This window comes from Periophthalmus magnuspinnatus, chromosome 7, assembly GCF_009829125.3.
Source record: "Periophthalmus magnuspinnatus isolate fPerMag1 chromosome 7, fPerMag1.2.pri, whole genome shotgun sequence".
NCBI classification, from domain to species: Eukaryota; Metazoa; Chordata; class Actinopteri; order Gobiiformes; family Gobiidae; genus Periophthalmus; species Periophthalmus magnuspinnatus.
The window spans coordinates 20,595,012-20,666,067 of record NC_047132.1 but is presented as its reverse complement, the minus strand read 5'-3'; the positions used below and the strand labels follow the sequence as shown (position 1 = coordinate 20,666,067).

General features: G+C 38.2%; 5 protein-coding genes and 1 non-coding gene across 8 annotated transcripts; 2 read left to right on the top strand and 4 right to left on the bottom strand.

The window, feature by feature from the left end:
- Positions 1-9,944: 9,944 nt before the first annotated feature.
- LOC117373000 (protein-glutamine gamma-glutamyltransferase E-like) lies at positions 9,945-21,007 on the bottom strand. Its single transcript, XM_033968858.2, has 15 exons — positions 20,967-21,007; positions 20,024-20,215; positions 19,317-19,553; positions 18,722-18,840; positions 18,459-18,587; positions 18,207-18,384; positions 17,994-18,129; positions 16,680-16,783; positions 16,267-16,500; positions 16,112-16,183; positions 15,989-16,042; positions 15,163-15,381; positions 14,934-15,094; positions 14,027-14,166; positions 9,945-10,098 (listed from the first exon to the last, which is right to left on the bottom strand). Exons 1-15 carry the CDS (start codon positions 21,004-21,006, stop codon positions 9,945-9,947), a joined length of 2,169 nt encoding a protein of 722 aa, XP_033824749.2. The 5' UTR covers position 21,007.
- A 2,035-nt stretch (positions 21,008-23,042) lies between these two features.
- e2f1 (E2F transcription factor 1) lies at positions 23,043-29,300 on the bottom strand. Its single transcript, XM_033969666.2, has 7 exons — positions 27,981-29,300; positions 27,619-27,712; positions 26,651-26,870; positions 26,415-26,567; positions 26,062-26,176; positions 25,722-25,992; positions 23,043-25,494 (listed from the first exon to the last, which is right to left on the bottom strand). Exons 1-7 carry the CDS (start codon positions 28,230-28,232, stop codon positions 25,253-25,255), a joined length of 1,347 nt encoding a protein of 448 aa, XP_033825557.1. The 5' UTR covers positions 28,233-29,300; the 3' UTR covers positions 23,043-25,252.
- A 545-nt stretch (positions 29,301-29,845) lies between these two features.
- Positions 29,846-36,935, top strand: znf341 (zinc finger protein 341). 2 transcript variants are annotated; one of them, XM_033970220.2, is made up of 16 exons: positions 29,846-29,896; positions 30,432-30,542; positions 30,693-30,883; positions 31,362-31,511; positions 32,174-32,461; positions 32,527-32,710; positions 32,793-32,883; positions 32,959-33,049; positions 33,157-33,328; positions 33,658-33,908; positions 33,993-34,201; positions 34,279-34,375; positions 34,664-34,796; positions 35,130-35,241; positions 35,319-35,389; positions 36,359-36,935. In XM_033970220.2, exons 1-16 carry the CDS (start codon positions 29,866-29,868, stop codon positions 36,808-36,810), a joined length of 2,634 nt encoding a protein of 877 aa, XP_033826111.1. In that variant the 5' UTR covers positions 29,846-29,865; the 3' UTR covers positions 36,811-36,935. The 2 variants fall into 2 exon arrangements, with proteins under 2 accessions (XP_033826111.1, XP_055079082.1); XM_055223107.1 differs by having other exon boundaries at positions 29,856-29,886; positions 36,359-36,903.
- A 148-nt stretch (positions 36,936-37,083) lies between these two features.
- Positions 37,084-51,965, bottom strand: itchb (itchy E3 ubiquitin protein ligase b). Its single transcript, XM_055222875.1, has 24 exons — positions 51,814-51,965; positions 50,101-50,195; positions 49,861-50,002; positions 44,976-45,100; positions 44,729-44,863; positions 44,113-44,164; positions 43,859-44,031; positions 43,521-43,770; positions 43,100-43,195; positions 42,802-42,976; positions 42,669-42,726; positions 42,359-42,443; positions 42,149-42,277; positions 41,718-41,790; positions 41,533-41,604; positions 41,358-41,450; positions 41,136-41,291; positions 40,922-41,055; positions 40,685-40,825; positions 40,464-40,584; positions 40,290-40,394; positions 40,031-40,127; positions 39,878-39,950; positions 37,084-39,243 (listed from the first exon to the last, which is right to left on the bottom strand). Exons 2-24 carry the CDS (start codon positions 50,171-50,173, stop codon positions 39,144-39,146), a joined length of 2,658 nt encoding a protein of 885 aa, XP_055078850.1. The 5' UTR covers positions 50,174-50,195; positions 51,814-51,965; the 3' UTR covers positions 37,084-39,143.
- A 1,003-nt stretch (positions 51,966-52,968) lies between these two features.
- Positions 52,969-69,644, top strand: calcrl2 (calcitonin receptor-like 2). Of its 2 annotated transcripts, XM_033969988.2 has the most exons (13): positions 52,969-53,088; positions 61,147-61,198; positions 61,843-62,017; positions 63,092-63,199; positions 63,270-63,382; positions 65,569-65,660; positions 65,744-65,873; positions 65,995-66,148; positions 66,822-66,882; positions 66,983-67,049; positions 67,394-67,612; positions 68,685-68,726; positions 68,798-69,644. In XM_033969988.2, exons 2-13 carry the CDS (start codon positions 61,151-61,153, stop codon positions 69,095-69,097), a joined length of 1,509 nt encoding a protein of 502 aa, XP_033825879.1. In that variant the 5' UTR covers positions 52,969-53,088; positions 61,147-61,150; the 3' UTR covers positions 69,098-69,644. The 2 variants fall into 2 exon arrangements, with proteins under 2 accessions (XP_033825879.1, XP_055079075.1); XM_055223100.1 differs by lacking the exon at positions 52,969-53,088 and having other exon boundaries at positions 61,874-62,017.
- A 387-nt stretch (positions 69,645-70,031) lies between these two features.
- Positions 70,032-70,103, bottom strand: trnaq-uug (transfer RNA glutamine (anticodon UUG)). Its single transcript has one exon. It is a non-coding gene; the product is annotated as a tRNA-Gln (tRNA).
- Positions 70,104-71,056: the final 953 nt, after the last annotated feature.

Sequence of the window (71,056 nt, the reverse complement as noted above, 5' to 3'; positions counted from 1 at the left end):
TCTCTTTGCAGTAAAATAACTTAATTTATATGCAAGTTTAAAAGCAGTATGTAGGAAGGAACATTTGCAAGTCTCAAATAAGAAGAATCCAGGAAGAAGCACACTAAGAACAGCACTTTTTTTCTTCAATGTTATACATATCACATTTCAGTTCCCTTATCACTTTATAATAAATGCACCTAATTAGCCTTAATAAAGCATGAACAAAGACTTAATTCATAATGAACAAATAGTTTATTAAGAATGATTCAGGCTTAGTAATTGGTTAGCTAATACTCCAACTAACTCCTAACCTCTTAGTAGTTACTAAGCCTTTACTAATACCCTAACAACTAACTCATAACATTAACTTCCTAAATGTAAGTAGTTATTAAGACTGAATCATTTTAAAGGTGCACTATGTAATATTTCTAGTAGAGGGTACATCACCGTTTTGTTTCTGTGGAAATGTTCTTACTTTGTTTGTATGTTTCACTGTATGTCATTGATTAAATTTATCTATTTCTGTGGAGACAAGCAGCTAACACCACCAAGCAAAGTTATAGGTCAGATCTGTGCAGAACCAGTATCGCTCCAAGTAAGAATGCTTGTGGTTTAGATATTTTTAGCAATAAACCGTCTTAGTTGAATGCAAAATAGATACAATATGTTTTAATGCCGTACCAGTGAACATTCCAGGTAAATAACATTGCAATGGTGGCAGACCCCTCACCAGAAACATTGCATAGTATACCTTTAATAAACTATTAATTTGTTCATCATGAATTAAGTCTTTGCTTTATTAAGGCCTATTAAGGTGTAATCTACAATTACTAACATGCATAAAACTTTTTCAGTTAGTCACTCTCACCTTTCTTGAATTTTGAGATCTTTTTTGAGATCTAACTTTTTTGGCTGTGTTTGCTAATGTGTGCACTGTGTCACCATAGAATCTCCTGAACATCCCACCATAGGCATAAACGCAGAACACCCCCCAGCATGATGTCACTGCAAAGTATCAGTAATAAGTAAATTCTGTTCTCTCATGCCTCAGGAGGACTGGAGACATACTGAATGAGATTAAGAGCAGAAAACACAGCACTGACATTGGTAAACACACACTGTAATGTGAGCTGTGAAAGCATTCTCACTTGTGTATGTAGCGCATGTGTTTTCGCGCTGGGATTGTTTCATAAACTCATCCATCATCCTCATGTCCACACAGTACAAAACCAGTCTGGTGGTCTAGGCTTTGTGTCCATTTCACCAACTGTATATTTCAGAAAACACACATGAACATACAAAAACAACATGTAGAACGCTATGTTTGGTGATTTGAAAGTTGTCTGATCATTACAAAACAAAACAAAAAGTGATAGATGATGGAAATGTCGCCTCTCATACCTTGTAGCAGAATGTAGGATCAAAGACAAGAAAGAGACAGTCTTTTTAACCTGGTGACAGATTTTATGGTGTCATTGTTTTTAGACGGTTATGAACAAAGGGAGGGAGTTGCCCTAATCAATCAAAGATGTGACAAGATGTGGGCAAGTATGGCAGCAGTGCAGGTGGAGGTAGGGGCAGAAATTGGTTATGTTACTAAAATAGTGGTATGGGAAGAATGGGTGATGTTATGTGGCAATGGAAGTTGTTACTGGAATTGTATAAACTATATGATATGAAAAGAGTGGAGGAGGGTATGAAAAAGCGATGGAAGTGTTGGTGAAAGTGATGAAGAGGGGATTGTAGAGATGAATAGTTAAATGTCATCCTCGCTGCAAGGACAGTCAATATTGTGCATGCCAAATGGGAGGTTATATGATAAAGAGGTGAGGCCCAAGGACAGACCCCTGGGGCGCACCAGTGGAAACAGGCAAAAGTTTGATTTGTGCAGTTTCAGTTGAATAAATTGTGTCCAACCAGAGAGATATGAAGTAAGCCAAGCAAGAGGTATACCTGCTGGTCCCAAATATTCTGTGACACAGCCTGCCCGTGTCTCCATCCCCCCGAGTTCATATCCCTGCACGCCTCAGTGGCGGCCTGTGTTGCTTCGTCCATACCATCTTCACTGGTCCCACTTGTGCCAGGTGACATATAGAGGAGCCAAGGTAAATGATGACTTCATGCTTTGTGAGACCCACGAGATGAGACCCAGCAGCTATAAAAAAAATACTGTACATAGCAACCCTTCCCAGAAAAACACAACACCACACCAGACTTCAGGGGATTCTCACAAAACAAGAACTATAAAGACAAGAAGAATGAAAAGAGTATGTTGATAATACATGTGTGTCAAACCTTAAAGGTGCTGCTTTTTAAATGATTTGCAGTGATCCATACTTACATTATGTATTCCAACTATTATAACTACTCCCTGTGATGAGTTTATAAGCACGTTTCACATTTATCAAAGACGAGAACTACAATTAGAATGCTGACAGTAAACTTTGTGATTACTGGACAATAAAACACTTTATAATTAGATGCAAATACTCCACAGCAGGCTTATTTTGATTTCAAGAGCTGCTTATACAATATATCTGTACAGGGGCAAGACAAATTTGGTTAAATACGTGGAAAAAATCTGGTATAGGTTCTTTCCTTTTATCAGTGCAGTACAAATTAATGCCATAGCATAAAAATACTTACTTAATATTAGTGGCCTCAGTTGGTGAAGAAAAATTGCCAAATCTAAAGTGAGCATGCCTTACAAGAATACATTTTTGGGTGACTGTAGAAATGCATCACCCTATAACTATTTGGCAGTGAGTACATAATTTAAGGATTATTATAAAGCAAATTCAGCAAATAAACTACAAAACATGCACGTCACTTTAAAGGGGGACAAAGTAATATTGGACTGGTTTATTTTGGTTATTGGTTGGACTGTGAGAATATTTGAGAGACTTTTTATTGCATTCATATACTCCATAGACTCCACTGCCTGACACAAAATGAGAAAAATAAAATCCCAGCCGTTCTGTTGACTATCATCTGCACAAAGTGATAGACAAACACCACACAGAACGGAAATCACATTATTCCAAAACTAATTTCCTATTGGCTCCTGTCAATTTGCATAACCTCTGAGTCAACAAACCCAGATCCCATATTTCCTCTCTGCCTTCTTTGTTTGGAGAGCAGGGGCTTTCATTTTGTGTGCTGTGGTGACTTTTGGCAGAAAATGACACTTCATATTCCTCCTGTTGTCTCTCCTTCCAGTTCGGAGCGTGGAGTTTGGAGATGCGAGCAGCGTGAAATTAAAGCCGAGCGTTCCTGACTCAGAAATACATTTGCCATTGATGAGGTTGGACCATGGCCAGGGCTTTGTGATGAAAAGGCTTTTTAGACCAAATTCACTTCATAGAAATATTATTCATTGCTTTATATTGTTCAGAAAGAGAAGTGGAAGAATGTTAAATGTAACTGATAAAACTATATAATGATGAAACTCAATAAAAACCCAATAAAAAGCTTTTTACCGTTTCTGGAATGCAAATTAATTGAAGTGAAGAAATTTAAAGATGCACCATTTAACTTTTCTGGTGGAGGGTCCAACACCACCTTGTCTCCATGAAGATATTACTGTGTTACCTCTTGCTCAGTATGGCATTTACCTTGCATTGAATCAATTACTGGTATTTTTTACTAAATAACATGTATTTTCACTGTGAGCATGCTTACCACTTCATAGAGCTAACCTGTAACTTGGCCTGCTGGAGTTACTTACCCGTCTCCATTGAGATAGATATGTTTAATGCCATACTATGGAACATTACGGGCAATGTAATAACAATTAAAATGTCTAAAATCTAAAATGATTTATATTTTGCAGCAGTCTGAAAATGATGCCAGTTCAATAGAAATAATACTTATTGATATACTGTGGTGGACATCTCAACATGAAAGTCTGGTCTGTAAATAAAGAAGCCAACGCATCATGCAAATCAGCAATGCGTGAAAACATCATAATTTCTCTCTTGACTGAGGTTGTTCTCACTCCAGTCATATTCATCAGGCCCTGCTCTACTAAGTGATGAAACCATGTCGTCTAGAGCCAAAATGGCTGACACACTCATTACGCTACCACGCTGTTTCAGCTGCAGAATGGCTCCGTACAATTCAATTCTACAGCTGTTTATAGCCACTTTACAGCATCAAAAACATGACTTTGAGTGTAATGCCAGTTAAATGAGCATAGTTAGTCTGCTCTTGGAACGGTTATGCACAACACATTTAGACCTACAAAGTCATGGACTGCCTGCATGTGCGTATACAGTTTCATATTTCTTTGCAAGTGTGTCTTCTTCACTGGCTTCGATCTATGTAACAAATGAGTTCACACCAAATGACCTGTGCTTTGGAGTCTAAACGATCCATACATTTCCACAAGCACTCTGTTCAAATGAATATGAATTTGTCACATGGGATCTGGCCTGAAAAATACTGCATTACAGCCGAAATATGTTGTGTGGAGCTGCCAGGGACCTGTGGGTGCCAATTCATTTATATTAAGACATCCCATAGGCAGTCTGGAACACTGCTGACCCCAGAACATCTATCTGCACTGGGCTAACGGGCTGAGCTCACTTGGGCTGGATCACTCATATTCTGCAACTCATATGTGAATACGTGTAAACAGGAAGTACACACACCAGGAATGATGTCCAATCACATTACAGCATGACAATGAGGAGGTTTATGCCTGTTGGAGCCTACCTATAAAAAGATGTGATATTGTATCCTAGTGACGTCAATGACTTTAAGTACAAGAGACGTGCGAATAGCTGGTATAGTGAGTCAACCGTGAAGTGTAACCTTTTTTTTTTCAAGAACTCACATTTCTTTTTCTGAGAATAAATATAAACGATGAAACTTAGTCTCATCTGGTTGCTTACAACTAAAGAGGCAAGTTCAGCGTCTGTGTCAAGATATAGAGAAATGAAGATTCTGGATGTAGATATATGTTACATTTATTCACTATGATCAATTTAGAGCGCACAGCAACATGAGAAAGACACACCCAGGGATTTAGGTGAAATTTACGTGAACATCTTGTGGGATAAATGTCTAACTGGTCTGCTATCATTGCCACAGTGTTTTCAGGCATTCTAGGTTAGATTATATTATTTGTTTGGTTGTTTGTTTTTCTTTTTGTCATAGATTATAGGGGTTTCAATTAGGTTTTTGCCGGAAAATAAACACTGTCATCTCTCTTCAGCAGTGACACCTTCTATGCTATCTCTGAACACATGTGGCTCATTTTGAAGCCAGCTCTCCACTGAATACAATAACATACAAACGTAATTATAATAACTATATTTTAATTAGACTTAACAAATCATGAACAAAGACTTTATTCATGATGAACAAATAGTTTGAAGAATTAATTAATACCCTATCGCCTATCCTTTATTTAGAAGTTACCAAGTCTGAATCATTCTATTACTGCTGATGTTGGCTGTGTAACTTCTTCTGGTGGAGGCACTAAACTTATCCATCACCATGGAGACGCCACCAGGTCAAATCTGTGGAGAGGCAACCTTGCTCACAGTAAGAATGCATGATTTTTTAAGATAGTTTTGAGCAATAAAAACTGTAATGAAATAAATGCAATATAGCTTAGTCGAATGCAATAATCTGGAACGTTACAGGTAAAGGAATAACATCTCCATGGAGACAAGGAGATAGTGGACACCCCACTAGAAAAGTTGCATAGTGCACCTTTAACATAAGTGGAAGGTGATTGCTACAGTTGAATCTTACAGGCTATTACTTATTCTGCCACTTTGTTGATTCTGCCACTTTGTTGATTGTGCCACTTTGTTGATGCGTGAACAGCACACGTCAACATCTTACACCACAATTCATATCTGTAATAAAACCAACTATTGGCTGGTGGAAGACAGGCCAGTCCAGGATCTTTTCACCAGACAACACAACTGACCAACCATTGTGCACCACATCACAGCGCCGCTTTAGCCTCTACCGCTAATGAGCTATTACTGCGGTGACCTTCGGGACAAACTCATTACCAGGTGACAATGGACGCTCCATTCATTATCATAATTATCTGAGCCGCTTTTATTGGGGCTGGTTGGGATTTTCCCTGGTACTGGCATGAGAAAGAATGAACGACGTACAAGCTGTTATGGCCCATTACAATACACTGAAAAATGATCGTCATCCAGTGCAGTAGCTTCAAGCGATTGTCTTATATTTTATCGTCTGTAATGAGGAGGCTTCTGCTCAAATAAAAACCGAGAGAGTCCATTTGGTACAAGACCAATCTTAAATGCATTCTTCTCTGTGACGGGATCAGGCTGTGGCTCTAAATCTGGTGAATGGGTCCATTATTATGAAGCTGTCTGAGTTGGCCCGCACAGACAGAGAATGGACACACACTTCAGGGCTTAGCAGCTGTTCAGTCTGCTCTGGTCTGTCACATGGTCATCTATCAATATGGTCCCGCACAGCTCCCGTAGCAGTGAGTTTGCTCATGTTTTCTCAGTCACAGCAAAGAGGTGCTATTGGAGATTCACTGCGAAATCAAAGAAGCCTTGAGCTTTGTGTATGTTGAATGGTTGGGAAGAGGTGTAGGGTTGAGAAATTGTTTTGGTGGAGGGCACACCACCTGCTTGTCTTCCTGGTGATACTGGATTGCCTGGAATCTTCCACAGTATGCCATGGAGCGCAACAGTGAGCGCTCAGACCCTGGTTCCAAAAGTAAATTTTTCATTGATTTTTCCCATAGACATTCTGAAAAAAATTATATTCAAAGTGTGAAAGCTTGCTCAGGGAAAATCAGCTCTGTGACTAATGACTACAAGACCACAGGACCTAATTTTATGTAAAATGTATTTCTGAAATTTTATTAACTGCAAAGTTATTAAAATATTTAGCTGAATCTTGCGTTTTAAACACAAAACTTCAAACAACCGCATTATGGATATTAGTTACCACGTAGCTGGGTAGCCACCCCAATACTTTTGAACTCTCAATATTACAATTTTTTGAAAAGTTTTTGGGGAAAAATTAGTAGAACATTTACTTCCGAAACTGGAGTGGACTTCGAAGTGGAGGGAACTGTTGTGCTCCATTAAACATAGATATAAACAGGTGACTTGATGTTGACACAAGACCAAGGTGAGATCTGTGGAGAAGAGACTCCGCTCAATGTAAGAGTGGATGATTTTCAATGTATTATTAAGCAGTTTGGAACATTCCAGGTAAAGCATCTCCATGGAAATGACCAGGTAGCGTATCCTTACTAAAAAAAAAGTTACATAGCACAGTTTTTTGGTCAGCGTGTACTCTGAAATGAAAACACAGCAAGCAACACAACATGTCTTAAGCATGACTCAAAAAGTAAATTTATTCCAAAAAGGACTAAGGGCTTTTTAATGCTAAATCAACTTTTGCCCCCTTGTTAAAATAAAATAGGCCTGGATCTGAAATAGTGTTTTAATTTACATACGTTAAACTGAAAATACTCTGTTCTACCTAGTGACATCTTAAGGAGGTAATTTAGAAAGTGCATCTGTGTTTCAAAAGGCTGCACCTTCACCAGACTCACTGTAACAATTTTGGTATTCAAATTCCCTAAGATACAGATTGTTTTGACCTCATTTAGACTGCTCCACTCCTTAGTCCACAAGCAGAGGCCAAATCCTTATGCCTTCTCTATCAGCAGGTGAGGCATTTTATATACTGAATTAGACTTACTTCTTTTCCCTACTTAAGTTGTTTAAAACTATATGTATCAGAGCTATAAGGTGTCCAAAAGGTGCTCAAAAAAGAGGAATAGTGCATGATACAGATATTTATAAAAGATATTTTATTACTTTAGTTATTACCAAACTACTGGTGAAAAGTGTCTCATATTTATAAGATAAGAAAAGAAGATGAAGCGGTGTAATGCAGAACGTGATTAAGATGCAAGACGACAGTGTGTAATTAAAACTATAGAGGAAGAATGATTGCACTGTGACAGGCCGTAAAAAGGTAATGTTCAGATGTGTGGGCTGTGGTTCCAGTTGGAGGAGCTGGGATGGAGGGATGGACGGAAGAGGAGAGGAGCACTAGATGGTGCTAGGGCAGCCGTGACGGGGAGACATTAATAATTTATGATGGGCTCAGCGTTTGGGTGCGCTCACTGCTTCCTCCTGACGTTTAATTTGTCTGAGGAGCAGTGAGCGTGGATCTGATTACGGGCCCGCGCCCCATACCCAGTCCAGATCACAGCTGCGCACTCCTCACACGTCACCACTGCAGGTTAATGGCCAAGGTTAGACAACACAGCTCAAATTAGGAATAATGTAAATATGGTTTCAAATAGAAATAGCTCACAAGAAAGTAGATCGTAGGTAGAGATTGGAGAACTACAAATGAAACAACTACATGACACTATCCCAAACAGTTGTCTCTGTGTCATGGTGCAATATCACAGTGGCAGAAAGGACTTAGTGGGTGGGGTTAAAAGTTCAAACTAAAACAGACAAATCAGGCCCTTTAATGTTAACATGAATGAATGCAATCAATTATCTGAGTGGGCCTACTGTTAAGGCAATACCCCTCCTAAGTAGTGATGGGACTTTTGGCTCTTTCATGGGATTTGAATCTTTTGGATCCGTTCATTTCAAAGAGCCGTTCAAAAGACTGGGTCTTTTACTATTTATTTATATGACAGAAGCCAATGTGGAAATCACAGAGAGAAATTACCAAGGCTCAGATGTGTTTAAAATGGTTCAAACTGAGACTCGGAGAGTGTTTACACTTTGAACCTATGCATAATCTAAATAAAACTTTGCGCTACAATAATGATAATTTTAAAACTGACTGTTAATATGATGTCAAATATGTTTTTGTGCACAAATATCTCACTCGTGTCACCTACCCTGCTCCTGTGCTGATTCTTGCGTCAGTCAGTGTTAAATGCAGAAAAAGAAAAACATTCAGCTCTTAAAAAAAAAAAAAAAAAAAAAAAAAAGATCTGGATCCAACTTTTCACCTTAAGCTGACTCGGTCCCGAATGTCACATCACTATTCCTAAAGCAAAGTAATTAGGATAGTCTGTGGATGAAGGATGAAGCAAAATGTGAATTTTAATAGACAAGCAAGCTTCACTGCCCTAACAATACATAAACATATCTTAGGTTTATAATATAGTTCCAATATTAAGCTTTGGTTCAGATGTTATTGACTTCATTTCTCACTTTTAACAGTAAATGAACAATACAACAATGCATTTCTTTCTCTTAATTCATAGTTCATGTAGACATATACGCTTACATTCTCCTGTGTAGCTGAGTTGTTGTATGCAGTGCTCAGGTTGATGCCGCCATCTGGTGTCCTTATATTACAGGTACAGCAAAGTTCTTTGTTGTTGCTCTAACAGTTGGAAGATATTCGCCTTATATTGGAAGTTGCCATGGGAGCCAGGATTATTATTGGGTTGTATTATTTTGGATCCAGTTTCTGATCTTGACAGCAAATAAGTCCTAAAGAGACTACATGGCCATTTTAAAGTTTCCCAGAGAATCGGAGTGAGGTGTATTGTTGGTCACATGAACATGGAATAAATGAATGGAATTCTTGCTTAACCAGAAGTGCCACAACAAAGAAAGCACAGTTTAGAGCATTTAGAGGCAAAAGTGGATGGGGAAGAATAAGGTCAATAGCCATTTGTCATTGTCTGCAATTGATCTATAATAACCAAATCTGGTACTACTCATTTTAAAGTTACTGGTGATAAGTTAGCTGTAATGAACAAACAAATATAATATATTTAATGAAGCTTGATTTAAAGGTTGGACAAAAATTCAAAACCTGTAAAAAAAAATATACATATTTAAAAAAATTAAAAATGCTTAGGAAAAAATGGGGGCAAGAGGGTCTTAATATTGAAACACATATTTTATAGAAAGACATAGATAGATACAAAATGTATGATGCATGCGGTGTCATTAGTTGTGAACTGAGATTTTGCGGAAGCTCCGGGACACCACTCCAGGACTGTCGCTGTGAGAGAAGGTCCCCTGTAGCAGTTTGGTTCCTAGGGAGGATGCCATGATGGACACAGTGGTCTGGATGGACTCCCCAGGCTGCAGCAGTGTCAGCCTGCAAAACAAAGATCAGGAAATCACCACTGAGTCATAATATTTCAGATTCTGACCCTATGTACAGCCAGAATTTGCCAACTGTATTCCTCTATTACTCAGAAGTTATTTGAATATTTGGTGAGTATACTGTTATCCTAATGAGCTGTCCTGCCAGTCAGGGGCAAAACAAACAAGAAAATAAACATCCAAAATGGGAGTGGCCTTTAAGTTTTGTTGATAGATGTTGAGATGAAATTATTTGAATTTGAAAATAATAATTGAAATCATAATTTATAGACTAAAATAGAGAACATTGCAGATGCCAAACTAGAACAAACATTGGAGTTTCTCAAGTGATAAATATTTTTAAACTTAACTAAACAAATTATTATAAAAATGATATAATATTAATAATGCAACTCAGTGCATTTTCATATTACAAGATAGTGAAATGTGTGACTACAGAGAGATAAAATAACATGGCTTTTAAGATATTCAACAATACTCGCTTGGTAAGAAATTGGTAGCGCTATAGTCGACAAAAAATAAAAATCTTGACTGACTAAAGGCATGTTCTGCAAAACCCAAACTGCACCAACATGACTAAAACTGCAAGGGAGTTCATGCAAAAACAGTACTGGAAAAAAAGCTGAAAAAAGTCCTAGGAATGTATTTATATAAAGACTTTTTACATAATACCGAAGAATAGCTAACTCACTTCAGCTAACTCACTCACTAATTTCCTCTTTCTGCTTTTGTCACATATAAACACTTATAATCTAAATAAAATGATTACTCACCTAATATACATTTTGGTCGACTATGACTCTATCGACCGATTAATCAACTTAACATCTAAAGAACTACAGCCCTAGAAATGTGTAAGTTATTTCTGACAAAACAGCATGGTGCAGCTTTAAGAAGAGAATGGGATTTTAAAGTAAAAAATGACCATAAATACCATTCACAAAGTAATGAAAGAAATGTTGACTTCAAGGAATGGCATTTTTACAGCCTTGTCTTGGATGATTTATGACTGCCAAGTCTTAAATCAGACTTGAATAGTTTATTGGCCTGTTTCTTACTTCATCTAACCTCATATGGAAAATTGGTTTACATAGAATATTAAACAATGCTGCACCTCCATCGCCTAACAGATTTGTCCAGCTTTGCTCTGAGTAGAACATCAGAACATCCAGACCACCAGAACATGTTAGATCTTTATATAACAAGTTAGTTAATTAATGATTTTATTTCTTCTTTTAATCTGAACTTTATGTTTTTAACCCAAACATGTCATGGCTTGACAAAAACACAGGTAATGCAATTCTAGTGGAATCAACTCCACCCAACTTCAACTCTGAATCTGAAACATAAGCAAACCAAAAGCATGGAGGTGTATGTGCATTTTTTTAGCGATAATTTAATTACTCACAGGTTGTCATTTGGGGTGTTTTCATCTTTTGAGTATGTTTCCATTAAAATGGAGACAAAACAATCCTCCTCCATACTCTACTTTGTCTATATTTTATTGACGATTTTACTGAGATGCTTTCAGTCGTATGCACAGACTTTGATGGTTTAGTCATTACAGGTGATTTTAATGTACATGTGGATAATGTGTTTGACAGACATGCTAGAGCTCAGTTCTGTAATGGAATACTTTGGTCTGACTCAACATGTCAGCGAGCCCACCCACAAGAGAGGACACACTCTGGACCTGCTCATTACAAAAAGGAGTAAAAATTTCAAATGTCATTGTGGTGGATGTTGCTCTGTCTTGCCATGTCTCTCTCTTTTTTGACCTGTCTGTTATTCCCAAACCAGCAGCTGGTCCGGCAGTTGTTCAAAGGAGACACATTAATGATAACACAGGTGCACTGTTCATGGAAATGATACACTTCTAATGTTGATAATTTGTTGAACTCTGTGATTTCGAGTGTTTTGAATGTTCTGGACACTATTGCCCCAATGAAGGTTAAAATGGTTAAAGATGAGCAGAAAGCGCCATGGAGGAATGATGACTCGGTCAGGGCAGAGAAAACGGAGTGGCAGAAGGCTGAGCAGGAATGGCGCAAGTCAAAGCTCCAGGTTTACAGAGAAAAGATGAACAATCACAGTTTATGTAGGACAAGGGAGAGGTATTTTTCAGACATTATTGGAAGTTGCAGAAACAACTCTCGTGTCCTGTTTGCAACAGTAAACAGATTAACAAACCCCCCAGCTCTGCTGCCATTAGAACTAATTTCCACAACTAAGTGTGATGAGTTTGCAGTGTTCTTTAATGACAAGGTTCAGGGCATTAAAAATGCCATCAATTCCACTACGCAAATAACATCCTTGCAGCCACCTAGGCACATAGACTGGTGGTGATCTCGTGGACAGTTTTGTCAGCTACAAGTGCAAAGTGAGTCAGCTCTGAGTTCATCTACATGCTGCCTTGATGTGTTACCCACTACATTTCTAAAGTCTGCACTCAACAGTTTGCTGTCACCACCACAGCTTATTACCTTTTTCCAAATGAACAACTTGTTTGATGTTTTCCAGTCAGGTTTTAGACCCCACCACAGCACTGAGACTGCTGTTATCAAGGTGACAAATGACATCCGCCTGAACACTGATGCAGGCAAAGTCTCAGTCTTGATCCTGTTAGATTTGAGTGCTGCCTTTGACACTGTTGATAATGGGATCCTGGGAGTACTTTGTTGAAATTGGAAAATATGTCTCAGATAAAATGTCGCTGACGTGTGGGGTGTCCCAGGGGTCAATCCTGGGACCTCTGTTGTTCAGTCTCTACATGCTGCCATTAGGCTAGTTAATATGCAGAATAATGTGTCCTACCACAACTATTCAGATGACACTCAGATCAATGTCTCACTGCAGCAGGTGAATATGGATCAGTGGATTCACTCTGACACTGCATCGAACAGATCAGTGTGTGGATGCAAAACAACTTTCTTGAGCTAAACTCAGACAAGACTGAAGTCATAGTCTTTGCCCCACACAAATGCATTTGTCTCCAGTAGTTCAGACTACTGTACCGGCCTGCTCACTGGCCTCTCCAAACAAGCGTTAAGACAGCTGCAGTACATCCTGACTAGAACTAGGAAGTACAAACACATAAGTCCTGTGCTTAGGTCTCTGCACTGGTTTTCTGTGGCTCAGAGAATAGACTTTAAAGCAGCTCTGCTTGTGTACAAGTCTCTCCATGGCCTAACACCAAAGTACATCTCCGACATGTTAGTGCCATATGAACCATCACACACTCTGAGGACTTCAGGGACCGGCCTCCTGCTGGTGCCCAGAGTCAGGACTAAACATGGGGAATCAGTGTTTCAGTTTTATGCAGCTAAAACCTGGAACAGTCTTCCTGAAGATGTGAGACAGGACTCTACTTTGACAATGTTTAAATCCAGGCTCTAAACTGTTCTCTTTAGCTGTGCAAATGACTGAAAGGTTTTTATTCAGCACTTTTCTCCTTTAATGTTAATTTTATGATGATTATTTATGATTATTTATGTTTTGGTTTGTTGTATTGTGATGTTATTGCCTTTCTTATTCTGTAAAGCACTTTGAATTACTTTGTGTATGAATTGTGCTATGCAAATAAACTTGCCTTGCTAACATCCAGGTCCTTGAGTTACAATGACTGCAGACTCCACAAATATGCCGGTAGTTCAGCCTTTGCACAGACAGCCTTCTCATACAACGGCATTAAAGAATCAAATAGGCTGAAATTCCTATTCTATTCTAAATAATTAGCATGCTTTCTTTACTTCCTTTTTCTTTCACCATAGTCTTTGTCACATAACACACAACCCGAACAGCATTCTCAGTCCACATTCCTAAAATTTCCCCCTCTCCTTTACAGCTAGCTCTCAAAAGTAAACATGAGCAGATATCTCTGGTAGGTCACTTTCGGTGGAGCTGGGTGGGATAGGTCTCACCTGGTCTTATGCTTGTTCTTCAAAAGTCCGTAGCCCTCCACACACAAGACCGCACCACTTAGAACAGTGCTGAATTGGTTTGTATAGAAGACATGTACTATATAGTTTTTCTTCATCTGAATGCTGTCCCCTCCTTCAACCTGCCAATCATAAGCTCAAGATTATTATTATTATTGTAATATACTGTTTTGTTCATACAGATGAGACTAAATGTCACCAGCAATATATATGTTTGTGCATTCTGTGCATGTGTGGTTTTCAACATATAATCATGTACATGAGTCTTGCAAGGTATTCCTAAGCTAACTCGCCTCAGAGCTGCACATGTTCATATAAATCAACCTTGTGCCTTATTGAAGAATTGGATTTGCAACCTCTGCTACGATTATAACAGAAAATGAAACATTAAAGAGGGGGTATTATGCAATATATATATATATTTTATGTTGTAACGTTCCCTCATCAAAAACATGTCTGAAGAGTTTGTAGATGTCATTCATGCATGAGTATTTTAGCGATCTCTCCCTATTGATTGCATAGTGACAGAGCTCTGAAGGGAGAGTGACTTAACGCAGAGAGACTCATGAGTAAAACTCATAAAACATGTTCATTTGTTGTTTTTGGCAAATATAACATTTTCAAAATAATAAAAGGTAACACGGTGATCTAAATATGTTATGTGTTCACAGTTAATACCCGACAGAACTAATATACCCCTTCGTTAAGTCCAATTGTCCAGTCTTTGGACAATTAGACTTTTATATTATTAGAATTTTCCACAGAAGTGCATTCAACTTTTCTTTTTATCTTCATGGAGTCAAGAAGGTTCCGCCACCAGACCAATTAGGGGACATGCATCAGAAAAGTTATATAGTTGCCCTTTAACTCTTTGATAGCTCAGTCTTACCTCTATGTTGATCTCATGTGAAGAGATGTTGAACTCCTGTGCGGCCATGACTCTCTCTTTGGTCTTCATGTCCTTTATTACCACTGCTGCATTCACAATGTTGTCATGGGCCATCAGAGACTTGTACTGGGAGGCAGGAATACTGTGGTGGAGGGTCATGACTGAAAACACAAATGATCCAATGCCAAAATCTGTGTAACTCATGTGTCCAACCTCAACCTTGTCTGACCTTGCCCTGGCTGTATCTCCAGTTGGTGGGAGTTTTTCCAGAAGTTCTCATGGGGGCAGGAGTTATAGTGTTTGAGCTGTGCGTTGAGGTGCTCGGTGAGAAAGCGAGTATGTCTGGAGTGATTGGATATGGTGACACAGAGGCAGATGGCGTCACCCATATAGGGGCTCCTCTCTACATCCAGAGACACTTCCAGTCTGGGTACAATACCTGATGGAGCTGTGACATGGACAGAATACAGAGCCATCTCATTGGCTAAAGAATGCAGTGTAAAACTGATTTGTACATGTCTATTCTTCTGCTCTTGTTGGGTAGTCAAAGCACTACATTAACCGTTCACATACACATTCATACACCAGTGCACATATACATCACGACTGAGGCAAGGTGATAAAGTGCTTTACTTGAGGACACAACAACAGTATGCATTGGTGACCCACAAATGAAAATTTTTATATTTTTAGACCTCTATACCCTAGATTCTAGACTTTACAGACACAGTTTTACAAGAACAGGTGCTGTAAATTTGGACAGTGAAATATGTTTGCTTTGACAGCTTATAGTTTCAGTATATTGACAGCTTATGCATTCAGTATATTGTGTCATAATTATACATAATTATCATAACATTTGGTTTAGAATTATTGACTAAAATATATTTTAAATACTGACATACAGATATACCCATATGTATTGCATCTGATTGCATTTGCTTTTGCTCTGTTTGTCATTTACTGTAAAACTTCAGCACCCAACACACCATGGGCCATGAAGTGTACAGTTTTGACCTTACTATCATTATCACAAACACAATAGCAGTTATTACCTGATATCCTTCCAAATGATGCAGTTGAAGAATATGTTCCCAAAGAAGACATTTCTGCAACCAGAAATAATTTATTATGATAATTTTATAGAAATGATAAAGTAGCAGTTCAAGTAAACATACCTAGACTAGAAAGAACAGGGGAAGACTGCATACAACGAGGCCTTGGTCCTTTTTGATAAGTTTTCTCAATTCCTAAAAGACATTTTTAAAAGGTTTGAAACCACATCACCACGTCAAATTCTTCCTGTGTAATTGTTTCAAAATATTTCACTCACTCGTCTTATAAGCATGAGTGAGGCTTTCTGGTTTGTCTGATCCGATGCTCTTGGTGTAGATGAGCTGTCCTACCCACTCTGTGTCCACGCTCCTCCCCACCACCAGGCCGTCCCGTACAATCAGTCGAATCACATCGGCGTCCACTGAGGCCAGGATGAACGAGGCATCAAAGGGACAGTGAAGGCAGCGTCTCTGGATCGCTGAGACTGGGCAGGGGCCACAGCAGTAGATCCCTGGAGACCCAAGCAATTATTACCTGTTTTGATTTCATTTCGTCAAGTCCAATAATTGTTGGAAAATTGACAATAAACCACATTGATACATTAAGTTTTATATGAAATTAGCTAAAACTCAATTTAAACTTATGTTCTTCTATCACATGGGCACATTGCGCACTATACATTAACCTCACCTGTACTCTTCTCTTGAGGGGTGGGGTCTACTACCTGCCAACCATTAAAGTCTGCACCCAGGTCCTCTCTCCTCATCCAGCACTCTACCCACACATGGAAGTTCCTGAGGGGGAGACCATTTACTGTATAGGAGCAATAGTAGAACCCAAAGTTCAATCTGTCAACTGGACAGTGAAGACGTTTCACTGCTCATCCAAATTCAAGTATAGGAGCGATTACTTAACTAGTCAAGTATGTTAAAATGGGAAAATGCTCATGTGAATATTGGTGTTGGGGCCCATGCTTTTCAATATCTATACAAATTATATATTTAATGTATCACATTCATTAAAACAAATTATCTTTGCTGATGATATTAGCATTTAGTTATTTAGTAGTTTAGATTATAATGGGATTGTAGACACTGTGAATGTGGAACAAAATGAAATAAAACAATTTAATGACCTTTGGTCATTACCAGTGTAAGCAAAACTAAAGTAATGACCTTTGGTAACCTTAAACCAACCCAGAATTACACTATAAATATTGAAGGTGAACAAATTGAAAATGTATTTGAGAATAAATTCCTAATTATGAACAGAAAATGATCATCGGAAGCCCATATCCGACATATAACCAAGAGCCTCTCAATTATAAATCAAGCAAAACAATATCTTGATCACAATTCACTCTGTACATTATACTGCTCACTAATTCTCCCTTATTTCATGCATTGTGTTGAAATATGGGGAAACAATTACCAATGCTCAACTAAGCCAGTATTCTTATTGCAAAAACGAGCAGTGTGGAGCCAGTCCAAATTATTAAAATTGCCCAACCTTGTGAAATATTATACTGTAATTATATTATTCAAAGCCTTCAATAAGTTATTACCATGTAATGTGCAAATGTGTTTTACTCTTAAACAGAGAACATATAATATGAGATGTTTTGGAAACTTTATACTGCCTAATGTTCGATCTACTCGTAAAAATGTTTTGACTGTATGTTTGGTGAAATTGTGGAATGTTCTGGATTTACAACAAATGCAAGCAAAGTATTCATAAATTCAAGTTTTTATATAAAGACATGGTCTGGTCTGAAAACAGAGAGAGGCGTTTAAATGTATTGTCATATTGCATTTTCTCCATATCAGTGTTGGTTGTACTTTATGCTTATTGTTTCCTTATATTACTGGTATTCTTGTTCTTGCCATTTTGTTTTTCTGTCTGTTACTAATTAAAAATGCCTAATGATGCACTTTTGCACCATGTTAATAGTTATATTTACGATTGTTGTTGACAGAATCACCATGCAGGATCAACCGCACTCACCAGATGCTGTCCTTTGATAGGTTGAACTTCTGTCCTTTACTGGAGTAATACTCTTCAATTATCAAGTTTGTGTTAGTATCATGAGCTGCATTAAAAACAGTTACAACTCTGGAGGGGATCCCAAGCACCCTCAGCACTGCAAACACAACCATACACAGCCAATGAGATCCAGACTTCATGTTTGTCTATTGTATGCAGTGTATAGTGACATACCTGTGCAGAGGACACAGGCAAACACCCAGCACTGTCCATATCGCACTGGGCTGTAGTTAGACGACAGCCACTGGTGCAGGATCTCAGCACTTCCAGTCCAGTCTGTGGGACACACTCCATCTGCGTAACTGCCCTGCCACTTCCCTGCTAGAACTCCCTGGTCGTCATTACAGTTCACCTTAATAACATAATGTGTCATGTATCATCTCAATACCATTTAGTCACCCATAAGTTTATTTTTTGCAAGCTCACCATAGCACAAAGCACTCTACAGAGGTAAACAGGGTCAGCCCGCCGGAGGTAGTCGATTTGCCTGTCACTCTGATGCTGTGGACTTACCTGGAGGAGCTGAAGACAGGCCTCCAGAACTCCAGGCTCATACTGCAAAATGTAGAAATTTTGAATAAATTTTGTATCAAAGTGCAATTTTACTCTAAAATCCACATAAATGTAACTTTAATCACACCACGTGCAATAGTAGTGTGTGCATGTAAGCTGTTCTCCTGTTCACAGACCTGTCCAAAGGCCCAGGGCTGCTGCCTCACACTCTGGTGCGTTCCAACATATACAAGCCCATAGTCACTCTGGATGTACTCCTGCAACTGCACCTCCAGAGGCATGAACACTGGGTCATCTGAAACACAATATTAGTATCAAGCAAATGTGACGAAAATGCATGAGAAAAGTATTTTGGCCGTCGAATGTTATCTAGTGACACTCATTGGTGCTTTCTGAAATGGTCAGTTGGAAACTTATGTTGTGGCCAATTCTAATTGATTATTCATTGTTAATAAGACTTGAATAAATTAGATCAAATAATATTTAAAGGTGCACGTTGTAACTTTTCTAATGGAGCAATGCCACTTGATTGGAGATTTTGGACATTTTCTACAATATGACATTATCTATCCATCTCTCCGCCACAAAACTGTACACTTTTAACCATACTGTACGGACTCTATGAAGTCTTGGATGCACCAATGGGCCCATCCTTATATGTGCACATGAAAATTAGAAATAAAGTCATGTTTGTTTGTTCCCTTTACACAGCATCTTAAACGTATCCATTTAGTTTTATATTGCACTTTTTTTTTTATCTAGCCCATTTACCTTTATACCAGGGGTTACAGAGCAGCACAAATGTCCCCAGTTCATAGTTAAATATGTGATACTGGCTCTGTATGTGCAGCAGCAGGTGGTACGAAGCCACAGCCGAGACCACAGGGGAACGCACATGCACGCTCACAGAATGAGAGAGCAGGCTTTCAGGGAGGACTCGGGCCGACCAACGCAGAGAGGTGAGGCACTGAGAGGAGAAGTGCACGGGGAATCTCTCTGTTAGATCACCTACAACAAAACATCAGTAAACACAATGTGATATGGTCATGAAAATAAGTGCAGTTTTACAACCACCAGCAACAGATGTGTTAAAAAAAACCCTCATCGTTCAATGTATGAAAGTTGGAACAATATACTTTTAGGCTCAGTATTTATTGTTGGTACTTTTGAGATTGGTTGATACTTTTTGTTATTTTTGTTGTAATATGATACAATTTGAGCTGTAGAGGGTTGAATAAGTAACTTTTATGGCAAATTTTTTGCTTCATTCTGCTATTTATTTGGTGCAGCTTAGACCTTTTATTGATATTGTATATCTTATAATTGGTTTGCTGGATTTCAATAATATCGTTTATTGTGGTATTTCTCTGTAGCAATATATCATGCTTCACAATATGTTACTGTGACAGTCCTGCTGTATTTTTATGGTAGTATGGTTTCTGGTAAAGAAGATCGTTTTACAGTCAAAGCAGACATACCCAGCTGCACCTCCAGCTCAAAGTTGTATGCAGACCAATCGATCGGCTGGTGGAATATCAGAGTTAACTGGAAGGCCCACCCCCTTCTCACCACCAACTGATGAGTGCTGAGCCCCACAGTTTCATGGGCAATGTGGTTCTTGTGGATCTCAAAGTTTACAAACTTCAGCTGGCAGTGGTCAGGAACCCGACCTAGAAAAAGAGACTTATGAGCAACACAAGGATTGGCAGCTACCTCATCAATCATCAGTCAGGAGCATATATAACACAACTAGGTATATATACAATAGTATAAATGCACTCTAAATATATCCTAATTCCTCTATACAGCACATCGAATTGTATTTCTAGTAATGCAATTGTTTAACTGTAAGTTCTGGCAACCTCTATTGCAACGTTTTATAGTAAAGTCATTATTATATTGATTTTTACCATCATTACATAACTCTTCACCACTCCTCCAGTCTAGTAGATATGCAAGTATGTGTTCATAAATGTAATATATGGCACCAGAAATGGACTATTGGGACTAGTTGGAAATACAGTACATTGGGCTACATTACATACATTTATCTGTAGTACTTTCTAATCATTGCTTACCATAAACACATGAAAAAATACAAACATATATAAGAGTTTTAGTGAAACATAACATGTTTACCATTGACAGTGCCAAATGTTACTATCCAGTTGATTAGGTTCAAATTTTAAACTGTATAAAAGCAATATGCAGTAAGTGATGATTGTAAGAGGTAACAATATCAACATAACTATCTGATTCTAGTTTAGATGCCAATATATAGCCCATTCATCGCCAATTGATAGTTCACTACACAAAGTTACAAATTTCATGTGGATCAAAGAAGAAAAACAGAGAATAGCCCAGAGCCATACAAAGAGAGTGTTGAACGTTGCACGGAAAAGTACAATAGCGTAAACTCACCACTGCTGCGTACTACTTGCTGCACACAATCCATGCCCATGTGAGTGAGACGAAGGTGTGACAGGAGGAATGAGCGCAGCAGCCACACCTCCACATGATAACATCACATCTGCAGTGGATTTTCTAGAAGGCTCAAGACAAAAAATTCAAGCAATCATTTTGTTTTTAACTGCGGTTTTGCCTATGATTTGTAGGCATTAATTTCATTTGTTAAATCTGGGTGGAATATTATTTTACCAGGCAGCATATAGAAATGGCAGGTCATGGGCTTATCTCTGAGCTATTGTCCGTTCCACTGATAAAACAAACAAAATATGAAACCATAAATTCCTAAGGCTAAAAGACAGAATAAAACACACACACAGAGAAAAAACATATATAGGCTATAGTGGAAAGGATTATGGCAATATCGACAAAAGCATTTATTATCATATATCATGAAAATAGCAAGAAATTATTTGTCCACTATCATCTCATCTGTAGTAATCGCATGTTTTTGGCTCATAACGATTGAGTTGCTATTATATTAAACAGCATTTACTATGTTTAAACAATGATTACCTCTTAACTAATAAGGTGCACTTACTGAGTTTTTAGGACACTACTTGGGATACTTTTATATCTGTCTTTTTATTCTATATCCAATCGAACTGTATCTCTAATGTACTTTAAAAACAACACAGCTGACCAAACGGTGATACACAATAATAATTATAAAAGGCACTAAAAACAGATAGCAAAAATGCACAGAACAGGTGAGTTTTAAGTCACAGAAACCAACTCAACCTGTTTAAGGTGTAGGGGCAGTGCATTCCACAGTTTTGGACCAGCAACAACAAAAAAGTGTTTTTTTCTTTGATTTTACTACCACTAGCAAGGAATAATCTACTGACCTGAGGGAGCATGCAAGGACATAGGGCTAAAGCAGGTTGGACAGATAGTGTGGGGCAAGGTCACGGAGGCCTTTTAAAAGTAATTAAAGGATCTTAAAATCAATTCCATAAAAGACTGAGAGCCACTGCAAGGAAATAAAAAAACCCCAAACAAACTATTTTTAACAACTGTGCTAATCTGAGCATCAAGTTTGAAATCACTGTCCAGTCTCACTGGTTTTCACCACAGAATACACAATAGCAAGGAGGATACCATTAAAAACCCTCAGTGCTGTCTCAGTGCGATGTCTTTATTTAAAATCGGACTGGAACACTTCAAGGATGTCATGCCCATTTAAGAATTCTTTCAACTGACACTACACAATTTTTAATTTTATTTTATTTAATTTTTTTATGAAAGGAAGCTTTGATATTGTTCTGAAATTTGCCATGTCAGTCTATCCCAGACTGAACCACAGCAAACTCCTTGGAACCCCCCTCCTTTGACAGGCTACATACTGAGCCACAATGGGGGAAAACCTCTTTGAACAAATGAGGCTTCATGTGGGGTTCTTGTACACATTTTTTACTTATACTTGCTGGTTTGTGTTCTATAAATAAAGATACCTTGCCTAAAAGTGAAAGAAGTCCACAATTGTTATGAACATATTTTACAATTAACAAGCAGTGCAATGCCGACTTTTACCACTAGAGGCTGGTAGTGTCAACAAATGAATCAGGAGGGTGAGTGAACAATTATACAGTAGTGTTATGTGTTTTCTGAATTATTGGACAAACCTGATTTTAGATACAGCTAATGCCAGTTATCAATTAATCTAGTTTGTGTTTGATTAGCTGAAAACTAAGGGGTGAATGAGAAAAGAAGATTATACCATAAACAATAAAAGGCCGTTGGCCCAAACAAATAAACATTCTTGTATATCTCACAGTTAAGTTCTAGCAACCACATTTTCAACATTTTATAGTGAAATCTTTATATAGATTTTTACTATCATTAACTCTTCACCACAGCCCCAGTTTAATAGATGTGCAAGTATGTGTTCATAAAGTCTTAATGGCAAATGTGTGATAGCAGCAGAAATGTTATTGGGACTAGTTGGGACAAATCTAGGCCTATACACCAAAAACCAACAATAAAAGGCTGTTAGTCTAAACCAATAGTCCAAACTGTTGAAACAAACATAAGAAATTAATATTTTTTTTATTTTTGTCCACAACTGATACAAAAGGGCATAGTTTTCTCAATAATTGTAAGTACAAAATAGTTTACCCAATATGTAACAACAAAAATAAGATTTATAGCAAAAATAGGGGAAGTTACTGTAAAATCTGATTAAAACAGTGTCCCTTAAAATCGTGTCAGAACAAGGGTTGGTATCAATCACATCTTACATTAATTTTTCTATTAAATGGCTATGGACAATCAATTTAGCATAATAGTTTCATTTGGACAAAAACAGTGACTTGAGACCAACTGGTGCAAATTTGTCAAAGAATATTGTGAAAACAGGTTGTCTGTTACCATTCCAGCACATTCAAAGATTACATTTATACTTCAGAAGCCACCATCAAAACGCAGTCCAACAAACGTAGATCATGATATTAAAACAGCATATCTGTAGACAGCAAAAGAGTACTGAAAGCAAATTACTCATATATTGATAGGTCAGATAAGAGAGCCCAGTATTTTGTAAAAGGAGACAATGAGACTGCTATCCCAAACTACCACCTTAAATAAGGATATTTCTACATTACCAGATGGATTTAAAGTGAAAACTATGTATGTAAGCCATGAATACATTTGTGGACCACAGTCAAACCAGGTGAATTCTTATAGAACCTCGTTTACAAAATGCTAAACCAGACGTACAAATGGTTAAGGTACAAACATAATTAAACAACTCCCCCTGTGAAAAGGTCAAAACAATGATAAATCTTGTACAATTTCTCTAACAGACCCCATTTAAATAAATATATAAATTGAACACACATAACATAACACAAACAAAATATTTAAATTCAATCAAATCAAACATGTTAGCTTACATAACTTAAAAATAAGGCATTTCTAACTACACTATTATTCAAAATGCAGTTTCTCATCTTCAAACATTGAGTACATGATGTAAGAGACAAATATTGACATTTTGAACATATAATGGAGAAGAGTTTGATGAAATATATGAAGTATGTACTGAACATGTGAGACAAGTGTAAGTCATTGATGCATAGTATGAACTAAACTTGACCTGGAGATGCTGATAACAAAAGCAGGATATTTGAGTTTGACCATAACAAAACGGTCACTTCCAGGAGCTATTCTAGGAGCCACGCTGATATGGAAAGCAGATTGTACTTAAAAGACAGTAGATTAATAAATGAAAGATGATGAAGCATTTTGTTATTACCAGCGGGAATGAGCACAGGCATTCCCGCTGGTGAATTTCTTGTGATTTAAAATATTACTGACAGTCATTTAGCCTGATTTCCCAGGGCTTAAACCTAGCAAAGAAATAGTCAGTTTTTATGTTTTAGAGCCATTCAATGCCAAGAAACACCATTTGCAATCCCACTTACTTGCTGATGTGTAAGACAACATGCATTTCCATTTAAGACCATAGATTATTTACCATACACTCGAACATATTTGGATTAAAACATATCTGCCACCTCCAAACACCGGAAACTAAGACTAAATGAGACTAAACTTACTGAACCCTTATCTGTTAACTGTAGCAACTCCTGGTTTCCTCACACCATTAACATTCAACAAAGTTTTACCTGATTTTACTGACAACAACAAAAATATAATTTAATTCCAATAGGTCAGCTGTTTTTTGCTACTGAGTAGATATCAACTTTAACCTTAAATTTTAAAAGAGCAACTGCTTGAAGTCTTATTACCATACCATCTCTTAAAATTTATTTCAAAGTTACTCTACTTCATGAGCATACTACTGCACATGTCATATCTGGATATGAATCCTTTCAGTTTAAAATATCTACTGCACTGTGCTGCTTTTGGAAGGCGGGGCCATACATCTCTACAACCGAGACTGATTTCTTCAGAACGTCACCCTGAATGTTTGAGCGATACATAAATACATGTATGTGGTGAAATGTAACTGAAGAGCAAAGCAGCACTCCAAGCCCTGAAACACCTGCACTATCCAAAAAACATTAACAAAAACAAAACCCAACTTGGTACAAAATATCCAAATTATATACTCACATAAATAATTTAAATAGCTAGGCTAAAGCTAAGAACATAGTCTAAAAGGTTTAAATGGCCAAGAAGTGCTAATCATCTGCTGTACAATTCTGGAAGAGAATAAAATGCTCTGTACAGCCGAACATTCATTTACTCATGAATTCTGCCAGTGAGTGCCTCTTTCAGGTTTCCCCTAAAACCTGGGAGAGGTCCCCAAACTCACAGTCAAACAGTTCACTAATGCCTTCATGGTCCTCCAGGCCATAGTGGTAGTCATGATTGTGAGGAGGAGAAAGGTTAATAAAACCGTCCAATGGGAGAGGAAGTCCATCTCCACTGAGGAAGTCCGAAGAAGACAAAGGAGAAAAATCAAAGTCTGCCATGTCGCCCAATCCAGGGAAGGGGTCTCCTCCCAATAGGGACTCTGTCAGAGCAAAGAATAGAGTAAATATCAACCATCTCCATGGTCTCTTGTACACATTAGCAGATTCTCAGCAAATCCTCAAGCAAATAATATACTCTTCCTTTTAAGACATGACACCACTACATCAAACAAGGACAACACTTTAAAAGCTTTAATAAACTTGTGTTGGACAAATTTCATTAGTATCTCAACAAACTATCCCCTGATTTATGTGAAAGGCCACTGACCTGTGTCTCCCCCTAACAGACTGCAGGGGTCCTGCTGGGAGGCTGCTGTTGCTGTGGAGCAGGTGGAGGCTGGAGAGGATAGACCCACTTCTAAGGCTGATGCTGAAATCCTGGACTGTGACTGGTCAGTGGGATGAGGGGTGAGAGACACATCTCCATTGGGTTTGAGAGGACTGCTCCCTGTAACTGGACTGCAGACTCCAGAACTGTCTTCAGGGCAGAGGAAGACATCAATCGGACCTTGTGTGCTTTTCAGAGACACCTGGTAACCCTGAGACACACAGTTATATTAGAATCATATCACTATATGTAAATCAAACAGCTGTGACCATAACAGTACCTCGCTGGGCTCAGAAACCTGCATCTGTGTCTCTGGAGGAGCTCGGACGACCATCACCAGCTGATCTGGAGAGTCAAAAGACTTCTTCAAGTCCTGGCACCGCACGTATCCCAATGTACATAACATTAAGGCAACCACATAAAACAAGCTATAATTGGCAAGAATATTTAGCACCCATTTGCACTTTGTACAAATGATAAATAGGAGGCTCCAATTGCATGCTCTTTATCTAGTCCAGGAAACTGGAAATATTGTGAAACAAAACGTCTTAGAAAGGCATTTTCTGAATGTGAATAGTACGCACAACCAACTTCTTTCAGTAGTTGCCTTCTAGTCACTTGGGAAAAGGATATTTCTTATTTTGTGGCTCTTCTGTGAGCAGTCTCAGTTGTAGACTGCATTTGCTTATCAACTCATCCAACCTCTCCTCTGTGTCTGTCAGGTCACATACTTCTCTCTGTAAAGCTTTCTGACGGGATACGGCCTCCCCATCAATACGATTCCCACTGTTGAATAAATACACCAATGAGAGCAACGATGTCAACTTGAAAACAGAAAAACAATGAACATATCAGGGTCGGATACGCACAGCCACTGGATATGGTTCTTGGATTTCTTAGAGATGAGTTGAATGCCCTCCAGAACATTGGTTATGTCATATATTCTCCTCTTTTGGACATCCAGCACCTGTGAGGCCCAATTGAGGTCCACCACCCCATCAGCTGACTGGGACAGGAGGTCCAGGAAGCGCTTGGTGGTGAGGTTTAAAGATGTGTCGTAACGGGATTTCTCTGAGATGATTCGAGGAACTGAAACAATAAACAGAGTAGTGAAGAACAGCGTGAAGGAACTAACCACCTGTTGCACATAATATTGACAATCTGGCAGTTTTTAGTCAAATGCTGAGGGTGACGGCACAAACCTCACGAAACAACATGTAGCAAATAACACCACTGTATTAAGTTAAGTTATTACCATTTTTCTGGGGTCATTAAAAATCAGACATTTCATGTTGTCTCAAGATTCAGTACAACAAATAAACTTCAAAATGTACTTGATTTTGTTGTTTGTATATCAACTAAAACCTAATAAACATGCGTGTATCTATCCTTGTGAAACAATGCTAAATTGCACCCCTTCTAATATTAAACAAATAAGAGTGACTTTAGAATATTCATAAGATAGAATATTCATATTATGCAATATATTTAGCTTCAAATTAGAAAGTGGCATATGACTCTTTTTTTTTTTTTTTCCTGTTAATTTCTGTTTTTAGGTTAAGAAATAGTAACAGATGCCAGTCTTTGATATAATGTAGTAACACAAAAACAGGGGTGATAAAATACAATGTCCCTCCTGCATTTTAACACTAGACAGCAAAAACACAAGAAGTTTCAACCCTGATCTTTTGACATGACAGATTTGACGATCAGGTGAAGACAATAACAGTGTGAAAGGCTGTTGTGTGCCTTTATGAAAGAACAACTGTTAGGACGGCTGAGACAGCTGTGTAGAGGTCACTGGGTCAGGGAGGTGTCATAAAAGTGCAGTACAAACCTCGGGGAGGGGCGGGAGTAGAGGGGGGAGCCGTGGAGGGTCTGGTGGTGCTCACATACTGATGATCACTGTCCAGATCCAACTTCCTCTTCACCTGTAAAAAAAAAGTTAAAGTTACTAGTTTAACTACAAAGTTACTAGTTTCTATATATGTATTTTGCATACTAATAAACATTGAAATAAAGAAAAAAATCAGTGTAAATAAGAAATTGATAAGTAAGCATGTACAATACTATACAGACTACTCATTTCTCCAAACATAGTTATTGTTTACTGTCAAAACATTGAGACTGATATTAAAAGTCAATGCAGTTGATCATTGACTGTTCAGTACTCGTCTTTCCCTTTCATTTTGCCCTCACCGGTGGCCTTCCAAGAGTGGGTCGTCTCTTGTCTTGAGTGGCACCATTAGGGGGTCCTTGTGGTGTGGCGAACAGCAGGATTTCGCCTGTGCTGGTTGGGGCAGCAGTAGGGTGTAGTCCCTCATGGCCTGGGCTAGTGATGATCACAATCTGGTGGTCCTCTCCCAGCTCTATAGTCCCTGAGTTCAGCAAAGTCTCGAAGTCTGCCAACAGGTCCTCCGATGTGTGTCCAGTTATCAGAGTCTCTGACATGGCAAAACCTGTTCTCCTGGGCAATGCAATGCAGGCTCTGGGCTTACAAGGCTGAGGGGTACAACGCTGAATGCATTTGTAGAATTCTCATTTATGTTTTCAAGGTTATGCCTGTAATTTCTGGTTTACAAATGATACAATTTTACCAATTTCTTTCTAATGAATAAGGTGGGATTCACATATGTACAAATACATATTAATAGTCTACAAGTACTTTATAAAGTTGATTTAAACAATTTGACCGATGAACAGCAAAAAGACGTATTGAAATACAAACAGAAAATTTGTCAAATATAATAACGCAGCTAAATGCAAAGCAGCATATCCGTTTGCAACTCTATTATAAAAGTGTGGTCAAACTGATCCTCGTTTACAAAGCCATACGGCAAAAATGCTTTAGATTAGCGGGCTAACAGGAGAACAGGCTAATCTTTTGTTTTCATGTGTCCTGTCAGTACAGTGCACACCGAGGCCTGGCCACACTGTCACAGACAAAACTACACAGCAATGCTAATACGCTAGCGCAGATCCGAGTCAAAATATGAGTGATATATGTTATCAATCTGTCTTTCAAAGCAGATATTTATAAGTTTAATCTGCAATTGAAATGGTTAAACAAGAAGCACGGCTTACTGTAAGCGCTATTACAACTTTATAACTGCTTTACAAGAGTAGGCTAACAGGCAAAAATAACAAAACGATGCAAACGGTGGATGTTTCAGAGCACGAGCCCCCAAAAGGACAGGCATCCGAATGGAGATTACACAGAAGTCTTCATCTGCGTCTGCAAAAGTCCGGATCTGATTAGCATGTTAGCGCTAGCCGCAGTTCTTCAACCCCCTCGTTTTGTTGGGGCACGCAGGAAGCTGGAACTGGATATACAAGCAAAGCAATGCGGTGAAATAAAACCAGGAATTCGTTTAAAAGTCCAGCCGTGGCTCCACCGAGTGCATCTCCCTGTGCCACGTCCACGCACAAAAGCCCTGTCGCGACCCCGCTGTTATTGTTGTTATTGTCCCAGCTGATCTACATCGAAACAAGGTCGGGCAGTTTTCGCGCGAAATCTTTTTTGCCGCGAAACTGACACGTGAGCTAATTTGAGAGTTGCTATTGGCTCAGAGGACGTGCCTTCCGCAGGGCGGGACTGAAGGGGTGTCATTTGTCCTCGCAGCTGTCTGTCACTGTCAGGAGCACAGAAACATCGAACAGATGGTGCGTTCACGTCCCTGAAGATGCCGTAGCAAAATATATCCTCGTAGAAAACCATAAAGAAATAGCATTTTTACGAATTTTCAGAATATGATAATACATAAATACAATTATATTATCATTCTAGGGTAGGAGTGGATGTATTAAAAACAATAAACTATTAATAGTAGATAAAATAAGTTACATCATGAACAATACGATAATAGAATCTTAATCATTTGTATTTCATGTGTTTTTTTTTAGTTAACATATTATCTTATTTGATGATAATTTAAAACTATGATTTAATTAAATACATGTGCTGCATCCTGATCATAAAACATTTTTGCATGACATCTGCAATAAAAAACGCACATCTCTCTCGTCCCTCTCACAGCCAGGCTGTGCTAATCGAGCACCTACCCCTCAGTAGGACAGCTTCAAGATGGCGCAGGCAATATTTGAGGTACTCGAAGGTATGAATAATCCATTTATTACAGCATATTCCGCACATTTGACATTTCTATACCCACCATAAATCGAAGAAAGCACGTTAATATTTCTACGTGTAAATCCTTATTTACTTGACCCTCAGTTTGCTTTTACATGATGAATTTACAGTGATGGAGGCATCACTGTAAACATACTGATTGTTTATACATTACAATTTGTGTTTATTATTTATCGGTTTACACGGATGTATATGTGTATTTTCAACACACATTTTGTGACTAAGTCACATAGCTATTATAGTTTATCATGTTCATGCTTGTAATACAGTTGCAATGTATATTATAGTTAAAGAGAGTTTGTTTGAATGGTGAGGTGTTGCAGTGCAATCAGCTATCAACTATAGGTTTGTTTACAATGTAAACAAATGATCATAATGTTTGTATGGTAAACTTAAATATTTAATATTATGATTCCAACATCTCTGTTTATTTTAAGGCAAAGAAAATAAAATCAAAAGATACTTGCACCGTCAGTGTAAGATTCCTTCTTCTTTTGCAGGCATGGATAACCAGACAGTGTTGGCTGTTCAGTCACTACTCGATGGTCAAGGCGGAGTACCAGACCCCAACAATCAAAATGTCTCTGGGAGCTCCACTATCCAGCCAATGGGTGGATATAATAATAATAATAATAATAATAATAATAATAATAATAATAATAATAATAATAATAATAACAATAATAATAATTCAGTATACAATATACAATATATTCGACATATTTGTATGCTCTAACATGTGAATACTGTATACTTTACAGATGACGAGGATGTGTTTTTGTGTGGGAAGTGTAAGAAGCAGTTCAACTCACTCCCTGCTTTCATGACGCACAAGAGGGAGCAGTGCCAGTCCAATGCCCCATCCCTGTCCACTGTGTCTCTAGCCTCAACCAATGTCTACACCCCTGTCCCATCTATAAACTCTGTACCACAGGCGTCTACCAACAGACAGGTCCACTATTGTGAAATGACTATGCAACAAATGTATTATAATGTGTTAATATCTAATGTAGGATAAGACAGAAGAGTAAATTTATTTGTCCCACAATGGCTGTAATTACAGTGTTGCAATGCACAGATCAAGAACAGCAAGAGACAAAAAATATAGAAGTCAAGATAAATAAATATTAGAAAAGAGACTTGAATTTAACACAACGCTATGCAAGTATAATGCAATAAAATAAAAATATCAGGCATATAGACAGAATAAATAGTAAGTCAAGTGACTTTATTGTATTATACATATAATGATTCATATTATGTTACAGAGGACAAATATACAGGGCGAACAATGTTCATAGTAATAGTCCATGTTTTATTGTTAATATAGTTGAAAGTTAGGTATATTTAACCAATAAACAGTAAAAATGGCAATAAAAGAAGCCAAACTGCATTGTTAAAATAAAGTAAAACTATTTTCTCGTTTTCAGGTGTCCACTTACATCACAGTGCCCCCCTCTCCTCTAACTCACACTCTGGTCCAGGGAAATGTTCTGGTCAGTGATGATGTTCTCATGTCAGCCATCTCTGCCTTCACCTCTATCGAGCAGCCTATGGCCAGCATGCAGGCACCAGTACAGGTAACACAGGAAACTAAGGTTATATCATATTATATTAGTATTTGTCCAGATAAAAAAAAAACAACATCATTGTAGTTCAGTGGTTTAAACCACAACAGTGACAAGTTTGTGCCACAGATGCTGAAAAAAGTGACTGATTAATTTCTTACCAACTTTTAGGGTGCAGTACATGTCTTAAATTAAACTCTGTATGGGGTGTATGTGTTTGGCTCCTTCTTCAATTCCACTGGGACAACCTGTCAGGAGCAGTGTATTCTAGATCCTAGAGTGGAGTATCTTGCTCAAAATTTTACCTGTTGTGCAAGTTTTACGGTTATAGTGAAAATCTGCACACTCAGAGGAAACCCATACACAATAAGAACATGTACTCAACACAGAAAAAGTGCATGTTGAGTGTTTGTTGAAGGGTCTGATGGCACAGATTAGCAGCCTCACTTCCATCAGTTTGCCCCAGGGCAGCTCTGGCTATAATAATAGCTTACCATCACAGAGTATGGAGTGAATAAATACAGTGTAGTGCTTTGAGAGGCTTCGACAAGCCTGTAAAGTGCATTACAAATGTAAGGCATTATTATTGTTATTATGTACCTAAACAGTAGTAAAGTATGCAGAGTCCCTAAATTATAGTAATACCTAATTTGTCCCGTCTCACTTGCCTGCAGAGCAACTTGAGCATGCATACTGCCGGAGTGTCGTACCTTCAGCACCACCATCATCATCACCACCACCACCATCACCATCCCCAGCAACCCCAGCAACAGCAGCAGCCTCAGCCCTCCCAGCAGCCCCAGCAACCCCAATTACCCCCATCCCAGCAGAATCTGTCCTCTCAGGTCCCAGCCAGCCATAGCAACTCAGTGGTGCAAGTATACAGCGCATTACCACATATGAGCACAGGAGCCAGTGCAGAGATCCACACTCTAGGAGTTCAGCCATTTCATCCTGTACAGGTAATAGCGAATAGTACTTGGTACATTTCTGTTGGTGGGTCTAACCTTTTTCATATATCCAATAGGTGCCTAGTCAGTGTGTAGGGAGTCAGTCCTTTACCACCCCTCCAGTCTATAGTCCTGGAAAACAAGGTTCCAAAACCAAAACATGCAGCATCACCACTAACATGAACGAGATGGGAGAATTTGAAAAAGTAATTATTCCCAAACGCCCAAGAAGCAGCAAGAAAGGCACAGAAGGGGCTACAGGTCTGTGAGGAAAGTTCAATAGACAGCCCTTCTGAAAACTATAGGGCAATAATAATTTGTTTGTGACTTTCCTTCATGGCAGAGCATTTAAAAGGTAAGGGTCCAAAGCTTAAGTGTAATTTCTGCGACAAAATATTCTCCAAAAACTTTGATCTACAGCAGCACATACGAAGGTGAGTCATTGCTAAATTGAAATGGTCAATAATGTTTTTCATTTCATTGTACCGCTGCATTTTTATTTTACACAGTCACACCGGAGAAAAACCATTTCAGTGTATTGTCTGTGGCCGTGCATTCGCCCAGAAATCCAATGTGAAGAAACATATGCAAACTCACAAGGTGTGAAACAGTTTAGTTAAATCTATGCAGTTCAGTTCCACTTAAATAAATGCCATAGTTTTTTGTTTTAAGAATGGCCAAATCCAATATTTTGTCTATCTCCAAAGGTGTGGCCAATGGGAGCAGCCAGCACAGTTTCTAGATCTCCAGTCACAGTCAAAGTGGTGCCATTGTTAGATGATGGCAATGACGAACAACAGCAGCAGACAGAACAAGAAGGGGAGAAGCCTCAACAGCAGAACATCCAATCACAGGCTGAGGAGCAGGAGGCACAGACAGGTAAAGCTTGTAGCAAAATATACTCTAGTTATGTATAGTTATTGAATTATATTGAAATCTGATTACAAGAAGAATTGTATCAAGATCTTTATTGAATCGGGAGAACACTGTATCATTGCATGCCTATTCATGTTTTAAGAGTAATTTTTAAGTTAGGAGTGAATGTACAAATCAAATACAGTCTTACAATACCAAAAAATTAAATAAGAAATACTATTAAATTAAAGAGGATTATCAAAATAAAAAAGTACTTTGTTAAATATTTATTAACAATGTAAGTCTGAAAGTTTTGCAGAATTTATTGTTAAAGTTCTACTGGCTGTTTGCAGAAGCTGCTAGGGAACTGGAAGAAAGTGTGACATCGATGCAAGCAGATCCAGGAGCAAACCAAGAAGACACAGCTCAGAATGAACAATCACAAATCCAGAACCAAAGCTTGAACACGCAAAACCAACAGAATCAAACTCAGTCCAAACAGATGGTGCTGATAGACAGCTCCTACCAGTGTCAGTTCTGTTCAAACAAGTTCAAAACTTATTTTCAACTTAAGTCTCATCTTACCCAACACAAAGGAGAACAGGTGAGTGGAGAGTTAAGTGTCAGCGTGTCAGTTAAAATGCACATTCAGTTTAACCTTATCATTAATGCATTATTTTTCTTATAGGTTTATAAATGTGTGTTAAAGTCCTGCTCACAGACCTTTCAGAAGCTGGACCAGTTTCTGGAGCACATCCGGACACACCAGGAGCAGCTGACATATCGCTGTCACCTCTGTAACAAAGTGTTCCCCTCACTGTTTGAGCTGGGGGTCCACCAGTACTCTCACTGCTTCTGTCCCCAACAGAGCACACGCAAAGAGGCCACTGTCTACAGGTAAGGCTCTCATGGCAACCTGCAGCTACAGAATCGGTTTGTGGCTAAATTAAGTTAACAGTCATTCTGTTCTCCAGGTGTCTAAAGTGTCAAAGCAGATATTCTACACAAGAAGCCCTAGAACAACATCTCCTCACTGCGTCACACAGCTTTCCTTGTCCACACTGCCAAAAGGTATATTGAAACCACTATATATGGTTAAAACAAACCATATATTATGAAAGTTTGGGTTTATTGTTGGGGTGGTGGGATTGGTTACCACACCCAGAAGGCTCAGTTTCATTGGGGGTTTCGAGGGGGGTTCCAGCAGTAAGTTATTTAAGTTATTTTGATTGATGTTTACATCAATCATTGAATTGTGTACTGAAAAGATAGTGCTGAAATAGACGTTGAGCTTATCATTGTTATTGGCAGCTTATTTGATAATTTTTCACTGGAGTCATTGTTGTGTGTGTCCAAAAGGTGTTCCCCTGTGAGAGGTACTTTAGGCGCCACCTCCCCACCCATGGCATTGGACGAAGGTTCAAATGTCAGATCTGTAAGAAGGCTTTTAAGACAGAGCACTACCTTAAACTGCACTCAAGAATTCACTCAGGTATAAACATACACTCTACTTGGTCTTTTGTGTTGTATAGCTTAAAATAATGTGATATTTTATAGGAAAAATTTTATTTAACATAAGCCAGCAGAGGGCAGTATAACTACAGTAACTGGCTTACTGGGAGTGAAGCAGTTAGTAGTAGTTTCTAATGTCCAAATTAATTTGTGTATTCATAAAAAAAGAACCAAAAATATCAATGGAGGTTGAAAGTGCAAAATCAAGTACATACTTACATATGTACACAAACTACCTGACACATTATTATAATAAAAGTTAATCTAATGCTTTTATAACTGTCATTAATGTCAATAATTAACATATTTCCAGGAGAGAAGCCATACAAGTGTTCATTATGTGATGCCACATTCAACAGAAAGGACAAAGTCAAGAGACATATGCTCATTCATGAACCCTTTAAGAAGTACAAGTGTCCTTTTAGGTATGTTTGGATTATGAAGGCCCTTTATAACTGCTTGTAGTTATAATTTAATTTTTTTTTTTTCTTTATCCCTTCAGAACACATGTGGGCTGCACAAAAGAGTTCAACAGACCAGACAAACTCAAAGCACACATTCTGTCTCATTCAGGTGAGATCAATATATGTGGAAGTGTCATTAACTGAGTAACCTACAGTATATGTACTGGCAAAATAAACAGATAAATTGATTGACTTTTGACTTAACTATCAAATGTTATAGTTATGGCATTATTTTATGTATCCAAACCTTCATATACACCAAATACTTAAATGCTGTGACAATCTTATATATGGAAGAAATTGTTATATAGTGATTTAGTGCTTTTCCCCACTGTTTCCATTGATCATACTCTAGATGAGTAACATAGTGGCATATTTAACCAACCACAATGAGGTGTGAACTCTAAGAAGAAACATTTACCCATTAAGGAAATATAAAATTACTTAACATAAAATAATATAATCTAGGCTGTACGATGTGGTAAGTAGTTTTTACCATATCATTCATCCATACTATATACACCTATTACTTACTAATGATTTATTAATGAATTACAGTTTGTCCTCTGAAGTTTTGTGGTTTGTTGTGTCTTTGGGCAAGACACTTAAATCAGTGTATTATCAATGTCTGTCAGAAGTGCCAAACTCAAATTCACAGAGGGCCAAAATTAAAAGCTGGGACTAAGTCGTGGGCCAAACTAAATATTTATTGAAAAATTTCAACAACATTTGCATGTTTTTCAAAAGGGGTGGATTAAATTTGAGTGAGGTGACAGGTAACATATGCTAATGTGTGCCAACAGAAGTGGTAGGGGCAAAGCATTTTGGGGTTTGTAGTATTAGTGGTGAATGCACTATACTGGTGCAGCAGCCGGTGGGCCAGCTCTAATACATATTTGATATGATCTCGCGGGCCAAATATAATTATATCGAGGGCCAAATTTGGCCCGCGGGCCTGAGTCTGACATGTCTGCTCTATGTAAACTGGTGTATGAATGTGTGTGAATGGTGACTGATCCATGATGTAAAGCAGTTTAGAAATGCTTTGAGAAATGTGACCATTTAACATGTTTTTCAGGTATCAAGCCATACAAGTGTATTTTCTGTCAGAAGGCCTTCAGTCGGAGAGCCCACATGTTGGAGCATCAGCAATCCCACACAGACAACTACCGCTTTAGATGTTCCTCCTGCAACAAGGGCTTCACCAGACAGAGCTACTACAGGGACCATAAATGTCCAGCTCTTGGGAGTGGGCCAGGAACTGAAGATGAGGCAGGGGAGGCAGACGACGAGAAGAATGGGGAGGACAACAGTAATGATGAAAGACAATTTACAAACCATCAAGTGGAGGGGGGTTCAGATGATGTGCAAATAAGTGCACCACAGAAGGAGAATGAAGAGAGGTCAGAGAGTGATGAAAACTGTCAAGCCGCCATGTCCATTGTGGAACTACAGCAAAGAGAAGATGGGGAGATGGAGCAGGGAAACCAAGACCTGGAGCAGAACTGTTTACAGCAGCCATGTTTGTAGGCCACAGTTTAAAAAGTATTGGTACTAATGTATTTGTTATTTATATGTATATGTTGAATATATTATTTTTAATATCCAATATAAGCTATCAGAACATGCAAATGTAAATAAAAGTTTATTCAAGATTTGGAGTTTTGGACTTGCAGTTTGCATTTTCACCTCTAAATGGTGCCAATGAGACACAAAATAACCAAATAATAAATTAGAATCTGGGGGGTTTGGCTGTCTAGATCTAAATTTACTAAAGAGCAATTAGTAAACCCCTGACAGTAATCATGTATGCGGAAGTATTTACTTCATTTATTAATGTGACATTTTATATTACACACATCTTTCATGTACAACCGAAATGAACAGGGAAAAGAAAAAAATAGAGTCATCATAAACCTCTTATTAAAACTTTTCTTTTACAAAAGAAAATCTGTTATTGACACCATTTACAGTGTTTCATGTACAGGAGAGTGACAGAATTTTTGGATCTGTCCAAACCACTATGTACAGAATTGCTTATGTCGTCCCTGTGATCTGAAGATCGACCCAGTTTAAGATTAAAACAACACAGAAGTGAAGACGTAGGCATTAGTCTATTATAGTGGTACATTCATTAGGTTTTCTTTAATTAGTCAGTTGTTTTTTTAATGTCACATCAACAAACAGCTTCTCTTCTCCAGTTTTCTCCACACTGCTGCAGTTTCATATCAACACAAGGCATCTTTTCACCCAAGAATCGTGAAAAATAAACAAGTCAATTCCTGACCACAGACAAAGGCTGGTTAGCCTCATAATACATTAAATAACACTTACAGATGAATACTGATTTTGCTCAAATGTATTACAGGCCATTATATTTTCCCTACAGTGCTACCACAGGTAACTGCATGATCTATAAATAGACTGGAATGGCACTAGCTGTATCCAGAAAGAACACTTTAAATAAAATGGTATGTTCATTGATTGAATTAGACATAATTTAGCTATATTTTCTATTTTCCATGTGGAGTGTACATAATTACTGATGATAGTATGTATGAAAATGCAAACAAAATGTCTTATTGCACTTTTACTTCTTCATATTTACTGCATTGCAACTGATTTTCATGACTTTCCATTTGGCAGAACTAACCGACTCAATTATAACACTAATCCTGTTCTATTTCATGATCCTTGGGTGAACATTAACAGTTTTTCAGGTCTTCCATTATCTTTTCATTATTAGTTTTCAAGCAACACCACATAGTTAAGGTGAGATGAATATTAAAATACACTATTCTCCCAAACCCAATTCCCAATCCTAGAATTCAGTATCGGCGCACAACTCTGTCCCTATAAAACTAGGGTCAGTTAAAGTCTATAAATAAGTGAAGTTTACAACACTTTTCACAATCAAGAAGTGATTCACAGATTAAATACTATCGAACCAGGAACACAGGGCTCTTTCTCCATTCATCTGTTACGCTATAGTCTCCAATTCATGTCAAGCACCAAAATGATAAGAACTGTTAGTAATTATCTGAAGGCTAACCATTTGATTAGCATTGTTTACGTCTTGAGATAAAATTCAGTGTACAGTGGAGCAATGTTAACAAGGATGTATTTGATTGAAAGCAGTTGGATTCATATTTTAACGTTAACATCGTGGTAAAAGGGGCAGACATTACAAATACAAAGGAGATTTTCTTTAACCACAGATGTAGCCAAGTTCTACAACTGCAGATAATGGCTTGATGATGAAAAATTAGAGATGTTGCCAAAGCAATTAATAATCAAAATATGATATATGTGACATTTTGAGGCCTTTTCACCATTCAAAACATAACAGAAACCCATGAGCAGGGTGAGCAAGATTTGAGCCACAAACCGTTTAGCTAGTAGATAACTGCTAATCTACTGTTATTTTTATGCATTTATTTTTTCCCTGTATTCATTTTTTTTTCTATATGCTCATTCGAACAATTCAATTGAACTGAATTACATGTGTGCAAAATAAAGCTTACAACATATACTTTAGTGTTTATTAAAAATTTAAATCCTCTTTAATAAAGCTTAACTGCATTTTGCCAGAAGAGTTATTATTATGCATTATCATCCAAGTGAGATTTTAGGGTGAGGTTTGGGTCTCATGCATATTTTGGTGCTCATTCGGAGAGACAGGAGAATCTTCTGTGTTTTTGGTTTCAATAATAAAAATATTTTCTGGTACCATTCAGACACTGGGGCCTGCTGAAGCACAGTGTGTAGTGGTAGACCACAGTTCAACAGGCTGCTGGACTCTCTGTTGTTCCATACAAGAGGATCCTTGATTTCAACACCAGTGATGACTTGGGCTTCACAGCTCACTCTTGTCCGAAACCCTCTGTCTCCTCAATGGCAAACATCAGTTTCTCTTTGAGCTGTTCATAACTCTTGTATGGAGGCAGGTCCAGTCTGTTGAAGCTACAAGAGAAAAGGGTTAAGTTAAATATAAACAAGTCAGTGCAAAACAATTTCAAAGACTAAATATGAATGATCTTCTCTACTTATGGACTACTTATATTTCGATTTATAATTAAAAGGAAAAACAGTCATGAAAATCTGCTTCTTACTGTGGTGAAATGCCACTATAAAGAGGCAGGGTTTCTCAGTTTTGAAAAGGAAGTCAACTGACCAGTTTCTATTATTGAGTTGGCTTGGATAAATATTGCAGTTTACAATGAACAAAATGTAAAATAATTATCTATTTGTTATATTTTACTTTTATAGTTGAAAGTTAGAGCAAAAATCATGCCTCTTTTATCTGTACATAGCAAGAAAAGTAGAGACTAGTGATTTGTGCATATATAATGCCCTCCAACATCTCCTATCTGATAAGTTATAATAGTTGCTTTAATATAGCTTAGTAGTACAGTGTCTGCAGTGTGCAAAACAGATAAACAATAACATGTGAAACAACTGCAGATAACTGAGACTGTCACCAAAACCTGTGTCACTTCCAAGATTGCTATATCAAAAATATATCAAGATAAATCAACTACATTAAAATAAATAAAATGAATAGACTAACATCAATCTGATTCAGGAGGTGACTCACCATGTGTGACTCCTGGGAAGCCAGTTTTCTTTTCCAACCTTTTCAATACAAAATTTCTGAGGGCCATTACTCCCTAGAAAACAGAAACAAGCAATCAGTCAATAAACAGTATTAATAAAACACAAGTCAATTGGCGATAAAAGCAGAAATTACCCATGAGGTCAGCGAATCCTCCCACAGGCAAACGACAAGTTCCAGTTACAAACTGAAGCAGCCTCATTCTCTTCTCATTGTCCATCTCTTTCACAAACTACACATACAAAAATAGTGTAGTGGTTTAGTTTACTTCAGCCAAAATGTGCAGTAACAACAAACCAAGAATAATTGATAAGTTAATAGTAAAAGAATAAGACCCCACAACATAATGTCATAATGTCATGATAATTAAATAAAAAGGCGATTGCTGCCTGACCTGCCAGAACCAGACAATCTGTTTGCTGCTGCGGGCGTAATGTCTGTATATTGTGTTCCTCTGCCAGTCTCCCAGATCAATCTCCTGCATCCCACACAGCATTACCTACAAAGTGGAATTAGATTTGTTACACATCTTTCTGAACATCTGTGACGTATCTTTCTTCAACCATACCTCCAGCTCTTTGGCATCAAAATACTGCAGATACTGCTGAGGGAGGACCTCGTTGAAACCTTCAAAGAACGACTGGGTCTGCTCCTCCACCCCCCTCGACAACCTCCATTCTGCCACCAATCTGTGACAAGACAAAGCACATTAGCTGATTTAAAATAACATGGTCTCTAAGGTGATGTGGTCAGTAGCTTAGACAAAATGTGAAAAAAATAAAACAACACCTGACATATTCCTCTTTGTTTTCCTCTGTGACCTGGATGTCTCCTCCTCCAGGTTTGAGCTCGTGAGTCGTAATCTCTCCAAGAATCTCTTTATCAACAGAGAAAAACATCTCGAGGCCGCATTCCTCAATGTTGTTGTCCCTGATAGAAATTAAACAACAAAAATCAATATACTTAATAGGATTTCTGGGGGGAGATGTGCTGTTTTATGGTACAGATATAAGACTGGTTACTCACTTGATCCATATTAGGGAGTTGTAGAATTCAGGATCTATAGACTCCAGGTCTTTGAGGGTCAAAGGCTTGTTCAGGATACGTTTGTAAAAAGGCAGCGAGAAACCAGTGTCAATGAACTTTCCATGGAAAAGAGCCTAAAGGACAAACACAAAATTGCTGAAATAAATTGTTGTTGTTTTTTTTTATGTTATCAGGCTATGATAAAAGTACAAACCATAGCAATGAAGCGTCCAATGAATTTGAAGTACTTGAGGTGGTCAGGGTTGATGTAGGAAGCAGGGTTGATCTGCAGACAGTAGTTCTCTTTCCCAGCATATTCAAACAGGCAGTACATGGGGTTCAAAACCTCGTGGGACAGGAGGAAGAACCACTCCCTGAAGAAAAAAAAATTAAGTAATTTTTTAGAATTTAAGTTCAAACTTAGAAAAAAAGATACTTGCCTGGCGACTCCCCCATAGTCGAGGCCTTCTTCTCCAGGAAAGATGATCCACAATCTTCTCCGCAGATCCTGAGCATTAAAGCTCATTATCTAGATGGGGATTCAAATTTAATATTCAAATGTACACAAATGTACATAATATAAAGTGTAAGGGTAAAAGTATTATGCTTACCTGCTGGAAGGAGTCCTCAAACAATGTTTTTCTGCTCACAGTGATTTTTATGTGTTGAGACATTGACAATTGCTATGAAAACAAAATATAAATAAATTATATAATCACGAGTAAGGAGTCATTATAATATTAATTAACATTACCAATTATTAGCCATCATTATCATCATGTAGAGTAACACATACCTGGCACCAGGCTCTGAAGCACTGCACTTTGGCTTTGAAATCTCTGACATATGTGATCTGAGGTCCATTTTCACTGTTGATATATCAAATTTACATATGTTTAGCATTGTGTGAATAAAAAACACAAAATGTTACTTTTTCTCTTAAACAAATTACTCAGAAGTATCTCAATACTTTCCATTCTTCACAATGAAACCGTTTTTTACTCAGTGCTAAACAATGTGCTAAGGTGTGTGCTTAATAGCATTTTCTTTATGCTAAGTGTTGTAACTGAATAATAAATATAGGTGAGACTATTTAAACTGCTAGTCATAATGGCACACAACGTCTTGCTGTCTACTAAAGGAAAACTCCCTGTGACTCACAGATGGTTCAGATTAAGTTTCTTTAAATAAACTAACATGAATAGCTGTCAGCAAAATAGTACATACAGTGAAGACTTTCCAGTGCGTGGATCAATGTAGGTAGTTGTTCTTCTGTTATGGTCCACAAAGTATGGGATCCCATCTACAGTGAATCTCATCTCCCAACCCTCTGGAAGCGGCTTCTCATTCAACAACCTAAGAAGAAAGTAAAAAATCGATAAAAGTGAATTAGTTTGAGGCTGGTTAGAGGGTAAAGTAAAAGAATGCTCTGCTAACCCCTGAGTTCGAGGATCCTCCCATTGTGTTGAGCGAGTAGGATGATGAACAAAATACACTCTGCCATTTGAGTCAGTTCTTTTTTCTGAAAACATGTGGAAAGCAGATACATCAGATATGCAGTTTAGGTTTGGTAATTATATAATAGACTGTTTCGACATGAGGGCAACATGCTAATTGATATGTTAAGAGAGGACAGATACAGAAGCGAATTTGATCACAAATGTTAGTGGTGATGGTAATGTACACTATGGCTCAAGGTTCAACCTTGAAATACTGGAAAAGATAGAACAATTTTGAGAAAACTCACCCCATCCAGGTGGCAGTGGACCAAGAGGATCAAACTCCTGTGAAGCTGGATCTTGTGTCTGGAGCAGAGAATATACTCAGTTCTACGCAAGAACAGACTCGGTGTATGTGTAGAATAGAGGTGAGCGTCTTACCCCGAGCATGAACCTTTGGTTGAACTGCTGCATGGCTCCCTGGAGCTGGCTGCGCTGCTGCTGCCACTGCTCATAGTTGCGCATGGTCTCCATAGTGGGCCTCTGCCACGTGGTGGTTCTGGATATATGGTCCACAAAGTACACACGGCCCATAGGGTCCAATCTGCGCTCCCAGCTATGCACAAAAGATGCCAGAGAAATATTAATGAGTCTATAGTCGGCACAAACCCAATACTGAAAGAGATTAGACACTTCTAACAGAGGCTCTAAGAACAGAAGTCGAAAAGAACGATTTTACCCAGGGGGCAGTGGTTCAGGGCGTTCCCACGTTGTTCTCTTCTCCACATGATCGACAAAATAAATCCTGCCATTCTGATCCACCCTCTGCTCCCATCTTAAAAAGAAAAAATATTTCGTTCATTCACAGGCAGAATACAATTTGCCTAATAAGTGTCAATAAACATAAAATAGTCTGTTCTCTGTTACAGTGCAGTATCTGAATTGATGATGTTCATAAAGAAAATTTGTTTGCAGCCCCCAGAAGAACATAACATTGTTCAGCCCATATACAGGAAGTAACTGTTGTAGGCAGGAAGAATGAAAATGCAACCTTTTCATTCACTCCTATCTGAATGGTTAAACTTCAGCCCTCTCACTCGGTCATGAGATCATAATAGCCTAACCCATTTATTGAACCCCACGCTTGAGTAGAGATTTACCCAGGTGGGAGAGGTCCAGTGTTGATGGCGGGTACTCTTGGACTGACTGAGGTGGTGGCAGTGCTGGTGGGCTGTCGGGTGGCTGTAGAACCTGGAGTGGAGGAGGCTGTCGTGGAGCTCCCCTCTGGACCAGGGGATGGACTGGCCTCTGATGCTGTGGACTCAGCAGAGGCTGGTGTCCTAACTGGAGTATCACATCCTGATTGACCATTACTGTTGTCTGCAGACGTGGGGCCGTTAGAAGATAATGCTGGAAAGGCAATTAAGAAATACATGATTCCAGGCATGTGGCTACCAAATGGTGAAATATAATTGTATTGTAATAGGTTTCAAAATACCTGGTGATGAACTAGGTCGTCGAGGAGTAGGGGGAGGAGGTCTAGAAGGTCTTGGGGGTCTCACTGGTCTCGTGCTTGGTGAGGGAGAACCTGTGTTGTTGGTCAGCCTCCTGCCTCCGGGTGAACCCCTGTGTTCTAGACCATCTACAGCTGGAGAGTTGTCCCGACTATGCCTAGAGGAAGAGAAAGAAAGAAATTTAAGATAAAAAAGTTAACATGATGGAACAAGATGAAGATGAAAAATAAGAAATTACCTTATAACAGGATCTCCATTAGGTTGACTTGGCGATTCCCCGTTGGCCGTACCTGTTATATATGTAATTAGTGGCAAGTCAAGTAGGTTTCAACATTTTGAAAGTTACATTTGTCAATCTTGAGAATAATCCAAATAAAATAAAATAACTCAAATAATATGACCCTTAATATGTATATTCTCTATTTACGAGTAGGCCTGTCACAGCAACACATTTTTATAAGTCCACCATCACAGAAATCATATGAGGATCATATGACCAAGACTAAACAAATCATGAGGTACAATAAATACAATAAAGTAGAAACAATAATAAAACACAATTTTTACATTATTAGGCATAGATATGCTAACTAATAAAATAATAAATAAATATCTATAGCTTAAATGTTCACACCTACAATACAAGAAAAAAAAATCCCCACTACTGCAATGCTGTTCATCTCCTATTGATCTTATCTGAGCAAGTCAATATGGCAATGTGTGCTCCAATACACATTGCCATATTGATACTGACCAATCCTATGTAATGTTCTGTACAGTCCATTACACAAATTTGCAGAATCTGACAGAATCAGAATCAGATTTAATAATAAAAGTATAAGTGTTAAACTGACTGTGTTGAGCAGCCTCTGCATTGGCAAACATCTCCGGGTCCACAGTCATTCCATCCAGACAAACGGACAGGTCGCCCACCACATCAGTCTGCTCCCGGTCTGTGCACAGCTGTAACGTCTGCACCACCTCAGAGACTGCAACAACACAAGGAAACAGTATGAGACATTAGAGACATGTCATTTAGAGCTGTTCCTCTCTTATAGACTCATGACACAATTATGTAATGCATTTTGTGCAAACACTGACTTTTCATGTCATTCTTCTTAAGGGTGTCGCTGACGTCCAGAGTGGCCATGCCCAGTAAAACATCTGACTTAAGGGTCTGGTGGCTCCACACACGGAAGACCAATTTGCTGAAGGGGGTCACAATCCTGTCCAACAAAACATACACTTGATCAGTTTACAGTTTGTGTTACTACACCCATATTGAATATCATCACATCTATTCAAAGGTTGTGTTTACAGTATAGAATTTCATGATAATCATCTCAGATGGAGGGCAGAGGCCTATATAACTCTTTGAATATTTCTTTCAAAAATTCTCCCAAAATAATTTTTATTCTTTTTTTTTTTTTTTACTTTTGTTTATTTTACTAGCAGATAAGGCGCTGAACTTTGTCACAGTCTTTAATTCATGTGGATCAACCCAGTAAGAGTTATAAATCATAGATTAATCCGATCAAACAACTACAATCTGACTTAAAAACATATTCTACCACAGAATTCTGACCTTCAGCTCAATTTTAAACTATAAGTATTCTTGAATGATGTAAATTCACATTAACACAATCTATTATTTGGATATTGTCAACAATGCATGAATAAATATAGAGCTCCATACGAACACACTTTCTAAAGCAACAGATGGGAGGAATTTGAACTAAATTTGGACCAAAAGCTATTTAGGGATCATCTTGGCATTTCCATGCCAGCAGGCATGTGTGCTCTCCCATTACCTCCAATAGTAAACACTGCTTATATAATGAGATGAGAGTCCCCCTGGGTGCAGCAGAAACTATAGATCACAGCTATTTTAAGAAGGTCAGTGTGTACACAGGGTTAGAATTACACATGCAGCAGGTGGGAGAAAAAGTTGCACAGTAGAAATTTTGGTTTTCAGTGCACTCAAGGAATTTGCTCGAAAGTAGAGCAGTTGTTCCTTAAAAATGACATATTTATTGCTCACCTCTAAATATTTTATTTTGTTTACACAAACACAATATACAGATAATCTATCATTAATGTGTTCAAATGTGTCAATAAAAAACAAACAAGAATGGACGATCAAATTAATCATAGAAGCAAAGATATATTTCTACTTTTGTTTGGAAGATTATACTCGTTCTTTTTTTCATTCAGCTTTCTTTACAACCTTTTAAAAATATTTTTATAATAGAATAGATATGATTAATCAATATTCAAATTCTGCAGATCTCCAAAACCATTCTGTAATATTTTTCACTATTTGATATCTCCCAACTCTAGGGCTATAGACCTTTAGTCATTTAGTCAATTAATCGGTTGATGGTGCCTTAGTTGAGCAAAACTTGTTTTAGATGACTAATCATTTTATTTAGATGGGACAACAGCAGAAAGGAGAAGTATTTGGTATTTATTTGTAAAAAGGCAAATTCAACTCAAGATTAAAGTTTAATCTGTTTTTATATAAATACATTCTTTCCTAGTTTTTTTTTTTTGCATAAATTTCCATGCAGGTGTACTCTTGTGAGTGCAGTCTTGGTCAGATACATAGAGATATGCGATAGCCTCGCCCCTTTTTAGTCGACTAATCGATCGCCATTGTCTTTAGTCAACCAAGAATTTATTTAGTCGACTACAGCCCTACCCAACTCTATTATAACTTATAAAAATGAACATTTTCAAGACTACACAAACACATACTTCTTTAGAGTTCTAGTGGCTATATAATATGTTAGTATATAATATGTTTGCACAGCACTTAACTTGTGAACAACAAAGAAGATGTTACCCATTTCCAAATGGTAGCGGTCTTCTGCTAAACCCCTTTATTAAAGCATGTCCAAGTTTGATAACAGGTTTCAGAGTACAAGCCTATCATTTCAGTGGCAGTCAAACCCTTTGTTAAAGCCAAGATGCTCTGAGGTAATAGCAGTGTCAGTGTGTGTAGAGTGTGAACACAGGAGTGATAGACAGTACATTTAGATGACTAAGACTGGAGCAGGTCTGAACACAATAGAATAAAAAATATCTCATAGTAATTTGTCATTTGCAACACAGCTAATAGATACTAACAATATATAGCTAGTTTTCAAGTCCTTTTTTAGTTCAATGTATTTATAGGCGGCATGTGATTCATCATGTTTCATCAGTAGTGACTACCGGTACTCTGCCAAAGGAAAAGTGAAAGGAAACCCTATTAGCCTCCTGCAGCCTCCTGCTGGTGCCCCGAGTCAGGACTAAACATGGGGAATCAGCGTTTCAGTTTTATGCAGCTAAAACTTGGAACAGTCTTCCTGAAGATGTGAGGCAGGCCTCTACTTTGACAGATACCTGAACTCCTCCACTTGAGGCAGAGACTCACCACCCACCCAGAGAGGGCAAACCACCTTTTTCCGGTCGAGAACCATTGCCTCGGATTTGGAGGAGCTGATTCTCATCCCATCCGCTTCACACTCGGCTGCAAACCGCCCCAGTGCCTGCTGCAGGTCCTGGCTCGAAGAAGCCATCAGGACAACATCATCTGCAGATGAAATCCTGTGGTTCCCAAACCAGACCCCCTCCGGCCCCTGGCTGCGCCTTGAAATTCTGTCCATAAATATAATGAACAGAACTGGTGACAAAGGGCAGCCCTGGTGGAGTCCAACATGCACCTGGAACAGGTCTGACTTACTGCCGGCAATGCGAACACAGCTCCTGCTCCGGTCATACAGGGACCGGACAGCCCTTATCAAAGAGCCCCGGACCCCATACTCCCAGAGCACCCCCCCAAAGGACACCGCGAGAGACACGGTTGAATGCCTTCTCCAGATCCACAAAACACATGTGGACTGGTTGGGCAAACTCCCATGAACCCTCAAGGACCCGATGGAGAGTATAGAGCTGGTCCAGTGTTCCGCGACCAGGAAGAAAACCACACTGCTCCTCCTGAATCCGAGGTTCGACTATCGGATTCTCCTCTCCAGTACCCTGGAATAGACCTTACCGGGAAGGCTGAGGAGTGTGATTCCCCTGTAATTGGAACACACCCTCCGGTCCCCCTTGTTATACAGAGGGACCACCACCCCGGTCTGCCATTCCACAGGTACTGTCCCCGACCGCCACGCGATGTTGTAGAGACGTGTCAGCCAAGATAGCCCCACCACATCCAGAGACTTGAGGTACTCAGGACGGATCTCATCCACCCCCGGAGCCTTGCCACCCACCTCAGTGACTTCAGCCAGGGTGATGGACGAGTCCGCCTCCGGGTCCCCAGTTTCTGCTTCCTCCTCGGAAGACGTGATAGTGGGATTGAGGAGATCCTCAAAGTATTCCTTCCACCGCCCGACAACATCCCCAGTCGAGGTCAGCAGCTCTTCACCCCCACTGTAAACAGTGTTGGTCAAGCACTGCTTCCCCCTCCTGAGGCGTCGGATGGTTTGCCAGAATTTCTTTGAGGCCGTCCGATAGTCCTCCTCCATGGCCTCCCCGAACTCCTCCCAACCCCGAGTTCTTGCCTCTGTGACTGCACGAGCCACGGCACGCTTGGCCCGCCGGTACTCATCAGCTGCCTCAGGAGTCCCACGAGCCAACAAGGCTCGATAGGACTCCTTCTTCAGCTTGACGGCATCCCTTACTTCCGGTGTCCACCACCGGGTTCGGGGATTGCCGTCGCGACAAGCACCGCAGACCTTACGACCACAACTACGAGTAGCCGCATCGACAATAGAGGTGGAGAACATGGCCCACTCAGAGTCCATGTCCCCAGCCTCCCCCGGGATCAAGGAGAAGCTCTACCGGAGGTGGGAGTTGAAGACCCCTCTGACAGAGGGCTCCACTAGACGTTCCCAGCAGACCCTCACGATGCGCTTGGGCCTGCCAGGTCTGTCCGGCTTCCTCCTCCGCCAGCGGATCCAACTCACCACCAGGTGGTGATCAGTTGACAGCTCAGCCCCTCTCTTCACCCGAATGTCCAAGACACGCGGTCGGAGGTCAGATGACACGACAACAAAGTCGATCATCGACCTCCGACCTAGAGTGTCCTGGTGCCACGTGCACCGATGGACACCCAGAGCCCAAGCTGTGTGTGGAGGTGAAGCCGACTATATCTAGCCGGTAACGCTGAACCTCCCACACAAGCCACATATACATATACATATATATATACATATACATATACATATACATATACATATACATATACATATACATATACATATACATATACATATACATATATATATATATATATATATATATATATATATATATATACATACATATACATATATATATATATATTTTTTTTTTTTACCAATTTACTGCTTTTAACTCTGAAACTAGCAATAAGATGTCTATGTATGTCTATGATTTCAGGAGCCTAATGGTTTCAGGAGCCTTCTGAACTTAATAATTGTTCCACACAATAATATTTTCGGTAGTATAGTAAACATTTGATTTGATTCTGTGATACTGCTGAAACTCAGAAAAGTCTGTCACACCAAAATATAAAGCTTGGACATGGACCTTTTGAAAAAAATCACTGATAGTCCTTGCCACCAGAGTGGTGCCAACTTTTTGTCTGGCCTCTGGACTATCAGGCCAAGAACAGCACAACAGGCTGACAAGAACTAAATGATAGCAGAAAACTAAGTCATCACTTAGGCAACAGTGGTTTGTGTTTCCCCACAAAGTCCTAAAGTTTCATTTCCATTAGAATTGGGTGAGTGAGAGGTCAAAGGGGGCACATGTAGATCAACAGTGACACTTCAGTCTTAAATATATCTATTCCACCAAAAAGTTATCAAAAAGGGTGCCTATATAATAGGAAACTAAAACCCATGAATATAAAGTGAATGAATAATACATGAAATTGTTGAGCAATATTGAGCATCTGGGAAAGCATGATAAAGACTAATGCATTATTGGCAAATGTTGGTAGCATTAGACTTACACAGTGAGTGGGTGCTTCCATTTGGGGCTGTGCGTGTTGGTACATTTCTCAGTCTTCTTGGATTGTCCATCCACTGTCACCTCTACATACGGACTGGGCCCAAACCAGTTCTTCTTGTTTTCTTTTAGTTTTGCTGACAACACTAAAAAATGCATAAGAAAATGTCTAATAAACATGTACTGACAAATACATTGAAAAGTTATTGAAAAACTATTTTTAAAAAAGCTGTTGCTTTGTTACCAATGATTTGCAGTTGTGCTTTCAGAGGGTAACCATTGGATGTCCCTGGTGGTTTGGTGGTTCCCCCGGCCATGACATAGGGCTGGAGTATTAATCTGTAAGACATTATACGAATTATTGGCCTGTGTCTTCTATAGTTCAAACAGCACAAGCGGCAACTCTATCTGAAGTAAATCAATATAAGGATCATATAGTGGGGCACAGCTTTCCACACCTCTTAGTCTACAAGTCTAACAAGAAAGACAAACTGAGCTGAGTTTAGCAATATTCAGAAATTCAAAAGTAAAAGTTAAAATATCACTGGAACATGCTCAATATTCAAATGGTGCATATGTTCAAAACAACATTCACAATATTATACATATTTTAATAATCTGCCTACCTCAACTTTCAGCCATTAAAGGACTTACTTGCACAAAGAGGACTTGGGTCACTCACTGTAAAAATAGCATCTACTATCAAGCTATTGTAAAGATTCATTCAAGTACATTATGATCAAATTGTGAGTTTTAATGAAAGACAGAGGTAATGCTGGGTACGGTAGCCTCCAATCCTTTAATTTATTGAGTCTCTTTTAATGATGTAAAGTAGAGAGGTTAACAAATAAGAGATAAGGTTTTGATGTGCAAAATGTGTCCCATTATTTGGAACAGGGAGGCATAGACACACATTTTCCTTAGGTTGTCATTACCCTGCAGACTGAGAGGTAGGTGGTTGGTTGATGTATCCACATAATTAAAGCTAAAAACAAAAGAGACCAGTCACGTGAGAAGTTTAGAATGGCGTCACGCTGTGTTACACTGAATAATGCATCTTTGTCAGCCCCTCATTTGTGATGCACACGGCAGGGCTGGGGGAAGTCAAGGGCTCTGGGTAAACTTTCACTTCTACTGAAGCTTTGGTATCTGTCAATTATTCATAACAAGGGCTGACTCTGCAGACTCACATGGGCAAACCCTGTGTTTAGGATGATGGTCTTTAGTGAATATTAAACAGCTCAAGAATGACTCAAACATGATCTGAATAGAGAGCTGAATAACTTTTTAGATGTAGCCACTAATCAGGAAATCTTTACTGATTATACTGCCCTTGCTCTTATTTTCCATCTCTGGCAACAGTGAATGCAATGACTGTATTTTACAAAGTACAGACACAATGGTCATGTTTTATCAGTGGATAGACTTGATAATTTATTACAGCCTAACTCACTGAAAGCGGTGGACAGAATGACTTTATGAATGGCCTTGGGAGTGTGGCAAGATGATGCACTTAAAGATTTAACATCAAACAGAAAATCTTAGAATGATATTACTAAACCGTGTTGCTCTGAGCACATTCAACTATGCGAAGTATTTATATTATCGTGAAGCATCAACAGCTACCTACAGTACCTTTCTGGAAATGCTAAGCTAACAGAGAGTATAAGATTACATAATTTAATCCAACCAAGAGCAGTTGGCCAGCCACATTAGACAAACAGCATAAATCTCCGTAATAGGTCAAAGCGTGTAGTTTGACGAGAGCGACCTGGTTGAAGAAGTTGCAGAGTACGTGTTGAATGTCAGCTGGGAGCGTGTTGACAGCTTTGCCAGACCACTGCGGCTAACGGTTAGCATGTTAGCTTGTGTCATCATCATGGCTGGTGGGAAACCCCAAAGTCCAGCGGCTGATCGTAAACTAGTAAAGAGGTAATCGTGGTATTCGTCTGCTTACCCGGGTCTGAAGAGAAGCTGGTCACACTGCGCTACACTCCCAGCCCTATGTCTACGGGATGTTTTGGTTTCTGTCGGGGTTTCTGATCAAGGAAGAAGAAACTTCCACCATCTTCCCCAAGCGCAGGTCACGTGATCGAAACAAGGTGGGGCGCGTGCTGCTCCCCTCGGGTGTGTGATTGGTTCAACGAAGAGATGAGACTGACCAATCACAAACCGGTCCCTGGTGCACGCTTAACGTTTGACAACCACTCACACGTCCACGCAACCGCCGCAAAGGGCAAATCTCAGCTAGTGACAGGGCTACTACCTCTCCATAAATCACTCACTACATTCGACAGACAGTTCTACTATAACAACCGGCTATTTATTAAAGTTATAGTATGTAACTTTCTGGAGGTACGTCGTCTGAATGAGAAGAGGCCCAAATAAGAGTCAAGTTTGTGGAGATGGAAGCCCATTTACAATAGGGGCTTAACTGTTTGCAATAAACACTACCAAAATTAAGTTTTAGTTTTAGTTTTTTTTGTTTTGTTTTGTTTTTTTTAGTCTATTTTTGGGTAAAAGGTTAGGCTATTTAAAGCTTAACACTAACCATGGGAAACAGAACACTCATTAGGAAAGCCTTATTAGTCAAATCTGTCATTAGCCAGTTCATAGGCTGATCAAGTCCAGCAGGTGGCGCCATTGTTCCAAATTGAGGCTGCAGAAGCTGAGTCACTTATACAAAACAGATTCAACTTTTCATGTATTATCTTTTTATCTGTGGTTACATTGCATTTGTTGTTGGTATGTATGTTTGTACGTAATAAGGGAAATTAATTGTCTGTATTTGACCCAACCCCTCCCAATGACACGGGCGCAGTCTGTCGTCAGTAGTTCATGATTCTACTTCCATGAAGTAGTTGCACAGCGCTCGAGGACCTTCGGGAACCCATCTTCAGATGTTTTGCTCAGCTTGATCGGGAGCTCCAAGCTAGAGGATTGCCTACTAATGGGCATGTTTTGTCTTCACTCAGGCAAAGCACGTACATGTGTTTAAAACAATAAGTAGCACATAGAGCTCTTACTTCCGTCTTTTATTTTGTAGGAATCAAACAGGAAGTGTCCTTGTTGTATTACTTAAAGCTTGTGATTGAACAGGCAGAGTTCTTCTCCCAGCGTCTGAGATCAGGGCAGTGTTGACAGAGGGGCAGAATGAGACAGTTCACGGATCATGCAAGCGCGGAGCTTTTTACACAAAAATACGTTTTGGCTGCTTGCTTCTGAATAAAAGGTAAGAAACAATGTATTTTCAACTAATTTCCATCTAGAAAAAGTCTGAAATGCTGAATATGAATTGAACTTGTAGCCTACGCTATTTAGAATCTTTAAAATCTACAAACATTCAAAAAGTGCACGTAATACCTAAAACTTTACTGTAGGCGTATTTTCATTATTTTTATGCTTTATTGCCCTTGCATCTGATGAGTTTTAAAATACCTTAATTCTATTCCAATGTATGCTTGTGTAATATAGGCTACATTAAACCAGGTTTAGTTGCATCTTTGCATGATCAAATTAAAAACAACAGCATATAGCCTATATGTCTCTTTTTAAAGTTGAATGAATCCAGAAGGGGAAGTCACATCCTGTCTGTTTTGAGTATTAGCACATCAGTAGTAATACAGTAAGTTAATTAAAAATCAACAGGCTTAGGCTTCCTATTATACTGTGACAAATGGAGGTTGTTGGGCAACAGAAACAGTAGACAGCCTCTCATAAGTCATCAAACGCTGCATTCACTGCTTACTGGAAGTAGCAGCCTTTCCTCTCATTAGCAGAGTTTTAATTAGGCAAAAATCAGCTTCTGACAAAGTGTCACAGGAAAAATGGAACACTTGTCACCACTAACAGTATTCCACCCATAAAACATGTGCATTCAAATATGGTGATGGGAAGGCAGTCATTGAGTCATCTGTGTAATCCCACAGTTGTCCAGGTCTGATCCAAATATAATAGATATAAGGCAGTACCATTAATTAGTACCTTGTAGGTTGGGTATAGCTGAAACTATTATATGCTAATGAGAATATAATAGCTGTATATATTGTAATGTTAAGCGTCCTGTGTAGGTTATTTTGTCGGTCAGAAGCCAATTTTAACCATGTTCTTGGTCAAGAGTAAGCAAATAACCACAGTGAAAGTAAAAACTGTTGGAGTAGAGCAGTATTATAGACCAATTTTAAAGGGCCCATATTACGCTATTTACTGATCTGTGTTATAATGTTGATTCCTCATCAAAAACATACCCGGAGTTGTGTTTTGTTTTATTCACACATGTTTAACACACAAACCCTGCATATTTATGCTGAGGTCTTCTCTCAAACAGAAAACACTCTGTTCTACCTTGTGATGTCATGTGGTGATACAGGAAGCGCTCCACTCTGTTTGTAAACTCCATACATCATTTGGGTAATTTCGGCCGTGGAATTAATCTCTACTAAACAAAAGGTAAAAGGTAGCTGTTAACTTGAAAAGTACCACTTCATGAAATCACAAGGTGGAACAGAGCATTTTGAACTTTGGAGATGTAGACAGTCTATTAAAAGTGTTACTCAAACATGTATGAATGAAACAAAACACAACTCCAGGCATGTTTTTGAGGAGGTAATAGCATTATAACATGAGTAAAAGCTCTCAAGAGTCAATTTTGCGTAAAAGCTTTAAATGATTTCCTGTTATCACTGTGATATACATTAGTAGGACTACCCTTGATGAGAGACTTTTTATTGCTCCATTGCTTCTATACCTCTACCTCTCCCGACTATTCTAAGACCTTAAGCCACACTGTATACAAGCTAAGGTGTAAGTTATTTTTCTTGCTCAGTAGGCCTCCTCACAGGATTTGCATATGCCCTGATCATTTTCCTACACATCAGACACAATCTATAGTCTGGTGAATGACACTTAAGTAAAAAATGTAGTATTTTAATTGGTTTCATTTGTATAGTATGGTTTAATTTATTATTAACCGAACATTGTTGTATTGTTGTAATGTTAGGCTTTTATTTCAAGACTAGACAGTAACGCTATATGTGGTTTGCATTATAGTTTAATGCCAGTGATGCATATTTTACCTGCTGAATAAAATCTTTCAGCCTATTCTCTAGCTGCAGCCATTACATGACTAACTCCAATGAAAGACGTTACTTGCTGTTTAGACTCCAGTCTCCTCCCCAGTCTGGTGAGATAGCAAGATTTACCAACGCTGGGGTTTTGCAGCTCATATCTGACTAACCCTTTATGTGTAAGTTGTGTCTAAGATTTTCTAGTTTATGTTTGATTGGAGGTTTTTTTTGTAAGCCATGATACCATTTGTTTTACATGTCTTCAGAAATATACCTTGCCAAGTTGTAATGAACCACCATGTCAAAGCTCTTCACTTAAATACCTCTGAATGGGCTCCCCTCCCTTGCACCCCAACATCTAAGAACATGCTCTTGCCAAGAAGCTATCAGTGTATTAATAGGTGTTTTGGCTGCTACTTTGGTCCCAACACAACGAGCCCCCCTGCCCTCCAGCCTGATACCTGAAAAAGCTCCACACTTATTTCAGGCTCGCTGGGGGATAGCTGACACTCTTGGGCTTCATACTGTATGTAAATAATATGCTGGGTTGTGGGGGTTGTAGTTAGAGGGTAAAGTTATTACTTTGCACAGTGGGGTATTCTCTGCAGGATATCTAAGAGTATGTTTTGTTTTGTAAGCGGAACAGTAGATGCAATCCTAAATGTAAATAGTTTTTGAAAGTTATGAGGTGTTCAGTTTGTTAAATTAATTAAAACACTGCAACCAACTCATTTGATCACATTTCCTGTGTCCCAGGTAGTTGTTACCTTTTTTCTTTTTGGCCGATCTCCGAACTTCAGCAGAGTTGAGCACAGTTGGTACTTGGATGGGAGACATCTTGGAATGTCAGGTGTTACAGTGGGGCGACAGTGGCTGTGAATACTGCCATTGTGACCTTGACCAAGACACTTCACCCACCTTGCTTCCAGTGTCCTGTCCATGTGTATGAATGAGAGTGCGTTTGTGGAGTGAATGTGGGACAACACGTGGGAATTAGCCCATGGTTACAATCCAGCATGTTTACAGCATTTATATTATGTATGTTCATTAATATGCACAATCACGACCAAATAAACTAATAAATAATCAGGTGGTGACATGCTTCGCATTGAGAGTAATTTATTTAAAAGTATACATTTTAAAGCAGACCTGTTATGCAAAATCAACTTCTCAGATGTTTTAAGCACGTTATAGTTGCTTCCTCTCACCAGAGTTTCACCACTGGTACACGCCCACTCCTCTGTACTTAATTTGTTCTCCAATTTTATTTTCTTAATTGGTGATACAAGAATTTGGCAGCTTCGTATCATCATTTTGGTACAAATGAAAAAAAAGTCTGTTACTTGCTAGTGTGATGTGCAGCTATCCATCTGAGGTGCGACAGCTTCATGAAGCTTTGTTGTGAGGAGTTTTGCGGCGACGTCAGGTCCAACTGGGCATCACAGTTTTCTAACGTAGAAGTCATCGGACTTGTTTCTTTTATGAAGTTGTTTTAGATCAATATTAACATAATGGTCCACAGGTGTCAAAGATTAAAACTATATAGCACAATGTCTCCTTGAAGTCAATTTAAAATGTTATTATTGAAAATGTAATAATAATAATATTCAAGCATGTGGTCTCATATTGACAATAGCCATCCATTCTAACTGATAAAAGTGAGTGAATGTGTGAATGTGTGCATGGACCATGTCAAGAATCCCTGATAACCAGCTAGGGACTCCTCACAGAAGAACTACATTCTGGTGGTGTCATGGTGGCCTTGTCACTCTCATGTCAGTGTGGACTACTCCCATTCTGATGGACACAAGGTGCAGCTATAGTGACTGTTGTCTGGCGCAGCACGTGGGAAAGCTGCAGTGGGCGGTCAGAAAATGAATGTTGTTGCTCAAATAACTTGTTGGGGGCTGTTTATACAACCCCAGGGACATATAACATGTAAAAATAACAGAAAATGGCATTTTCCAAGAGTGTCTATTTCTGGAGTCTGCTATGGGAAAATAATACTAATCACTCACAAGAGTTTTGGCTTGAGAAAACAGATGATAAGATTTGTTTTATCAAGCTCAAGCATAAAAAGAATATAGGTGTAAGTGGTTAGTATGTGATGATTTCTGACGCTTTCCCAGTATGTATTTTGCTTTTCTGCAACAAAAGTTTATTTTTAACCATTTTCAGGGAGAAAGAGGAAGAGCCGAGGAAATGTATACAAGAAAATTCAGCTTCCTCTGACCTGAAGCATTTAATCACAAAAATATTACGTTGCTTTTGTTTATGCTTGCAAAATAAGTAAGTCAGTTTTTACATTATTGCAAAGACTACACTTTCTCTGCTTGGTTGAAGAGGTCTGAGGTCCAGAATGAAGCCCACATCTCTGTCATTCTGTCCTACAGCAGCCGCAACTTTGTATTACCCCTGAATGAAGAATGGAGCATGCTGTTCTGATGAAAAACACCAGACCTATGTGCAGAGGCTGATCCTATCTGTAGCTTTGTAGTTCCAAAGATAGAGTGGCTGTTTCAGGAGTTGGCAATGAGGGAATAATAACAGGCACACAGACTTAAATTGTGAAGTGTTCAAAAATAACGAGGGCTAGAATAATACACTACTGCTAAAATGGTAAGCTGTAGTGTAAATTTTACTTGCTAAAATAAGGTACTGCTCATAACCACAAACTATTGATTAAAATGGAAAGGTTACTAGTGGATATATTCACGTCTTTTCTGTCACAAAATAGTAATATTCACTTTATAACTCCACTATTTCATTAAAGAGCCCATAGTTTCTAGTTTCTAGCTTCTGATCTATATTATAATATTGTTTCCTCACTACAAACATACCTGGAGTTGTGTTTTTTATATTCACACAATTTTAACACATAAAAACCCTGCACATTTAGGCTGAGTTCTTCTCTCAAACAGAAAAAACTTTGTGACGTCATGTGGTAATACAGGATGATTTCAGCCCAGGAATCTCTACTGAACAAAGGTAAAAGGAGCTGTTATCTTGAAAATAACTGTTGACATGACATCACAGTTGGAGATGTAGATGGACTAATAATAAAGGGTTACTCAAGCATGTGTGAATGACGTAAAACGCAACTCCAGGTATGTTTTTGAGGAGGTAACATCATTATAATATGTTTTAAAGCTCACAGGAGTTTTGTGTAATATAGGACCTTTAAATTATATATATTGATGACATAAAAAATTATAATAACTACAGTTGATTAAAGTGAATTCGAGAAATCTAATCCATCATCAATAAACATCAGTATATTCACAGTATATATCACACACCGTATGTTTCACAGTATGGCATTAAAAATTTCTGTCTTGTATTTATTTCATTTGCGGTGTGTATATTACTCAAAGATATCTTGTAAAAAATACATTCTTACTGTGAGCATTTCCACAGATCTGACCTATAACTATAACTATACCATAGCCACAGTCTATGAACTGTACTAAGAAAAACAATAGCAGTTCCATGGACACTCTAAAGCGAATTCATATTAAAATGTTAATAATAATAATAATAATAATGTACACAAGTATAAAATATATCTACTTTTTAAAAAAACATATTGCACATCACTCATTTGACTGTCTAAATTCCCTTTGAAGGAAGAACATACATATTGCTCCAGACCACTTGAACTGCCTGCATAGCTCTTCATAGTAAATCTGAAGGAGGTTCATTGATTTGTTGAATGTCGTTTAGTGCAAGGTCTGTTACGGCTCTTTCCTGTTTTGTCTCATACAAGGATAATGAATGTGAGATTTAATTTTGTAGCAGCAGCCATCACGCAATAAAACGATTTTCTTGTCCCCCTCCCTGCTCCTTCCTACCACATCTTTTGGGCTCTATCTTATCTCTCATGAACACTCCTACACTCACAAAGACACTCCGTTCATGGCTATTGTTTCGCTAATAGACTGAAATCAAATTATCCAGTGTTGTTAGCATTGTTTTAGTTTTGATTCTAAAATGTTAGAGTTTGTACGTCAAAAAATGACCTCTGGGTTATTTTCTACGTGAAAACATCTGCTCTCAATTTGATTACGTTCAAAGGCCAACAAGCAATATAGCAATGTTTGGATTTCCCATGATTCAAATGATGAGCCTTCTGGGACACAGCAAGGGAATTATAGAGTTTTAAAAGAGTCTATATACAGCGTAGAGTTTCTATTGGAGGATTCGCCCCCTGTGTTAGTGGATATGTTATTGCTCAAAAATATCTTCAAAAACAAGCATTCTTACTAAGTGGGGCTGTCTTTACATAGATCTGATGTGCAACTATATTATAACTGTAGCAAAGCAATAAAATATCCATGGAAACAATGAATGACGTACATAAACGATGTTAGAAGAAAAATTAGGTCTGTAATCATATAACCATATTATATTTTTGTCATTCAACAGTGCATATATTCTATTAAAGCCTGGGATCAAAGTGATGTCAGTTCTTTGCAAAAAAGCACCATCGTTTGTATGCATAGTGACTATTATTTGCAAAACAACCAAACATGTTTTATTCATTATTTATACATTTAATTAAATCGTGGCAAAGTTACACAACAATATTAAATCAGTTTTATGCAATAGATCTCAGTAGAGGCTGAACAAATGTGTTGAATATTGAGCAAAATGAGCGGAGTACTTTATAAGAGCATCTACTCTCAGATAAAAGTTATATACAGTTATATATTGGAAGCATATGGTTCATTTCCAGATGAGATTAACATTAAGTTAACGTGTTGCCCATCCTCTTCCTGTGCGGAAATGACTCATTTAAAAAGGCAAATCATGTGAAAATGACTTTCCTTGAATGATTGGCTACAGTTGCTAAGAGACATCTTTGTAGCACTTTTCTTTATGTATTCTGTCCCCTGGCACTGACTCTCTCACTGAACTGTCAAGGGAATTTTGAGATTTGTAAGACAGTAATGGCTATAACTGAATGTATTTTGGTATGATTTTTAGATAATAATAATAATAAGAAGAAGAAGAAGAAGAAGAAGAAGAAGACAATATTGAGGATACAATATTGTTGTTGTTGTTGTTGTTGTTGTTGTTGTTATTAAGGACTATAAAAGGGTCAACTTGTGATCATAAGTGAAGCTGTCATTCAAAATTAATAATCAAAACACAAACTTTCAGTAGAATGTTTAATGATTTACAGATTGTGTCCTCTGATTCTGATTCTGATTCCAGTTTATAGATCACACAATCCTGGACAATGAACAGCTGTCTTGGAAATCAAAAATGTGGTCATAGTCATAGTCATTGCTTGAAAGGAAATGGTAAGGCTGTAGTCAGCTATGTTCTTTTATGGTGAGATTTACACTGTTGAGCACTTTCTTTGGAATTGTAGGGTTATCAGAAAACATCCAAGTTGTTATTGTATGCACAGCTGATGACAAAGAAGTGAGGGAGTGTTGCCAAGCTATCAGAATGAGACACTGTGTGTCCTTGGATTGAAATCTGAAACAATAAAACACCTACACAGTGATCAAACAGGGATGGGGCTATTGCTTCAGTTACAATATTGCACATATTTCTACTAGCATTTAGTAAAAGGTGAATATTTTATAAAAGATGAATAAAACATTGGTAAAAAGAGGGATTTGATAAGTTTTGGTATTGCAATATTTTGAGGTGAATTTAACCAATTGGAATGAAGCACAGAGGAAACAGATGACTTTAGTTACCTCTTCAAGGCAATAAAAAGATTCTAAGTTTGCGTGAATCATGAAAAAAATCAAGATCATGATCTGGCTTGAAGAAAATTGCAAATTAAGTTTTTAGCATATTGTCCACCAGTATCTGGTCCCCTGCCATATGTAGCACATCCTATATTGTGTGTAAATGTCCTGTGACCCTGTTCTCTTGTTAAAGAGAAAACACTAGAGGGAACTGTGTGGCCTTTCCCCTCTGTAATAAACACAGCGCCACTGAGGCCTGAGTGGACTGAGGCTGCAGTGAGGAGCATGAACTTCCTGTCCCTGCACTCTGGAAATAAACACTAAAGCACGTTACACTGTTCACATGTTCACATCATATTACATATCACATATAACACCCACTATTGTTTTTCTTTAGGCAAATCATTATTGTACACCGTAGTCCTCTATGAACTTAATATTGTGGGCTATTGTGTATGGAGAAACATGAAAATACAGTATTTACACTTTTTTTTTTTCTTCTGAAATCTCTTGCAGAAAGATGTGGAGCAGGCTACCACTCTCAATATTAGCTGTTTTCTTACTTGAGGTAAGTGATTTGTGTGATGATTGATGATTGATTTTTATTAAAGGTGCGTCACTTTGTGAGGATCCTCCAGCTTAGTTGTGGTATTGCTCTGTCTAGAATGTACAGTATGGCATTAAACTGGTCTGCTAGGATATAAGCAGGGGGCACCACGTGACAAGTTACAGGTCCAATCTATCAAGAGACAAATCCACTCACAGTAAGAATGCATGGTATTCAAGGTATTTTCTCCAATAAATCTGATCGATATTACATATATGAAATGCCTTCTGTGGAACATTCCAGGCAAAAAAATAACTTCTCCAAGGAGACAAGCATCACAATCGCCACAAAAAAATTACAGTGCACCACAAATTCACAAGGTTTCTTATGACGTAACTGTATATAAAAATATACAACCATATTGAAAATACCACATTAAAAACTCACATACCACTGCCAGAACTCTAAGTAGTCACAGTCTTCATTGGCCTATCGTGACTGCCTATGTGGGTCATCTAATTTCTGCAACTTCTACTTAAATTCAATGGGTATTTCCCAGTTGTTCCATGGACTGAAAAACTCCCAAACAGGTCCTTTCTTGTTTTTGATTGCATTAAGATAATACTACATTCGTAAGCATACACCGTTATTATTTCATCTGTTAGGTATGTCATTGCGAGGATGCTTCGTTCACAGAGGAGCCCCCAGCAGAGGAGCAGCAGATGGAAACCAACTTCACAGACATCTCTGCTGTCCTGGGGAAAACTCGGCACCAGATCCTGGCCGCTCAGTTTGAGTGCTACCTGAAAATTATCCACGATCCCCCATACACTGAACAAGGTGACAGCACTACCTCCATATTATCAGCTTTGCTGAGATAACAGACTGGAGCTAACACAAACCTGATGTAGCTATGTCTGGCTATGTCTTAAGTGAAATCAGTTATAATGTGATCAACTGAATATTAAATAGATTAATGTTTAATATTCAAAATAACGTACTTGTTTTGCAGTAAGATAAGTAATTCCCACATAACACTGTAATGTAACATCAAACAATTAAATATAAATATAATTTAATCCAACAAATAAATAACAGTACAAATTTTCCAGTAAGGAAACAATGTCTGAGGCACGTCTGATAGTTTGTTCCATATTGTGCCTAGAAGAGAGATTTTTTTTCTTCATTTGGCTACATAAATATACTGGAAAATGTTCTTATCAAGAGCTCCACACAAGCTGTTATACTATGAAGGACTTGTAGGAGAGTGCAGCAGTAACACGGGGAGGAAGTGAGCTTGAAAGACAGGAAGTTCTCTCTTTGTCTCAGGCTCTCCAAACTTCTCCCTTTGAAAAATTCTCATTTCCCAACATGCCACTGTAAAGCCTTGTACAGACCGCTTTCCTGCTATTGTGGATAAGATTTGTATACTGGCTCAACAGCTGGTTGCTCAAAGTTTATATTTAAATGCATGATCCTACGTTGAATGAGTTTATTTTTATTTTTTATAAACTATTAACTGCTACAAAAGAAGTCAGCTTAGTTCCATTATCTGAATGTTTTCTGTAGAAAAAGGACATTGATACCTAATAACAAATCCTCATTAACAATATATTCCTCGATGTTGTTTGGGCTATTTGTTATTGTTTTTGTTTTTTTTAATTAACCACCAGCTGCTTTTAACGTATATCTACCAATGAAGCACTTCTCAACAAGATTAGTGAATGCCTTGATCACATGTTTTAGTCTACCAAGTATTACATATAGTTTTAGTTTTATTGCCATACTAGAGCAGTGTTACACAAGACATGAAGAGTAATTACATTTATATTTGAGAATTTCATTACTGACTTTGACTATTGAATAATTGCCCTCAATAATGTAAAGGTTTTTTTTATCTACTGCCTCCTGTAGGTCCACACTGTAACCGGACCTGGGACGGATGGCTCTGCTGGGGGGACACTCCTCCTGGGACGGTCATGCAGATGTGCCCTGAGTACTTCCATGACTTTGACCCTGGAGGTTTGTTATGCAAACAGATTGTAAATAACATAGTACATTTAAGAGTATTGATTTATGTTGTCCTTTCCAGAGAAGGTTACCAAGGTATGTAACCCTGACGGCCAGTGGTTCCATCATCCAGAGAGCAACCGGGTCTGGACGAACTACACCCAGTGTCAGATATACACCAAAGACAAGCTCAAGGTACACCTTATGTCAAGGCAACCTGAACCAAGCCAGATTACCATTAATTATCTCAAAGTTTTTAATGGTGCAGGGATTCCCAAATATTGGTGCATATGCCTGCTGGTGCACTGATATTTTCTTGACTTATGTTATGTTATTTTGAAGTTCAAGTGAGAGCTAAATATGTATTTTAGCTCTTGTGCAGATGGAACTCAAACTACTTTACACCTCAGCTTTGGTAGTAATTTAGAGTAACGTAAGTAACGTAGTAACCAAGCATTAAATGTGTACTAATGAAATAAAGCATTCCATATATATTTTTTGATGAAGGTACAATATTATAGCACAATATTAAAACTAAAACTAAAAATATGTTTGTATAAAGTAGGCTTTTTAAAGTTTACAGCCTGGAAAATCCAGATCGTCAAAGAAAGCTCAAAGTCCTTTTCAGAAATTCTTTACCAAATCAAGGGGGCAATCTCATAACCCGCTGTACCTGTCGCACAAAGCTGCCACAAAGCAAAAGCTGTTTTTATTTGGTTTCACCCTGATAAAATCTTTCAGTCAAAAACTAAAGATTTATTTCAAACTAAACTCTCAGCAGTGTTATTATATTCTCATGAATCCATATAATCCACCGACCTTCAGAGACTGTTATCTCGCTCACAGGTTAAACATTTTAAAATGTTATAGTGAAAAGTCTGTACTCTTTTTGAAAGACAATCTCACACTTATTGCTTATTTCAGCTTGCATACTAGCACAGGGAGAAAATTGATGGTTTGTGTACAGTAGTGTTTCCTGGCAAAGGCAGCCACTTACTTTAATACATAGCCACTTAATTTAATACATATTACAGAGGTCTTTAATGGGATAATGAGTGTACTTTATTTTATGTTGATGATGACTACATTATAGTTGGCCAATCAATCAATAAATTAAATAATATGAATGCAACTATGTCTGTTTAGAAAAGAATATCACCTAAAAATACCATATTCACAAAATGGCTTCATTGACATTTAGCCTAATTCATGAAGTAGGAGTCATATATGCTAATTCATGGATATTACTAGGGTATTATAGTTGTCTTTGAAATAGATTGCAGAAATAATCTCTCAATTTGAAATCCCACAGAAAGACATGTGCACAGGGACCTACAGAGCTACAAGGTCATATTTGTGTCCATATTTTTCTATTGCACTGTTATGGGAAGGCTGTAGTGTACCCTCTCTTCTGTGAAATGAAATGTGAACCTCCACAGGAAATAACAGCGGGATGTTTTATGCCAGGTGTCGATATCTGATACTCACACACACTCAGACCCCCATCACAACTACCTGAACTGAAGCCAGCACCATCAGTCGACTCACGACTTCTCACCACAGCACTTAGAACTCTATTATGCTGAACCAAGACAGCCCCAAATAGTTTTCTGCATAATTATTATTTTTATTGTATTGTACAAAGAATGTATAACCACTTACTTATACAACAAAGTATATAAATCAATAGTTGCTAAGAAATTATGTAAAGGGCCCATATTACTCTATATTCTGATATATGTTATAATGTTGTTTCCTTGTCAAAAACATACCCGGAGTTTTGTTTCATTCACACCGGTTTAACACAAAATCTCTGCACATTTAGGCATATTTAGAGTTCTGTCAGACAGAAAATACTCTTTTTCACCTTGTGATGTCATGTGGTAATACAGGAAGTGGTCCACTGTATTTGTAAACTCCATACTGCTTTGTGACATTACAAGGTGGAACAGAGCATTTTGAGCTTTGGAGATGTAGACAGACTAATAAAAAGGGTTACACAAACATATGTGAATGAAACAAAACACAGCTCCAGGTATGTTTTTGAGGTAGTAACATTTCAACATGGCTTAAGGCTCACAACAGTAAATTTGCATAATATAGGACCTTTGCAAATAGCTTTTAATGATATTGTTAAGTTATTGATTTGCAATGTATATTGTATTTTGTATATTGTATCTATCAATCTACATAAAAAATGAAAGGCTTTCAAATCTGATCAAATTTAAAAAGCAATGTTTTAGCTAGACCATTGTTTTAACTGCAATCACATATTGGAACATTCTGGATTATCATTAGATTACAATACATTTATTATTCTAGTATTCTTGTAAGATTATACACATTATAAAATGATTATATTTTATCTTTTCATCTTACAGTTTGCCATCAGCCTTTACTACTTGGCCATGGTTGGCCATGGTCTCTCCATAGTCTCTCTTATTATATGCCTCATTATCTTCTCCTACTTCAAGTGAGTAAGACAACTCTAATGTCCAAATATAATGTTTGTGTCTAATTGACAAGCTAATCCTTTTGCACGTTGTTTGGTTGCAGAAGTTTGAGCTGCCAGAGGATTTCTCTTCATAAAAACATGTTTATGTCGTTCATCCTCAACTCCATAGTGACCATCATGTGGCTGTCATTGACAGTGGCCAATAACCAGGCAATAACTGCAAGCAACCCCGTGAGACAAAACTCCAATACTAATACTATACTATAATAAATAGTGTAACTGGGATGTTGATAACATTTTTTCCCTCACCCAACCTTAAATCTAATCTTGACCTTATTGCCAAATCCATTAGGTGAGCTGTAAGATCCTGGCTGTGCTGACCCAGTACACTTCAACTTCTACCTATTTCTGGATGCTGTGTGAGGGCATCTACCTGCACACCCTCATCATTGTGGCTGTGTTTGTGGGAGAACAGCAGCTCTTCTGGTACTACGTCCTGGGATGGGGTGAGTACATGCTTTCTTTACTGTAGTTGTCCAGGAAGTCAATATTTACCATTTGTTTTTATAATATATTATCATGAAAAAAAAAATCAATAGTTTAAAATAGGTACGTTTTTCCACCTCAAAACTTTTTTTGCGAACAGAAAAGTATTCTTCCTTTCACTTTCCTGTACTGATTATGCAGTTCTGGTACACTGCAGTTATTCAGCGCCACTTATACTGAAGAGCCACCCTATTATCCACTACACAAGCTTTCTGAGGAGAGTTATGAAATACAATTTTTGTACCAAACAATTTCATTTTTCACTCTAATATTAGTACATTTAAAATAAAAATAACACATTTCATTGTGTGTCATGTCATATTTCAATAATGTGTGTTTTTTGTGAGTTTTTTGTTTTGTTTTACTGCATAGCCATTTTAGCATATTTTTAAAAGGACTTTCAGTACTTCATTCTTGTATATCTTTGTAAAGCTCTTATCCTTGCACAGCACATGTGAGCGCTAATGCATTGTTAAGTGCCTATTGTGCAGTTTTTTCTTGTTCATGCTCCACCTTGAACTGCATCATTGTATCCTTCAATAGGTATATAGATTTCAACCGTGTTAAAGCCTATAGACTTGCATGTATTGTGAAGCTGTTTTATAACAATTCTATTATGTTCTGTATTCTCAGGCTTTCCAGCCGTTCCAGCCATTATTTACGCCGTGGCACGTGGACTGCTCTATAATGACAAGTAAGATTCTAATATATATCAGTAAAAAGTACGTTTTCAGTTTTCAAAGCATAAAATTAAATATCGGGTGATGTAAAAACTGTTTCATGTTCCTTTTCAGATGTTGGATCAGCTCTCACACACAACTGCTCTACATCATTCATGGACCTATTCAGGCTGCTCTGCTTGTGAGTATCATATCCACTGAACCATTGGATCGATTATAAAAAAAAAAAAATAATCAAAGGACTAACAAGGCTAATAGCTATTTCTTAATTAACTATCTTCTTTGATATTTCTTAGTAAAAATGGTGCACACATATAACACTAAACTGCACACAAACACTGTATATTCAAAGAAACACATTTAAATAACCATCTTAATCCCTTATCATGTCTTAAGACAGAATTTTGTCATAGTCCTGTTGATGCTGGATTCACATCTAAAACTAGATGAAAAAATAAACTGAATACTAGCTATTCTTTTGGAGGTCCATGCTCTGTTTTAAACTGTGTGCTTTGCTCCCTTTAGGTGAACTTTTTCTTCCTGCTGAACATTGTGCGGGTTCTGATCACTAAACTAAAGGAGACACACTGTGCAGAGTCCACTGCGTACATGAAAGCCGTCAGAGCTACCCTTATCCTGATCCCTCTGCTGGGAGTGCAGTTCATCCTGTTCCCATGGAGACCCGAGGGACGCATCAGCCGTGCCATCTATGACTTTTTTGTTAATATTTTTTGTCATTTCCAGGTAAAGTCAGAAGCAATATCCTGATTGCAAAATGAAAAGATGCTCACATGGATTGGTAAAGAATTCAACTGTTGTGAAAAAGTGATTTAGCTATCCACATTTCATTTAAGTAAACCTACATTTTCCATATCGTAACCAGTATTAAAGTGAAGAAATGCGTTATAAAATTGATCAGTGATGTTACCTCAATGTATGTGCGTGACATGTAAACTGGGATCTTGTGACTGCACCACTGGGGAGCTGTCAAAGGAGTTGACCATTTTTCAAACACCAATAAAAATAGTTCACTGCTACAAATACTTCAAAACAAAAACAGCGTAATTTGATTGATAACTCTGTTAACATGTGTTGATGGCTGTCACTTTATTCAGTCCATCACAAAACGGAAAACAGCTCCTGCAACATGGTTTGAAAATACAGTCTAGAGTAAAAAAAAAAGCTTTTTCCCCAGCTATTTAGTATGAAACTATAATGTATTCATCATTATTTAACATTTTTGTTGAATATAAACCTCAAGATTGATCTAAAACTGCATAATAAAAGAAGCATGAATTCCTGTTCAAAACTGTAGGACTAAGAAGTTGCATGTCTTATCAACAAGCAACAGACTCTCATTTTTGTGTTTTTATTATTGTAAAATGTCTGTGAATTTTTTTTTATCCCAGCATTTATGACCTAAAGTCTGATTTTTTTTGAGTAACCACATGTACAGTGCAATGAGTGGGGCTAGGAGTTAGGTGAAAAGTGAAATTGTCTGAGTACTCCTTGAATGCAGGACAGTGCAAGATTACTCCAACATACATGAATCACTCAAAATACAACTTTTAGAAAAATAATGATGAGCGAACACTGTTTTAACATGATAAAAAGCATGTAAAAGTAGATTTTTAATATGGCCCCTTTCAATAGGACCAGAATGATATTGTTCAATTTGAACATTACAGCATACTATGCAAGGATGTAAGGATGAGGTTCATTTTGTTGTTTACCGAGAAATATTATATATAACTTATAATATATTATTTATAATATATAATTATTATTTATTCATGTTTTTTCTTGACCTCTGCAGGGATTGCTGGTTGCTGTTATCTTTTGCTTCTGCAATGGAGAGGTAGGAAAATATATCACCATATTGACAGTACTTTATTGTGCTAGTATACTAATATTCTAAACATACTGTAGGCCCAGACAGCTGTGCGGAGGAAGTGGGCCCAGTGGAAGAGTGCGTGGGGTAAAACAGGCTGGGGAGTCGCACCCATCACCAACCACTCCCATTTTAACTACCACACCAACTCCTCCATTACAGAGACCAGCCGGGCCACGATCAGCCTGGAGCACCCCCCTGCTGATCACCACGACCACGGCCCCCCTATGTCATTAGTGCACCGCAAATCCACCAGTGAGCACGAGCACAAGAGCAAACCTGCCTACAGCAACGGGGACGTGGACAACCTCAACGGGCTGCAGACTACTGATATATGACTATAACAAGATCCTTAATAATAAGAATTAAGTTACTTTTGATAGCCTAGCCTAAATCAGTATTTCTCTTAAAAACATGTGACCAGTTACGTGTGAGTTACAAGTTTTTCTACATGCAAATGCACATAAATAAAGCAGGAATTTATGATGACAAAAATGCATGTATCACCAAATTTTTTCTGCCATATTAATGGGTAGACATATTGCTGTTTGCTTGTGTTGTGCTAGAACTGAATCACTGAATCAACTGAATTTTTTTAATATTCTTAATGTTTTTTGTTTTGCAAACAAATGTATAACCTAATTGTTGTTGTGGTGTTTTTTTCTGCTTCACTGTGATTTCTGAATGTCATAACCACTGTTACTGTATTTCTTCAAGTGCCAAATAGTGTCTGCTAATTTGTTTTTTCTTTGTTGCTTTTTGTATACAAGTACTGTTTTATGTGTGTAAAAAAACGAACAGACACCTACATATAAAATGGGTCTAGCTGTCCTGACCAAATCATCACTTTTTATTTCACTCAGTGTTACAGCATAATACCAACTGCCAGCCAGCCTTTAGGTAAAAAGCATACACAGGCGTGGCTGCTTTGAAACACTGCTCTTAATCGCGCTTAATGTTAGCCTCAAAAAAAGCGCCTTCTAAAGCGGTTAAATTGTCCATACTTCACCATTGACCATTATGTATATGCTATATGCATTATTAATTTTTTAAAATGCACAGATTGTGGGGGAAAAACATTCCATTTCGACATTGTGAATTACAAGTCTTTGACTGTGAATACAAAATAAAGCTTAGGTCATTGCACAGAATTGCGTTAACTAATTGTTTTATTTAAGGCAGGGCGCTGTTTTTGCTATTTCAGGCAGCTGGGATAAAACCTGTATTACCTGGACTATCTAACTACAGTAAGTCAAGCTCTCGAAAAGGACGAGGTCCCACCGAGATTTGAACTCGGATCGCTGGATTCAAAGTCCAGAGTGCTAACCATTACACCATGGGACCAGATGCACCGGCCATCTTGGATAGTCTCTGCATAAAGATGTGAAAGGGTCCAGTAGCTAAAGCGCTTGGAACATGCCTTTGATGTAAACTTGTGTCATTGTTAATACCCGTTGTTAGTTTTGTTTGACCTTGAATGATTACATAACTTAGAACTACCAGGACAGAACTCATCGGGCAAACCTTCGAGCTAAATTGTTGGCTAACCTTGAGAGCTAACCTGGGTTAGCGAAAATGTGATGCCAAACAGCAAAGCCAATCTGTCATTTTTTTACATCTAGTTTTATTTTTTACGATGAATTGTATTTTGTTTTTGTAAAAAGATCCGACCCACGTGGATGTTGTTGTAATATTTTCTTCGGCCACATGGAGACAGTAGAGTGCTGATATACCCAATGCCTCACTGTTTATCTTTGTTATTTTTTGTTTACTTTGTTAAAGTATAAATGTAATTATAAAATATAAATGTAATTTTTGTTCAACACGAAAAAACAGGGAGGATAGATGATTGTTCAAAAGGTTGGCTTTTTGTAGCCTATACAATATAAGAAATAAACCTATCATGACCTTCTGTTCTCCATTATGTTTTATGATAACACACAGTTCCACAATTAGGTAGAAGTAGAGTTATTAACTTCACAACTTAAAACAGACGTTTACACTTAAATAGTTTTATCAAATATAAACTGTAATTATATCTTCCATTACAGTAAAACCAGTCTGTCTGACCTGGATTTATTCTGTGACATTTTATCTGCCTCTCTTTGTTCACACAGCCACAGGGCCGTCTGGCCTCTCATCTCCATCCAGCCATACATTAACTGGCTGAGGTCCTGTGAGGATACGCCAAACTGATGTCCTCAGCTTAGTCTACATCAGCAGCTTAGTGCACTCAGACTACATGTGAGTAAGCCCCTCCCCCTGACCTCCGGCCTTTAGCCTTCTTTAACACCAGT

Excerpts from the sequence above, each read along its gene's own strand:
- LOC117373000 (XM_033968858.2), bottom strand. The coding sequence starts at position 21,006 with ATGGGCATGGATTGTGTGCAGCAAGTAGTACGCAGCAGTG. Across the intron at positions 18,130-18,206 it reads TGCCTGTGTCCTCTGCACAG|TGCTGAGGGTGCTTGGGATC; the intron begins GTATGTCACTAT and ends TTGTGTTTGCAG. Across the intron at positions 14,167-14,933 it reads CACATGAGATCAACATAGAG|GTTGAAGGAGGGGACAGCAT; the intron begins GTAAGACTGAGC and ends TATGATTGGCAG.
- e2f1 (XM_033969666.2), bottom strand. The coding sequence starts at position 28,232 with ATGTCAGAGACTCTGATAACTGGACACACATCGGAGGACCTGTTGGCA. Across the intron at positions 26,177-26,414 it reads GAAGAGCCACAAAATAAGAA|ATTGGGATACGTGCGGTGCC; the intron begins ATATCCTTTTCC and ends AATGTTATGTAC. Across the intron at positions 25,993-26,061 it reads AGGTTTCTGAGCCCAGCGAG|GGTTACCAGGTGTCTCTGAA; the intron begins GTACTGTTATGG and ends TGTGTGTCTCAG.
- znf341 (XM_033970220.2), top strand. The coding sequence starts at position 29,866 with ATGGCGCAGGCAATATTTGAGGTACTCGAAG. Across the intron at positions 30,884-31,361 it reads AGGCGTCTACCAACAGACAG|GTGTCCACTTACATCACAGT; the intron begins GTCCACTATTGT and ends TCTCGTTTTCAG. Across the intron at positions 34,202-34,278 it reads AAAGAGGCCACTGTCTACAG|GTGTCTAAAGTGTCAAAGCA; the intron begins GTAAGGCTCTCA and ends TCTGTTCTCCAG.
- itchb (XM_055222875.1), bottom strand. The coding sequence starts at position 50,173 with ATGGCCGGGGGAACCACCAAACCACCAGGGACATCCAATGGTTACCCT. Across the intron at positions 41,292-41,357 it reads ATGGGGGAGTCGCCAGGCAA|TGGTTCTTCCTCCTGTCCCA; the intron begins GTATCTTTTTTT and ends TTCTTCAGGGAG. Across the intron at positions 40,826-40,921 it reads AACTCCCTAATATGGATCAA|GGACAACAACATTGAGGAAT; the intron begins GTGAGTAACCAG and ends AATTTCTATCAG.
- calcrl2 (XM_033969988.2), top strand. The coding sequence starts at position 61,151 with ATGTGGAGCAGGCTACCACTCTCAATATTAGCTGTTTTCTTACTTGAG. Across the intron at positions 65,661-65,743 it reads ATTATCTTCTCCTACTTCAA|AAGTTTGAGCTGCCAGAGGA; the intron begins GTGAGTAAGACA and ends GTTTGGTTGCAG. Across the intron at positions 67,613-68,684 it reads ATATTTTTTGTCATTTCCAG|GGATTGCTGGTTGCTGTTAT; the intron begins GTAAAGTCAGAA and ends TGACCTCTGCAG.